The sequence below is a fragment of the Podarcis melisellensis genome (genome assembly GCF_964234715.1).
Source record: "Podarcis melisellensis genome assembly, chromosome: 1".
NCBI lineage: Eukaryota > Metazoa > Chordata > Lepidosauria > Squamata > Lacertidae > Podarcis > Podarcis melisellensis.
In genome coordinates, this window is record NC_138528.1 from 101,699,300 (window position 1) to 101,771,388 (window position 72,089).

A 72,089-nucleotide genomic window follows, 5' to 3' on the forward strand; every position below is an offset into this window, starting at 1 on the left:
GGCTAGGGAAAATAAATGAACACAATTATTTGCCCAGCTTCAGTCTCAACGTACCTGAGAAACGAAGTAAACCTTTTTCATTTTTGTTCTTTTTTTCTTTTGCTTTTCATTTCTCTGCCAAGATGGGTGGACCTAACAGATGAGGTGCAACCCTGCAATTAAACAGCTGGTGTGCTGCAAGAGGGCTTTTCATAAGGGAACTCAATTGTTTCTGTTACCTGCCCCCCCATCTGTTATATGCCACTGCTTTTTTCTGAGTGTAGTTTGAAAGCTTTTATTTTATTTTAAGGACTCCCCAGAAATTATGAATTGCATTATCACTCCAGACATCCTTATGATGCCTTGTCATGTTCTAAAAAGCATTAAGGAACATTTGTTTTAATATACCACTCCCTTCCCCTTGCTTCTGCAATATACACCTTCAAAGCTATCACTATGAACCATAGAAATCTGTGAGTCACAGTGGGGTGGGAGAAGCATCTTACAGCATTAGAGTATTCTGACAATGAATTGATCCATAGGCTTCCCTCCAGGTTATGGGGGGCAATATGCCATTACTGGCTGAATACAATTCCCCTTCCTTCCTCTGCATTCATTCCTAGTGCTGTATATAGTTTTGATTGCCAAAATGTTAAGGATGGGCACTATTTCATAGTAGATGTGACATCTTTAGTGACAATTAAGACAATCGCTTTTGTCTTTGGCCCTTATTGCACTTGGTGTTTAAAGATGCTTAATATCATATTATGGGCAAATATTTGATGTCATTTTTAAAAGAATCACTGAAGGCATTGGACTTCTGCGCCATGTAGTTACAAGCATGGGAGTTTAAGGCTACTCACACCCAAATAGCTCTCTGAAGAAATGCAACCTGACAGAAATGCAACTCTCTTTGTGGAACATCTTACCTAGGGAGACCCAGCATCAATTACGATTTTTGTGATCTGGATCAGTTTTGTGTTTGATTCTGAAATTAATTAAGTTTATTTTACTTTTTTTTAAGGGGGTGTATGAGATGGTTGAAAAAAAATGTGATTTTTTAAAGGGGGAGGTTCATTTGCTACATGCAATGAGATATATAACGTAGGATATAAACTTTAAAATGAAATGTGCACACATGGGTAAATTACCCTTAAGAAGAGGATTGTATGTGGTAGATTGTATGATGTGATGGCACATGAATAATAACATCTCCATTATCATATATTATCTACTTCTCTATATATTAATAGTGGACCTTATGTACCCAAAATGATACTCACCCACGCACAAGAGGGAGATGTCTGCTAGTGCTGTACCAAAAGCTACAAACTTTTTTCGGCACTTTTATAGTGGGGAGAATCAACCTGATCAAGATCTCATTTCATTAGAATTTAGTGTTCAGCTGCCATATGATTCAAACCTCTGCAAATAATGCTCCCAGTTATCCTCTTATCACCACACACTTTGATTTAATGACCTTGTGGATGTCCCTACAAATGACAGAGCAGCATTCAGTTAGTATATACTGCATACTGTACATGGAGCTCGCCAGGCCTCCTGACAACTGAGTCCCTTCTGCTTACTGGGAGAGGGGAGAAGAACCAAGGCGACAGAGAGGGTGGCGTGGTGCAAACACACTGGCAGAGTCAATCCAGTGATTGTCATGTCAGTCCTACCCTTCCAAGTACTGCAAGCTATCGGTAGATCAGGTGAGTGCCGACACCACACTACTATTGACTCTACGGCATCCACTATTGACTATACATCATTTCCTGCCTGAGGATTACCTTGGTTTCCGCAGACGTATCTTTCTTAATTCAATAGATCATTTGGTGGGGAGTGATGTATGAAAACACAGTATTTCCTTAAGCATGAGCCCAGGAAAAGCAACTCTGTAGTTGGGATTAATAACAGGCTTTCCTAGCCTCAAACATGTCAAGGCAGTAACCTTTAACTTTACAAGTGAAGGAAAGCTAGCCTATTACAATGATCTGTGTGGCACAAAAACCTATTGTCTGAGCAATGCATTCTAATGTAGAGGACACTAGGAGCAATTAATAAAATGAAAGAACTGTTTCCTGCAGATGGATATGCAGGGAACGGCATATAATGGAACAGCAACACTACACTGAGCTGTCATGCCTCAGATACTACATCTGTTATGGAAATCAGTAGTCACGGGGGCCTTTTGTTCAGGCTAAAGCCCTCCCAACAGGGATTTGGCTGAAGTAGATTTTCTTGTTCTTAAACATGATTTCTGGCTAGTTGTGAGCAGATGCTACTACAGCATTTGGTACAACTAATAACCAACCTTCAAGCGTGCAACATCCTTTAGGATGCTCAGTATGGTCTGAAAGACTTATTTTGGTTAAAAGATAATGTGTTCAGTTCAGGGGCTGTTTTGCACATGAATGCAGCTGACATTTGAACAGCCCCGTGGCCTTCGTCCTCCAGCCAGAGGGAGAAAAACAATGGCCTTGACCATTCATCGATTGACAAAGATAAAAACCCACCTATAAGGAGATCCATTAAGCAACTGTGGCAAGGTCCTTTAAACAAACGACATGACATAGTCGACGTGTGCACGCGTTTGTCTGCGTTATACATTATAATATTCTTAGGAATATTGCGGATAAGGAGGACAAAGACCCTGAATTTGGCAAGCCATCTTGACCCCATTGAGTTTCACATAGCGTCGGCTCTTCCTGCTGTGAGTTTGGTTGAAAGCCCCCTCCCCACTTCCCCCCCTTCTCCACTTATTTAGAAATGGAAAGCTTTCTTGTATCTTTTGAAAAACACAGGTCATACAAGAGGGAGAGGAGGGCTTGAATTCACGCAGTGCCGCCATTTCAGCTCTGATTTCTAAAACGTTATTCCCCTGCCTCTAAATGTGCTTAAATTATAGGTGCTGTGTGAAGCACAATTCTGTTCTGTGGACCAATGGAAACATATGTGAGTCATGTCCTTTCTAAATCTATCCAGTCAGCCAGTCCTTTTCCTGGGCTGTGGTTGGATTTATGATGATGGGTAAAACCAGAAGGAGCAAGAGAGCATACATCAATAATGCTTTGTGTTAGATACTCCTATCTGTATAAGCTGAATGGAGAGCAGATCTGATACAAGGATGCCAATTCTGTTTTCCACATCAGGACAACCAAAAGGGAACAAAATAGCATGCCAGCTTACAAGTACAGTGGTACCTCAGGTTACATACACTTCAGGTTACATACGCTTCAGGTTACAGTCTCTGCTAACCCAGAAATAGTGCTTCAGGTTAAGAACTTTGCTTCAGGATAAGAACAGAAATCGTGCTCTGGCAGTGCGGTGGCAGCAGGAGGCCCCATCAGCTAAAGTGGTGCTTCAGGTTAAGAACAGTTTCAGGTTAAGAACAGACCTCCGGAATGAATTAAGTACTTAACCCGAGGTACCACTGTACTCTGGTACTCATCATCAGGGGAAATGGGAAAGAAAGCAAGGGTGTGAGTGGTCGCAAGGAAAGACTGTCAGATGTTGAAGCCATGGAGCCTGCATTTAGATTCAGGCTTAAGATGGAATGTGGGATGGGTTAACAGACATTCAAATGAGGCTCTCCTAGGAGCATTGTACGGTAGGTTTCAGGATGCACCCAGGACTACTGGGAACAAGAAGAAACACACAGTTGTTGGGCTCCTATTTTTGCAAAAAATATAAAGCCCAGCTTTACCCAGACCTGGCTCCATCCTTAGGAGGAAGGCACAAGTTCCTTGGTAGAGGAAAATCAAGAATGAGGCAGTTTTTGAATGAACAAAGCTGGAGGTTAATTTGCAGTGGTGAACAAAACCCTCTTCTGTTATCCTTAGAGGTAGTATTTCATCTGCCACATCAGTTAAATTAATATGTCTCATGATCAAGTCACTTAATGGAGGTTTGCCTTTGTTAATATTTGCCATTGGATTACTAATATCTGTATTATTTAGCCTCCATTATTAATGTTTAAAGATGCCTGAAGCAAAGCCAGCATAAAATACTAATCCTACCCATTTCTTCAAACATATCATGTTCATGCTGTCAATGCTGTATTTTCCCTCTTGTTTTAAAATCTGTTTTAAACTTAATGCCAGCATTGTGATTCAGTACATCACATCACAATATATCAATACTTGTTCATATACTATATAAAATGTAAGCAACTTCATGTTACTAACATAAATCATAGGAGAAAAATGAATCTAATAAATGATATAACAAAATTACTCCACACACATCAATTTCTTGTTAATTACTTGTGCGGTGCTCCAAAAGAGACTCTGTAAGACCTGATAGCCACCGAAGTGCTCCGTAAGACCCACATGGGCAAGAAAGTTCACCTGATATTGGTGATTGACAGGTGGGTAGCTCTGTCCACCTGTCAAACTGAGCCTGTGAAGGGTGGAGGAGACAATTATTTGGACCATTGCCCAGACAAAGTTCTCCACCCCTCGTCTAGGCTGACTTGCTTTGGTTCTCCATGGTTTCAAGCAGGGAGCCTCTCTCAGACCTACCTGGAAATGCCAGGAAGTAAAACATGTTGCATCAAGAAGCTTACAGTCTAAATTTTGACAGCAGTGGAATCAACAAAAAGAGAGACCGGAGGGAGAAAAAGCAGAGACAAATATTTAACAGCTGCAAGTAATTATATTAGAAATGTTATTACATTGCCCAGACCAACAACTACATGGGATGAGAAAAACATATCCAAGAGAGATGGAGTGTGTATGTGTGGGTGTATAGAAAAAAAACTAGCACGTTTTACCCTGAAGCATGGTGTGTTTTGAAAGAAGGTGATTACACAATTCTTACATAGGCACGTAGGCTCACTTTCTCTGCTTTTAAAACTAAGATTGTCGAGTTTCCTCCTCATGAGAATCTAATATGGACTAATTAATTAAATTTGTATATTGCCCTTCATCCAAAGATCCTAGGATGGTTCACAACGGGGGGGGGGGATACAAAATGAAAATACACAATGCATAATAATACAGAAGCAGAAGCAAACCAATAACTCACCCTCCCACAACTACATTGTTGTTGTTATTGTTGTTTTTAAAATCTTCCCTCAATTCTTCTACACAACCCTGTCAGTTATCTTTAATTGTATCCTGAAATGCCCCAGTATCTTCAGAACAGGAGTATTTTTGAGTCGTGGCTCTCGGGTACTTACAGCAATCCATTCTTAGAAATTGTGAAACCATAGAATTGTTTCCACTTGAATCATCACGAGACAGTGAAATATGACTCCCAATATTCAGAGGTGAAAAATCTAATGCATTAATTCACCACTGCTCCACCTAGCCTCTGAACTCTTCCCTGGGTAGAAATTATTCAGAAATACATTTTTAAAAAGTTCCTGAACCTACCAATTTCCCAATTTGCATTCATTTTTCCTCCGTTCAGTTTGACTTCTAACCAGTTATCAAAAGACCTCCTGCCAAGATACTGGTCTGCATTCAAATGGGTTTTCTAATAGATCAGTTCTATCAAGTTAAAACCAATGTTAAATTCTAAAATTTATATATACCACTCTGACATTAATAAAAAATAATAATCCCAGGCAATGATCCTGGACTCTGACTTCCCATCATCAGAAGAGGAAGCCATTATTCAGAGGTGTACTGGTTAGAGTGTTGGACTAAGACCTGGGAGACCAGGGTTGAAATATCCACTCACTGAGTGACCCTGAGCCTATCTCTAAGCCAACATACCTCACAGGGTTGTTGTGAGGACCACAAGAGAGATGAAAGAACCATGTACACCACCTTGAGCTTCTTGAAGGAAAGGTGAGATATAAGTGTAACAAAATAAATATCTGAGTGGGAGAATATACTGTGTGATTCAGCCTGTGGTGTCCCTACCACCTCAGAAGCTTTAGCAACAGAGGAGCCTTTGGTGCCAGCATCTCTTTGGTCTGAAGAAATCACATTACTGTCTTCAGACCCTGAGGATGCCAACACAGAGGCCATACTAGAACCATAGTCTACCTTTTACTGCTGGAGTCCATAGTATGGGCCCCTAACTCCACTCATCAGGAGCGTGGATAGCTGCTCAAAAGAAGTGGAAAACCCATTCTTTAAGGCTCAGTCTGGATTGGTTGGTTGTTGGAGCAAAATTAAAGTCCATCTTATCCATGAGTAGGCACACTAAGGCCCAGGGGCTGGATCTGGCCCAGTTGCCTTCTAAATCTGGCCCACGTACGGTCCGGGAATCAGTGTGTTTTTACATGAGTAGAATGTGTCCTTTTATTTAAAATGCATCTGTGGGTTATCTGTGGGGCATAGGAATTTGTTCACTTTTTTCCTCAAAATATAGTCTGTCCCCCCACAAGGTCTGAGGGACAGTGGACCGGCCCCCTGCTGAAAAAGTATGCTGACCCCTGATTCTTATCTGCCTTGTCTGCCTAGCTTCTGCTTGGAGCTATCCAGGGTGCTACCCACCTTGCTTCTTTGGTCTTTTGGACTTTGGCCTCTTTTCTTTGCTTGCCAAACTTGCCCTCTGCTTTGTCAGGAGTTTGACCTCCCTTTGCTTCCTGGATCTGGGCCTGGTGCTAAGAGGCCTATGACCCAGCATCCAGGGACTCTTCCTAACACAAAACCTCATTTGAGCTAGGATCCTGTTCCTCCTTTGGGGCCTCTTCCTGGGACAGAACAATCTGTCAGTTTGCATTTCTTAATACATAAAGTATTGATCTGATATGTAGACATCTTTCCTGTTCTACTTAGTTCAAGAGTATTCTGGAAAGTTTTCTTTCTATGTGAAAGAAACAGGCAGAAGGTTCTTGTTTGGGTTATTTCCTTCTGAGAAGCTGAGTACCGCTGGTTTAAACTGGTTCTGTTATCTTTCTGTCAAGGCCATGCTGACTATAATAAGAGGCCAGAAGGAGCCTGGCTTTCACTCGCTTTGTCTTTCTGTCTCTTTGTTCTGGTGTTCTGTTCTGTGTGCTTAGTGTTAAGTTTAAGTCTTATTATAAGTCATTGTAAGTTTTATTGTAAGTGCTGCAGCTGGATTTCTTATGGACTGTGCCAGTTCTGAATGTATTGGATTTGTGACCATTATACTCTTTGCCTTAAGTACGAGCAAAGCTCAGCTGCCGTCACAATCATGCTTTCAAATACATAAGAGAGAAAAATGGAACTGTAAAATCATCTACAAACTTAAAATGGCAGCAAATAAATAATCCCATGCCACCTCTTATTCTCCTTTTTTCTAAACCAAAAAATTCCAGTTGCTGCTGCAACCTTCCCTCCTTGGAGAGTTTCTCCACCCCCTTGATCATTTTGGTTGCCATTTTCTAATGCCACAATATCCCTTTAGAGGTGAGGCGACCAAAACCGCACACAGTTTCTATAGCAGCACTATGGTATCAGCAGTTTTATTTTCAATTCCTTTCCTAATGATCCCTAGCATAGAATTTGCCCTTTCCACACCTGCCACACACTGGGTCAACACTCCCATCAACATATTCATTACAACCCCAAGATCTTGCTCCTGGTAAGTCACCTCCAGTTCATACCCCCATGAGCATATATGTGAAATATATGAAAGATATATATTTTTGCCCGGACATGCATCACTTTGTTTATGTTGAATTGCATTTGCCATTTTATGGCCCATTCAATCCATTTGGAGACATCCTTCTAAAGATCTGCAGAATCCTTTTTTTGTTTCAATGACCTTTTGTTTAATTGTTTAGATTGTTTGTGTGCTTTTTTGGTTCCGAGTATTTGGATTGTAATGTCTACTGCTGCTACTTTGTTCTTGAGAGAAAGCAGAATTTTTTTATTTTAAAAAAAAGGTGTGCACGTTATGATGCAGAGAAGCACTCCAGCCAGTCTGAGGTGTATGATTCTCATGCATAGCTCAGTCTGAAACAGCCTTGTCAGTTAGCATTATGAAAGGACATCTTATTTTGCAAGACTTGACATTTCCTTAAGTATATTCTGTGATGGCTGTGTATGCAAAGTGACTTTCAGTACTGAGTGATTCTGCCATTCACACACACACACACACACACACACACACACAAACTTAATAGGAACTCATCCTATCCCTCCTTGCTAATTTTGCATTTATCTATTCCCACCCCCACCCCCCATTACCATGCCTTAAAGAAGTTCTTGCATGTTGTTATCAGCCATGGTGCTTCAGTTGTTCCCAGTGCTCTTTACTGAGAAATTCTTGCTAGTTCTTTTATTAATGACCCATTACACTAGAAACAGATATCCTGTCTCTGTCTCTGTCTCTGTCTCTGTCTCTCTCTCTCTCTCTCTCTCTCTCTCTCTCTCTCTCTCTCTGTGTGTGTGTGTGTGTGTGTGTGTGTGCAGGACAGAGGGAGGGAGAGAGTAAGTCCAGCAATTTTGGCTGCACCACCAGCAGCAAAGCAAAATGGTGCATTTTCTCCTTAAATGTATTCCAGAGAGGGCATCTAAAGGCCTAGACGCTGTTGATGTATTTCAAATGTGTGGTGCTAGCAGGGCATTTCCAAGCTATTATTCACTGATGGAAGTGATTTCCAGGCTGACAAAACACAATGTAGCTCACACATGGTGCATAATAAAGACCTCCCCCCCCACACCCGCCTTCCCACTGCTTAAAATAAAAAATAAAAAGGCTGCAATCCTCAGCTGATGCAAGTTGGAGTAGTTACATTGGAACAGCCAATTTAACACTTGCTGAACAGCTTGGCTGGCAGAATTTAATCTTGAAATAAATAAATAAACACACAGGCTCAGATTTGCATTTTCCCAACCATTCTCTTCTCCCACGACATTTTCCACAAGATTGCGCTCCAGGCTTTTTTCATTTTTCTCAAATGCTCAGCAATTTGCAAACCCCGTGTCACATACAGCACCCATGGTCAGTAGTATTCTGAGCAGGGGGGGAAACACAACATGACAGGGCCTAAGCCACCAGCCTGGAAGGAAACGCTCCCAAGTAAGAATCCATAAGATTATAGCATTCGAAAATATTCACTCGCATAAGCACTTCAGCCATCTTAATTTTTATTGCAAGAATACTGCATAACGTTATAATATTATAATAATACTACTGAAAGTGGGACCTGTAACTAAGTGCTCCAGTGTGAAGTACTCCTGCTCAGGGGGCCAGGAAGACACCAGTAATCTTTTACAGGATAGTCTGTTTCATTCCCTCTGTTCCTCCATGTCACCAATGGTCAGTCAGCATTTCATGGAACCTGAACATGCTCAGGCATCATCAGGCTATGCTGGATTCCCCCCACACTTTGAGTTTCACCCAAAGTTTATGTTTTTGAAAACCATGGGATTCCTGCAAGCCTTTTTGGCACAGTGCTAATCAATACCACCCTTCTATGCATGCGTTGGAGCCATTTTGGCTATATAAGGACAGGAACTTGTAGAACTGAGTTCCTATTTTTGCATATAGTAAGGACAGAATGTCTAGCAACAGAGAGAGCCAGTGTGATGTAATGGCCAGAGTGCTAGACTAAGGGTGCAATTCTAGGAAACAGACCAAGGCCAAGTGGATACCAGCATAGTTAACAAGCAGGGTCAAGGAGACTGTAATAGGGAAGATGGCTTCCTTCAAAAAAAAGGGGGGAGGGGAGTAATTGTCCAAATGAGAAGAACACAAAATAAATACAGGCAGATAATAAGGGATGTGAAAAAAGAAGTCAAGGAGCACATCACTAAAATTATTAATATCAATGGATTTAAAAAATATACTAATGTGTTAGTAACATTAGAAGCAATAGAGGCAGTTGGACCTTTGGATAACAAGGGAATCAAAGGAGTGCTAAATGAGGGGAAGGAGATTGGAGAGAAGCTCACTGAATTATTTGCAACTGTCTTCACTGCACAAGGTGGATCCGGGTGCCTGAACTAACTTTCTGAGGAAAGCAGTTTGAGGAACACTAAGGCAAATGGTGGCCAAAGTTCTAGGTTGTACTGGTAAACTAAAAATGGACAAAATACCGGGTCCTTATGGCAACTATCTGAGAGCTCTTAAAGAAATCGAATGCAAAATTGCTAATCTTCTAACAAAAATGTCTAACTAGTCCTCTAACACCTGAGGACCGGAAAGTGGCCAATGTGTAACTATTTTTAAAAAGAAATCTAGGGGGGTCCATTTTTAAAAACAACAACAACAAAACAAGCATAACATCTGTTCTGGCAACACTGGGAGAAAGCATTACAGTGGTACCTCAGGTTACAGACACGTCAGGTTACAGACTCCGCTAACCCAGAAATAGTACCTCAGGTTAAGAACTTTGCTTCAGGATGAGAACAGAAATCGAGGAGGCCCCATTAGCTAAAGTGGTGCTTCAGGTTAAGAACAGTTTCAGGTTAAAAACGGACCTCCAGAACAAATTAATTTCTTAACCTGAGGTACCACTGTATTTAAGATAGAATTACCAAACATATAGAGGGGAAAGTCTTGCTGAAGAAGAATCAACATGGCTTCTGCAATTCAGTGCAAGCAAATGTAAAGTAAAGCACATTGGGGAAAAGCCCCTTAACTTCATGTATACACATATGTATTCTAATGGAACATGAAATACTATGCACAACTCTAGTTGACACACCTCAAGAAGGATAATGTGGAGCTAGAAAAGGGCATCCAATATTATCATTGGGCTGGAACAAGTGTCCTATGTGGACAGGATGCAACATTTTGAAGTTTTCAGTTTGGGAGGAGAAAGCATTACATATTTTACAGGTGAACTTCCTAGCACTTCTGAATCTGATTAGTTATTATCTCTAGGTTTCTTTCCTTCATTTCTCTTACCTATCAAGCATTGCTACGAGGAAGCCCTACAAAAATGTTCCCTTCTTCAGGCTTCTACATTGGCCTTTTGGATGACTGAGATAATATTTTGATCTAAGAGCTGGTCTTCAGAGACGTTCCTAAGAGACACTGGGTTTATAACTGTGATCTATCATTCCATGTCAATGATAAAGAATAACCCACTCTAATGGAAAGTTTGAAACCTGTACACTCTATTTAATATGTGGTGAATGAAAGCAGAAGGGGAATTGTGAGTTCCATGATGAAAAAGAAATCAAGCTACCCCAAATTTCATATCAAGTTTCATCCTTCGGCTTAATTTGCTTTAAATCTTACAGTGAGCCAGGCCAGAGAAAGATGCTTCATAGGAAATTTGGGGTAGCTTTTTGGTTTCTTTTTTCATTATGGAAGAGAACAAGTAAATATGTTTCCAAGCACAAATCTTCTTTCCTTATTATAGTGTCCCAGAGATAGTTTATTTCTGATGAGTCCTATGACCTACATTTTGGCTGGAATGTTAATAGAAGCCATTATTAGATTTTCTATTACACTTCTAAGAGGTTGCACAGCGACTTGATTCCTGGTGAATAATATCTAATCAGCCTATTCCTTGTCTCAGTATTAAGTAGCCTGGTCCATTTATCCGTAATTCATGTATCCAGGCAATGCATTCATCATGCTAGGTTGGGCTGAAACCACAAAAGGATTAGCTGACTGTTTGGAATGGATTCGTTCCAAATCTCCCTCCCTTGAATTCTCACTTGATTCAGCTTTAAGTGAATTTCTTGCTAAGACAGGCTGAGAGTCAGGATAGATTCGGCAGTCACCATCTTAACTACCTCTTCTCAAGGCCACAAGAAACATCCCAGTGCCAAAGAAGCCAGGGTTCCTGTATGCATGACAAGCTACATCTGCTGCAATCCCCTCATCGCTACATTGGAGCCCTGGTCTCTTTGGCAAGTTGGCTCCTAGATCAGGTGTAAGGAACCTGTGGCACTCTTGATGTTCCTGAATTACAACTCCCATCAGCTCTAACAAGCATGGCCAATGGCCAGGGTTGATGGGCGTTGTTGTTGAGCAATATCTGGCGGGCCAAATTTGTCCCGCCCCTGCCCTGGGGGCAAGGCTGACAACCCAACCACACATCTGTCTCATGCATAATCCTATCTCACCCTGCAGTGGTTGTGCTACCAGGGTGGGTCCAATCTCTTCCACCTCTTGCCAGATCCTCCAAGTGTCCCTATTTTCCAGGGACAGTCATGGATTTGCAGTCCCGGTTTCTGATTTGATCCTGGAATGTCCTGCTTTTCCTTAGGTAAAGGGTAAAGGGACCCCTGACCATTAGTTCCAGTCGTGACCAACTCTGGGGTTGCGGCGCTCATCTTGTTTTATTGGCCGAGGGAGCCGGCGTACAGCTTCCAGGTCATGTGGCCAGCATGACTAAGCTGCTTCTGGCAAACCACAGCAGCTCACGGAAACACCGTTCACCTTCCCGCTGGAGCGGTACCTATTTATCTACTTGCACTTTGACGTGCTTTCGAACTGCTAGGTTGGCAGGAGCAGGGACCGGTCAACAGGAGCTCACCCCATCGCGGGGATTCGAACCGCCGACCTTCTGATCAGCAAGTCCTAGGCTCTGTGGTTTAACCCACAGTGCCACCCATGTCCCTTCCACTTTTCTTCAGGACGTCCCTATTTTCACTGGAGAAGTGTTCTATTTTCCTGTTGTGGAAGAGCAGGTCCATGAATGGGATATTCAACAGCTGTACCTAGATGGGCTGGGGTTCTGTTGTAGGAATCTGCTGCCTTGACACCACCTGCGGAAGCACCATGTTGTCAAAAACAAGCCTCAGGAAAATCAAACACAGCCAGCCTGGAGTTCCCCACAAACAGAAAAGGCAATTGTTGCCCTGTAGGAGTCTACCAAGGGAGCATCCATGCTAAAGGCACAAAGCTTTGTACCACTTATACCTTATCCACTGAGATAAAGTAACTGAGGAGGCCTTCTTTCTTTCCCAAAGTGTTTGGCTGAAAGCGTGGGTTTTTCCTGTGTTACATGTCAGCAACCCCAATCCTTCCACCATTGACCAGCCATGAATTTAATCAGATTTGTCAATTATTTTCACACTTCTTGATGAGGAAGGCTGTAAATGAGAGGGTAAAAAAAAGAAAACCAGGCCTGTTTCATCTAAATATAGCTGTGGTCTATACACTCACACATATATTTAAGGCAATATATTTTTTAGAATAGAGAAACTGTTCTTCAGGGAAAAAAATCTTTCTAGGGCTAATCTGTAGGAGGCTGATGTAGATCCTGCCTCCTAACAGGGGGCTGATGACTTTCTGGTGGATTTTTGTCAAATGATCCAATGATTCGGACCATGCTGGAGATGAATTCCTCCCTTTATCAGTGCAGCTATGAAACGGCTCTAGTCTAATAGCTCTGTGTGAGGTATTAGTAGCACACCTCATCATTGCGCCTCTCATTTATCACCTAATTCAGCTTCCCATCATCACCGGCCTACATTAGTCATACAGCACTTTTCATAGCCATTAATAGTCAATGGCTGGCTGGAGAAAAGAAAGAGGGTATCAAATGCATTTTATGATCTTTTCAAAGGATGAAAGCCCTATACGGCCTAGGACCCTCGTACCTACGGGACCGCCTCTCCTGGTATGTCCCACAGAGAAATTTACGGTCTGCAAATAAAAACATCCTAAAGATCCCAGGCCACAGAGAGGTTAGGCTGGCCTCAACCAGAGCCAGGGCCTTCTCGGCCGCGGCTCCAATCTGGTGGAACGCTCTGTCACAAGAGACTAGGGCCCTGCAGGACCTGACATCTTTCCGCAGGGCCTGCAAGACAGAGCTGTTCCACCAGGCCTTCGGTCAGGGCGCAGCCTGACCCCCCTCCTCTGGCAACCGGCAATCTACACAGAATTTGCTTGATGGTTGCCATTAATTTGATTTTAATTTGATCTACTTAATTTTTATAATGAATGTTTTTAGAATGTCGGATTATTTGATTGTTAGCCGCCCTGAGCCCAGCTCCGGCTGGGGAGGGCGGGATATAAATAAAATTTATTATTATTATTATTATTAGTATGAGACAGTCTTAGTTCCTGGCTTACGGCTTTATTGTTAGTGGACGTATTGAATTATTTCATCCTTTCTCTTATCTGCATCTTCAAAGTACATGATTAATTTCAGACAGCAGCGGAAGCTCTCACACTTATTATTATTATTGTTATTAATTATTATTATTATTTAAAAGCAAGCAATGTATAAGGAAACTTCATTGCTACATATACAGTTTCTACTGTATCAGCATATCCAGAGCAAACCTATCAAGCTTCCATGGGCTCCTTTGAGAGGAAGAGTGGGCTATAAATTTAAATAAATAAATAGGTTAAAAGGCCCAGCTCTAAGCTCTAACCGAGCACCCGGGTAGCTTGGTCCTATTCACATGTGTTCTGAATTCGGCCCAGTTTTCTCAGTCGGGCTTACTCTCTAGTAAAGTGAGGGTTGGATTGCAGCCTGCCAAGTCCTGCTGAGACTTACTAGATGGGCCAAACTACGCACAACATCAATTGCATGAGTGTAACCTGAGCAGCCTTGAGACCACAGGTGTTGGGGAGCGATAGCTTCCCTGCCTAATTTGGAGTGCTAAGCTAGGGATAAAAAAACAGCAGCCCTCCATATATTGCTGGACTCCTATCAGCCTCAGGGATGCGGGTGGGCTGTGGTCTAAAGTACTGAGCCTCTTGGGCTTGAGAATCAGAAAGTCTGTGGTTCGAATCCCTGTGTTGGAGTGAGCTCCTGTTGCTCTGTCCCAGCTCCTGCCAACCTAGCAGTTCGAAAGCACATCAGTGCAAGTAGATAAATAGGTACCATTGCTGCGGGAAGGTAAATGGTGTTTCATGCACTCTGGCTTCTGTCATGGTGTCCCCTTGTGCCAGAAGCTGTTTAGTCATGCTAGCCACATGACCCGGAAAAGCTATCTGCAGACAAACACTGGCTCCCTCAGCCTGAAGCAAGATGAGCACTGCAACCCCATAGTTGCCTTCGAGTGGACTTAACCATCCAGGGGTCCTTTACCTTTACCTTTACCTATCAGCCCCATCCAACAAGGGCAGTGGTTAGGGATAATGTGAGTTATAATCCAACATCTGAAATGTCACACGTTCCCCATTGCTGAGCTAAACTTATGAAGCAAAAAGGATTTAGGAGTCCCAGTGTGCCTTTAAGTGAAGTGCTAAGCAACAAAGGCAATTAATGGGACCTCAAAGAAGTCAGCCAATTTGAAAGAAAGGTGGGGTGGATTAGGACCTGGACAGGTACAGAGGCTGTAATAGATGATGCGGCAGGACTCAGGGAGACAGCCATCACTGGGTGGTATCATAGGTGCTTGTGATCTTCCCCACAGGCATCTGTCTGGCCAAAACTGAAGACAAAGGTCTACTAGATGTACCTCTGGACTGATCCAGCAAAGAAACAAAGGGACATTGAGTGGGTGTGTAAAGAGGCTGCATCCTAAACACAATGGTCTTTCTTAGCTTTGGAAAGGGAAGAAGAAAAAGAAAAGGATTCAGACTGCAGGGAGACTTCTATACCCCTAGCACAATTTTCCAAGTTTTTGCAAAGGACATGGCTAAGCCATTCTGTTCTTTCCAGGATTGCACAAGAATCCTGGAAGCAGTTGAGGTTCCTGCTTTCAAAATAAAGATGTTTTGCCAAGTGTTTCTTTCCCCCTCTCCTAAAAATAGATTTTCCAGAAATTACCCGGTAACCAGGCAGTCCAGCGGAAGGGTGTATGGGGATAAACTATCAGAGCTTACACTTCAGGTAAGCCTGCTTGTAGAGAAATAATAATAATAATAAAGCCACATCTGACACTGGCCTTGCTTCATTCACCAGCTGAATGAAAGCATTTCTGGGTTTTTCAGCTTGTTTATTTTGTATTAAGAAATTCATTTCTTCGTCTGCTGCTTCAGTCATCTGTAACCACTAGGAGATTTTGAGAGCAGTTTAGCCAAATCAGCAACATCAAAAAACAGTTGGATAATTTCAGGAAGTTGAAATATCTATATTGTTGTTATTGTCATCATAACATGTCCTCTTTAAAATGTGCTTTATTTGTGTTTATACTGCTTGTTTCAGCTTTAGTCTGTGATTTAGTTTTAATGGCATGTTGTTTGCTTTTTAGACTATACACCACTTATTTTTGAAACAGTAAGCCCTTTATAAACACTTTTAAATAAATAAATGACTCCTATTCTCCTCGTAATAATTCCCAGCATTCCCTAGGAAGAGGGTTTGACTTAAACTACTCAGAATTGTAGCTCTGTGAGGAAAACAGGGGCCTCTTAACAATTCTCAGCTCCCTTAACAAACAACGTTTCTCAGAATTCTTTGGGGGAAGCTGTGACTATTCAAAGTGGTATGTGTCTTTAAAACTGTCATGCAGATGGGGCCTTCCTCTTAAGTAACTTTTGCTTAAGCACAGCATCTTTAAAACTTTAACACCAAATTCTTCTGTGAACTAGTTGAAGAAGCAATAGGGTTCTCTTCCTCTTCTTGGCAATCTTCCCCTGCTGATATCCTACCAGCCTCCAAGCCTTCTGCATCCTCCTGTAAATTTTCACATGTTCCCTCTTTCCCCTCAGGCAAAATTACACTTCCTCCTGCCCTTTAAATGTCTCCATTTGGCCAGTTTCTCCTGTTAGGGGCCAACTAGATGAAAAGTTAGCACTTTGTCTTTCAGCGCACAGGGACTTTTAAGCACAACTTATCAGAATGGTGTGTATGCGTGTGATCCAGATTGCGACCAGATCATTGGAGTTCTATGTATGCTATTTAGTGCTATGGGAGCTTGTTTTTTCAAAGCCTACCTGGACAGTGTGGGGGTGTGGAGAGCAGTGACACCTTGAATTGTGTGGGGTAAAGGAAAGGTTAAAACTTCCCTTCCTGAATGATGCGTTCCCAACAAAAAGTGTCCCCATACCTATACATAAAAAAATAAAATCATGATGTGCTTGGGAGATATTAACTTAGTGCCCCATGTAGTTAAGCCTGATCATACAACACATATAGGCATGTTGTTGTTGTTTAGTCGTGTCCGACTCTTCGTCACCCCATGGACCAGAGCACGCCAGGCACTCCTGTCTTCCACTGCCTCCCGCAGCTTGGTCAAATTCATGCTAGTAGCTTCGAGAACACTGTCCAACCATCTTGTCCTCTGTCGTCCCCTTTTCCTTGTGCCCTCCATCTTTCCCAACATCAGGGTCTTTTCCAGGGAGTCTTCTCTTCTCATGAGGTGGCCAAAGTATTGGAGCCTCAGCTTCAGGATCTGTCCTTCCAGTGAGCACTCAGGGCTGATTTCCTTCAGAATGGATAGGTTTGATCTTCTTGCAGTCCATGGGACTCTCAAGAGTCTCCTCCTTCTTTATGGTCCAGCTCTCACTTCCATACATCACTACTGGGAAAACCATAGCTTTAACTATACGGACTTTTGTTGGCAAGGTGATGTCTCTGCTTTTTAAGATGCTGTCTAGGCATACAAATACTCAAAAGTCAGGGAAAGAGTTGATTAACAAGTTGAAAGTGGCCACATTTGGCTCCAGTGCCCACACTGGGATTCAAGAGGAAGATTTACCAAAATGCTTCCCACCATTTGATCAAATAGACTCTTCTAGCAGCAGGGTGTTGTGTGCTGACTCAACTAGAGGCATCCTGTGATCAGTAAGTGAAACAACGTCTGACCAGCTGTGCTTACCTGTCAGCTGCAGTCCCATTATAAATGGTTGCTGTTTATTTAGTACAATGCAGCTGCTCTACCTGACACAGCATCTGGCATCGGAGGCTGTTGCCGCTGTAACCATGCCAGCCCACAATACGGCATTGGCAAGATATCCTGGCAAAACACTCAACCACTGAATAATCTAGGAGTTTGTTTAATACTACTGTACCCAGAAGAATTAGGCTGCACATTTCTGATGCCAGCTGCTTCCTTAAAAGTAAAGTCTATTGAAATCTGCAGAATTAACCCCCAACAATTGATCTCTCTCTCTTTCTCCTGTAATTCGGAGCCACTGAATTAAAATATAGAAATTAGAAAGGCTTTATTAAGTCTAGTTTCAACATTCTCCTTCCAGCATCATAGCAAACTAGAAGACTCAGTCATTTCTCTGCATGGGACATTTTCAGTGGATTCTGTAACAATATCCTACTTCAGCATACAGGGCATAAATGCATAGCATTTCAGACAAATTAACTAAGTAAAGTCCACTGTACAATGCATTTAAATACGGTATAATCCAGGCCAGAAGAAATGGCTCACCAGTTGGGGTGGAGTCATTTTTTAGCTTCCTGGCAGGTGGATCACTGTGGCTTACCACAAGAGGAGTGATGTGGTGGGAAAGATGTGGCATAAACATGCTGGAATGGGGCTGGCCCACCTAGCAAGCCACTTTTGATTCAAACCTAGAGGGCTAGGTTTTGATGCTAGATGTTTTGCTTGAGGAACTCACTCTTTGTTGTTGTTTAGTCGTTTAGTTGTGTCCGACTCTTCTTGACCCCATGGACCACAGCACGCCAGGCACTCCTGTCTTCCACTGCCTCCCGCAGTTTGGTCAGGCTCATGTTTGTAGCTTCGAGAACACTGTCCAACCATCTCGTCCTCTGTCGTCCCCTTCTCCTTGTGCCCTCCATCTTTCCCAACATCAGGGTCTTTTCCAGGGAGTCTTCTCTTCTCATGAGGTGGCCAAAGTATTGGAGCCTCAACTTCACGATCTGTCCTTCCAGTGAGCACTCAGGGCTGATTTCTTTCAGAATGGATACATTTGATCTTCTTGCAGTCCATGGGACTCTCAAGAGTCTCCTCCAGCACCATAATTCAAAAGCAGCAATTCTTCGGTGACCAGCCTTCTTTATGGTCCAGCTCTCTTAGGTTCCAATCAATGCCTTTGCCAGCAGTTCTTGAATGTAGATCAGTGCAGCTACCACACAACCTATGTCTCTACTACTATGTGGACTCAAGGTGGTTGAGGAACTTCCCCATTATGTAAATAATTGTTTATTGATACGAAGTATTCAATATATCTTGCTGATCTGTTGTTGTTGTTTTAAAAAAGGTACCAATTGGGCAAAGTCAAAAGATAGCTTTTTTGTTTTGTAATAAGGATCTCACAATATTGAGTTGCTACCTTCTCAAGAACATTATCCAAATGTTATGAATCAAATGTAAAATATTATACTGCAGAAGCTTGATTGTTTCAGTTAGTTTTATTTTTTGCATGTTTTCTTTGTTACAGTTAATAACTACTTTAAAAAAGTAAAATAGAAAGTGGTATGATGGAATGATAGGCGTCTTACTGGGTTGAGTGAAATTTAGCAATTATTTCATTTCCTGGATCAACTGCCAGGTTTTAATTAAGCTGGCAGTCGATGCTTGATAATTTTTTGTTTCATTTCTCACCTTGTTCATTCTACAATGTCCACCTCCCTGTTTTATATTGTTATGACCGGTAGTTATAAGCAATGAATCGGTACTGAACACTTTCATGCTATGCAGCAAGGTATAAACACAAGTAATGAATAAAAGACTCTAGCTGAATCAATACATTGATTGAGCAAGTAAGAGCAAGGGACGTGGAAAAGGTGATGCATGAAACTGAGATTTACAGCTACAGATGCCAATATTTCTAAAAATCTTTCAGTTCTGCAGCAAATCCTGGCGTAGAGTTTATTCCCTTCGTCTTTGCACCCCTATATAATGTAACTTTTGCAAGGTCAGCTTTGATAATCATCCCAAGCTACTTGCATGTTTCTGTTGAGAATGAATGGGCTCCGGTTGTGCCCTTCTGCTCATGGAAGGTGCTTCGATTCATGGGTACAGGAGGAAATGAAATTTTTTAGCAAATTCCCTTCTTTATTGAGCACCTCCTCCTGCTCCATTTCCCACCATGTTCCAAAGGGAGGTGCAGGGAGCTAGAGCCAGAAGTGGGAGGGGGGAAGACACCACATTACATCTTCTCTAATCCAGTCATAGAGCTTTCTGTGCATTGAAGGACACAGCTGGACACAACTCCCAAGGGTTTTAAGGGCAGACTACAAAGTCATTCATAATTGTACTCCAGATCTGTATCACTTCTTACACCACTTTTCCAACACAAATTCTGCAGCTGTATTCCTAAACTCAGATGGCTCACTGAGCACAGTGTGAAAAACTTCAGAGAAAATATGCATTGGATCAGGCTGTAACACTCCTGTCCTGGAAAACTGTATCAATACTGTACAGTGGGAATTACTGTATGGGGAAGCCTTTTTCAATTCTGGGTGAAACACTTCGGGATGTCACTAATTGGAAAATGGAATAGTGGAGAGAGGCAACTATAGGCACTTGTGGTGGGCATGCCCAAAGTGCATGTGGCAAATGTTGGAGGACAAAAGTTTAATGAGGTAAGTAAAATTACATATCAGCATGTTACGAAATCTTCAGAGCTTGCATTACTGAATCTGTATTAAAATGAGAATCAGGACCTGGTGAACTACTAATTGGATTTCTGTTCCAGGCTGCACATATTGTTATAGCCACACTTTGAAAGGACTGAAAATGTCAAATTTGAGTGCTTGGTACAAGAGAGTATGGGGGGGGGGGAATACTCACAAACTGAGACTGGGAAGAGGAACAAGACACAAAGATACATTTTTGTGGGAGAATGGTGGAGCTGCATTTTGTTTACGGATTCTCCAGAAAACAAAAAACCAGTTCCAAAGGTTTATACTAACTTTCGGATCATGGAATAGTTTATAGATCAGGGGTCAGCAAACATTTTCAGCAGGGGGCCAGTCACTGTCCCTCAGACCTTGTGGGGGGGCCGGACTATATTTTGAGGAAAAAATGAATTCCTATGCCCCACAAATAACCCAGAGATGCATTTTAAATAAGGGAGACATTTTACTCATGTAAAAACATGCTGATTCCCAGGCCGTCCACGGGCCGGATTTAGAAGGCGATTGGGCCGGATCCGGCCCCCAGGCCTTAGTTTGCCTACCCATGTTATAGATGTATACTGTTATAACTTGTGGTTATGTATGGGAATGCAGGCTTTGATTTAAACTAATGTCTTGAGCAGGACTTTTTTCAGCGGGAACTCGTCGGAACTGAGTTCTGGCACCCCTCACGTGAGCACCATTGCCATTACAGTGGTACCTCAGGTTAAGTACTTAATTCGTTCCAGAGGTCCGTACTTAACCTGAAGCACTACTTTAGCTAATGGGGCCTCCTGCTGCTGCCGCCGCACTGCCGGAGCACGATTTCTGTTCTCATCCTGAAGCACTATTTCTGGGTTAGCGGAGTCTGTAACCTGAAGCATATGTAACCTGAAGCGTATGTAACCTAAGGTACCACGGTATAAGAAAACAAGGGAGATGTTCATGGTGAGTTCCAGCACCATGTTTTCTAGAGAAATAGCACAGGTCCTGAGTATGTTTACAAGTAGAAGCATGTTTACTCAGTAGTCCCACCATGTTCAGAGAGGCTTATCCTCAGGTTGGTCTATATTACAGCCTAAGGTATGCAAGCAATCAGTGGACAATACAGAACAGCACACAAGTAGAGATTTTACCAACGACTAAACATTTTTTTTATTTAAAAGAAAAAAATAAATACTGCAGAAACAATAACCAAACATACAAAGTGACGGACATATGTTAAAAAGTGAGGGGTGTCTTGCTGAAACAGTTAACTTATTTTTCTTTTTACAATACTTAAATACAGAAAGCACTTGCCAGCTTTTTTTTTTTTTAATACTGCCTTAAGCATACCATTGCATCAATCCAAAGCATATTATGGTGGCAATATATCTGGAATTTTTGTGGAAATAATACTTCAAAAATGAAGCATTTGAGAAAAATGCTTGCATTCAACAAGTCCTAGAGACACCCTCAGCAGAGTTCTGCTGTGTCTGCTAAAGCATAACAACATCTGCAAACTATTTTCAAGATTGGCTTAGTGGATGTAACAATAGTCATCAGTCAGTGAAAAGGAATTTGACAGAATCTGGGTCACACAAGTAATGTTTAATGATCACTGTCTGGATATGCTTGCATTAGACCTTTAGGATTAATGCAATATCCAGTTTCCACTTGGGACCCCTTAAAGGCTCCGCTGTTCTTCAGGTTTCTCCTCCCCCTATTTCCTCAGAGTGCTCATTACAAGTAAACAGAAACGTGTAATAAGAGACAGTCATCCATATGCAGCCATTTTAGAGATGCATCATAATAAGAGATAATTGGATATGTTGGCTCATGTGCTAACTTAAAAAACGAAACAAAAAAAGAAACAAAAAACAAAAACACCCAGTATAGAATTGTAGAAAAGTCATAGAGCAGAGCAGCACTTATTTCCTTACACAGTGCTGGGTTTGGCCTCCTTTGCACCCAAGGAGCAGCTTAGGAGGGCAGTAAGACTAAAATTCCTTTCTAATTAAGGACCTTTTTATAACTAAATCGTAGCACCATTTGTTTAGGTCTTGCAACAGGACGTCCATACAGTATACAATTGCCTTATGAAGAAGCCATTCAAAAAATTGACTTTCAGGCCATTATCAAATTTCTCATTACAGCAATAATGGAGAAGAGGAAGATTCTGTGTTTGAGAACTACTCTTAACAGATATTTCTTCAGCCTCATTCCATATAATTAGAAGCTTATGAAGGCTATTTTATTACTGATTTCTTTAATTTCTTCCTTCTCTAGTTGCCTTGGGGGGAAAAAAAAAGATTTTAAAGCCTCTTTTAATAAAGTGTTTTCCTCTGGATGACCTATATTTCCTATTTCTTTAACATAAACTAAGAGGAAAAGCAATCATATTCTCTCTTTTTTGGTGGGGGAGGGAAACCAAACAGTCTCAAAGGGGCAAGCTTCACAATGAAGGGAATAGGAATATCTTGACTTTCTTTTTTTTAAGCAATGTTTTAGATTGTAATCAAAATCAAAGTCGGTATTCAAAAAATAGATCTAAAAATAAGTATCCTCCAGGACATCATTTCTTCAGGTGCTACCAATCCTTTCACTTCTTTAGCACATTCACATAGTTTCCTTCGTATTTGGTATTTCATCCAAGTAACATTGACATCCCTTCAGAATCCATCTCTTCCCACTGCTTCCTCTACATACCAGCTCCCCAAGTACAGTTTCTTGCCTACGGAAGGTGAATCATTGCCTTTTATCACTGGCATGCCCTTACAAGAGACCATTTTCACTGGGCACTTCTTGTTGAGTCTTCACCTATCCCACCCAAACACAATTGTCCTTGCTACCTCCATTTAAGGAAACAAAAGCCTTCACATCACTGTGCAGCTCTTCGCTTTGTCCTTTCGCAGATCTGTGGTGACTGTAGAAAGTTCCGGCCGGCCTGGCATGTGTGAAATTCGTTTAGTTGCCCTCTGAGACTTGTTCCGCTTAACATTTTTATTTGTTTTGTTCACACAGGCCAAGGTAGCAACATGGAAAATGTCCCTTACGCTGTTTTCTGACTGCAAGGCTGAACATTCAATGTATGTGGCTGCTCCAATCTGCTTGGCCATGTTTGCACCCTGTGGAGGTAGAGGAGAATAGATTAGATTACAGACCTCAACAGAAATCCAGAGAGAACTAAGACAAGCCATATAATCATTACTCTGGGATGCTGCTTTAGAGATAATGCTTTGAGGAAACAAAAGGCAACACATGAGGCAAATAAGGAGGAGAATCCACTGTCCTTATAAATACAGAAATCTACCTAGAACTTGCAGATTATTGGCCACACCAGTTTTAAAGACTTTCTGCATTGGACATGGAGACCAAGAGCATCTTCAATTTAAGCACCCTCAACCCCAGCTTACAAAGTAGCCTTACAAGCATAGCTGCAAAAATATATCTGATCTATTTACCCTTTTGTTTCTGGCCTGAAAGGGCATGTAGGGCCAAGCAGAGGTAGCCAACATGGAGCCCTTCAGATGTTGTTGGGCTCCAATTCCCATGAGCCCTAACCCACATGGATGTCAGGGTTCTCTATCCACAGCAATTCATAAATTTAGGTCAATGGTCTGGTGTTGTGTCTTTGTAGCCATCAGCAATCCTAGGCTGGTGTTCCTGCTAACTCACCCCACCAGCAGATCTCATGCAAGGTCATTTCACACCTCTGGAAATTCCAGAGATGAGGACAATAATTCCCTCTATGTGTGGGAATGCAAGACCAACAACAACTCCTTACACAGACCAGATCTTCAGTGGGTTAAGGAGTTTGCAAGGACTTCACTTGCCAAGGAGGCTACTTTGCCTTATCTGTTGTGGTTCAAACCACTCCTTATGCAGCAGATAGAGTTTTAGGTTTGGGTGTCTGCCATCCCCCCCCCCCCGAACACAGGTTGAATAGTTTCATGTGTTCAGATTCTTACCTACACTAGTTGACTTTAAGAAACCACCCACCTAGTTGCAGAAGAGAAAAATCCAGCCATATGCCAGCAGGTGACCCCACTGAATTCAGTCTCTAAGCTCCCTTAAAGCAACAGACTGGAGCCCTTCAGAAACTAGAAGTCTATGCTAGCTGCAGGGTTTCAAACATCAGATGGCATCTGTTCCATCTCTAAGCAGGGCCAGTTTTATGCCAGAGGCAAGCATACAGAATAGTTTGACCTTGAAATCAATAGGGCTTACTTCCAGATAAACATGGCTAGAATTAAAGTGTGTGCCTAGAGAACGTGGTGCAGGTGCATCAAGGGAAAAGTTATTTGTCAGTCAAAACATTCAACTCTTTTTCTAAATCAATAGGATTAAACTTGGGGGAGGGGAACCCTGTTTACCATACAAATTAAGCATTCTAGTCCCACCTTGCTATTTACCACCGCACAAAATTACCAAAAGCTTTCAAAGCATAGATAAGGAAGTCACCCACTGCAGTTCTGGATACAAGCTCTTTCAAAGATAAGAGAAAAACAAAATGCTACAGGGATTTCCTGTGTAGCACTAGAGTTTTGGGGGAAACGCCGCTTAACTAGAACTTGGACTGTCTAAAGATTGAGGCTGTACAAACAAAAGGTTTGCCACTGACATTAGGAAACGCCTCTTGTACTTTGTCACTGTACTACATCCTGTCAAACTGAGATGATTTGGAAGACTTCCAGAAACCATAGGCTACTGGATGTTCAGAGAAGCAGTTGGAATTTTGAACTAGTCCCCCAACAGAAGCAATCCTCAGACACACAACCTTGTGCAAACTTTTTAATGGAGGGCAGGGAGGGGGAGAATGGGGATAGGAGACTCAGTCAACATTAATTAAACAGCCTGTCTGCTAATGACTGAAGTGGCAATCAGAGGGTTTTGGATTGTACTAGTCAATTAATTCCCAGTGAGTAAAGTCAAAAACATTTTGTTGGAAACCACTGAGGAGGAGAAGAATGGAGGAGTAACCCTGCTTGATATGCTATTATAGAAAAACATTATTTATAACCTACAAAAATGCAGCCTTTGGAGGCCAACGTTTGCCGCTATGGAACGTACCAGAAAAGCCTTGAATCATGACTATCACTTGGAAGCCACCACCCAAAACAGAAAGACACTGTGGTCTTTCTTGTCCCTATTCTAGGGATGGCCTATTCTGTGGTGTTCCAATGCTGTTGGACTCCCAACACCCAATAGCTTCAACAAGCATGAACAACATCTCCCTCCCTAGCGCCACCCTCTGTCTCCGACCAGAGATAAGAACACAGCCATTGTCGGGCTGTGCCCTGTATCCCCACATTGGCGAGGCAGTGGTCCAGAAGATCATGATTGACCATATCAAAGGCTGCTGACAGATCAAAGAAAATCAGCAGTCCCGACCCACCAGTTGTCCAGTTGTCACTTGACATTAAAGTGTACAATCCTTGTGAGATGTAAAAAAGAAATGGGGGGGGAGCCCATAACATTCTATACAACTAGACAATTCTATCAAAAACAGAGACACTGTGAAGAAATGGGACACTGAAGCCCAAAAGAACCCAGCCAAATTTACTTGGAGGTAAGCCTCACCAATTTCAATGGAATTTTCTTCCAGTTAAGTGTGCCTTAGAAGTGGGCAGATTGTTGGTCTTACACAAGACTGATGTTTATGGAGCTTTACAAAATACTATGTGGTTTTCATGTCATAATCGCATGGGGAGAGGAAGGCATGCAATTAGTTTTACATAAATGTCCAGTTTCAAGTTTGAAGAGGTATACACACTCGCAGTGGTTCTTTTCAAAGAAAAAGAGCAGTTCTGTTTTATTGCTTACCAATACAAAAGGAAACAAAGGTTGCACTCTTCCTCTCCAGAGAGAGAGAGAGCAAAACACATTAAAGCCACGTGGACCTATGGCCGGCTTAGTTATCCAGATTGAACAACATAGGAAATGGGTGGAAGAGGAACAGAATACAGACAAATGTGGATGGAGCATAAACTCCAGGGTATGCTGTGTCTAGTGCTCCCTATTCCTTACTGGGGAGAATTATGGACTCCCCACTAATGAGGAGAGGCACTTTCTCCATCAGCCTGATGCAATACCAAGTATGAAGTGGGACTATGCAACAACACGAGCACTGCTTGGCACCCACTTTCCTCATCTTGACTGAGTCACAGGAACATTGGAAGCTGCCTTAAACTGACTTAGACCACTGATCTGTCTAGCGCAGTATTGTCCACACTGGGCTGTGCCAACGTAGTGTCCTCCAGAAGTCTTAGACTACAACTCCCATCAGCCCCAGCCAGAATGGCCAATGGGCAGGTATGATGGGAGTTATAGTCCAAGACATGTGGATAAACATGAGCAGGATGCCAGGTAGAATGGTCTGAACTGACTGGCAGTGGCTTAGCAGGGTTTTAGAGAGAAGCCCTTCCTAGCCTCAGCTGGAGATGCTACTGACTGAACTGTTTGCTTAAGAAACATGGGCTCTACCAGTGAGCTACAACCCCTTAAGTCAGTATCACACAGCACCTGATATAAGAAAAGTACAGATCCCAACTGCTGATCACCAGCAGTGATGAAAAGTGGTGTAATATAACCAACACTCTTTGCAGCACTGTGTCCCAAGGAGGATTTGAATAAATCAAGTCAGAAGTGTGCATCATTCATTAACAAGCAAACACGACATAGCACTTACCTGATCATAAGATACTGGTGTTTGCCTGTGATTGGACAGCTCTACTAGTGTACTAACATCCGTGCGCAGGTCAGACTTGCAGCCAACCAGAAGCATCTTGGTGTTGGGACAAAACTCCTGGATTTCACCTTTCCACTGTAAAAATAGTACAGTGTTAGTATCCTGCTGCCATAAGAAACACTGAGGCGGCCATCTAACGCAATGAGATGCTTTAAAGAATCATGCTTCAGTTGTCAGCTGTACTACAGTGAAGCACTAGAAGGAAACATTTGGTGTAGCACTCCCTGCAGATAGGAAAGACAGGGGAGAAATTGTTTGGTTCACATTTTAAAGTGAATTAATTTGAAATACACCAGTACAACAATCCTTCAAAATCTGCAATTCTCCCAACTTTTTGATGCATTTACTCAGTTTTTAAAAATGTACTTCATCTGAGCTTATGTATACTTCTGTTTGGTTTTTTAAAAAAATGGTTTATTGTTTATTTCTTGTATTATGAAAACCAGGAATAAATATTATTTTTAAAATGAGGACATCCATCCCTACCTGCCTACAGATAGGCCAGCTGCCACAGCATACATTACGTTTTCCCTCCCTATGACTCATTCACTCAACTGACTGAATAGATATAATCAAGGGAGTTTTCTCAAAGCAAGTTTAAACAGCTGCCCAAATGCCAAGTTACAAGTAGGTCTTGCAACAAAGGAGAAGCATATAATTAGATCAAAAATATGGTCTTAACCTATGTCATACACACAGATGGTATATAGTCCATACTGCAGGGAACTTAAAATGTGAAGCTTAAACCTTGAATACAATGCCATCTACGTTCTTCCCCCAGGTGCAGAGGACTAGCATGTAAAAACATCACAATTGCCAGAGAGTCACATGAACAGGAATTCTAGCATTCAAGTACATTGCAGGGCATAAAAATGAATGCAACTCAGCAAAATAGACAATCATGGACAAACCATTGAAAACTGAATTAATGTTCACTCAAGTCATGTGCACTTCAATGCATGGAGTGAGGGGACGAGATAATGTCTGTGGACTCCCATTTCTGACCTCCAGCTGAAGCTCTGTATCCCACCCATAATCTACTGGCCTTACTAGCTGGGGGAAATGGGTTGTGTAGATCAAAACATCTACAGGACAGACACCAAGCTGGGGAAGGTCTTTGCACATATCATTTACATGTATAAAGAGCTCTGTGCAATCCCACATTTTCCAGGTTTCCCAGCTGCACAGAAAATATTTGCAAAGGGCTACTTATATTTAAGTCCCAATGAATTTACTGGGACTTAGCAACAGCTTACTTTGCTTAATTGCACCCTCTGCATACACCACTGTCTCCAGCTGATGGCCTGCAGCTCACAACTGGGTCATGATCTACCCTAACTCTGCCACAAACACCTTTTGGAAAGATATGGGAAAGACTGATGCGACAGAAGCATAAGGTGAGAATCTACAAGTCAAAAGTGCTTCCTGTTGCAGGCTGAAGTTATTAATGTATTTGGAGCCTTGAGAAAGGTTGAGGGTCAGTGACGCACCCCAACATAAAATCAACAATAGCACTACTGTTTGTTGTGTTCCGCAGCAGTTAATCACTGCAATACACTTGCGACGTAGGAAGTAACTAAAGCTGAGTTCTAGGGACTTGCTTATGTTGCTCCACGAGTCAATCTGTTAGCATAGAATCTGAACTTTTCTCAACTTTCCTGAGTCTACTGGGCTACACCTCTGTAGGTCATATTAGGCCTTCGACACAGACAAACTCAATTCCAAAGTTTTGTTGATGTTGGCCATGACAACAGTAAGCAGGGCATGAGTAATGTTTGTTTTGACCTCTCTGAACCCGTGGCAGGAAGTAAAATGTGGAAAGGGAATTAAGAGCTCTCACTATCGGAGGAGAGGATTATTTAACCCCTTCCCTTCCCCAAAATTTGCCAAGGCAAGGTAGCACCAGCTGATCCCAAGGACTTTGTTCATGCAAACAGTAAAGATTATAGCAGCCATTTTCTCCAGAAACCCAGGAAATAGTGCCCATGTCTGACAGAATCCAGGGCTGTTGAAGATTCTTCCTGACAGCAATCTAACTTGAGCCTCATCCACACATGGCACTCTTCCATTTATGCACATGACCTCTTGGTCATCCACTAAGAACCTACGAAGAGCTCTTCTGGATCAGATGAAAGACCCAGCTAGTCCAGCATCCTGATCTTACAGTGGCCAACCAGATGCCTATGGGAAGAATGCAAGCAGGACCTAAGTGCAACAACACTCTGCCCACCTGCAATTCCCACCAAGTGGTATTGAGAAACATACTATCCCAGAGGAAGTATATATATATATTACTTTTGAGCTTCTGGTGGATATCCTCCTAATTAAATCAAAATCAGCAAGGATTGGCTCACTCATCACTACTGAACAATTCAATTCAATGGGCAGAGTCAGTCTTCATACTGTGGCACACCAAAGAAGAATTGGCCTCTAGTCTGACTTTAGGAATTAGGTCTGGACCAGAGATCTTCTCCTTGTGTGGCTGAACAAGGATCATGCGGATATTGGCTCTTTTCACTTGCTAAGTGCATGAATACTAATTATATTGATCAAAACAGTACGCCAATAATTGTGCATCCAGGAAATATACATTCAACTATGAAGCTGCAAAGTAAACTGATTGGATTCCATCTAACTACTTATCAGGGATGGGGAACCTGTGGACCTGTAGATGCTGTAGATTATAACTCCTATCATACCTAAGTGTTGGCCATGCCGGCTGGAACTGATGGGCATTAGGAGTCCATCTGGAAAGTCACTGGTTCCCCATTCTAGCCCTATATATTGTCTACTCTGATTGCAGTACCTATCCAAATACCATTGGCCAGGGAGTTAATATAACTGAGTGTCAGGGATGGGAAACCTATAAGCCATCAAGATGTAATTGGGCTCCAAATCTCATCAGCATTGGCCAGCATAGCCAACTGTCAGGGAGGATGAGTACTAAGAATTCAACATGTGCAAGGATGCAGTTTCTCCACTCCTGCCAAAAGTCTATAATTAGGAATTGAATCAAGAGACCTTCTTCAAGGAAAGCACATGCTGCCCCACTGAGCTAAGAGTTCCTTCGCAAGGTACTAGAGCCCGAATCCCCCTCAATGCAGCAGGCTATAGGATTTGAATCTAAACCTTAGAGGATTTCCAAGTGAAAGCCACCTTTACCCCATGATTGACACTTGCCTGGGCCAACACACTTGAAACCTGGGGGAGCAATGGACTAATATTTTTTAGCCTCTCAGTTAGTTTTCATAATACTTGGGAGTGAGGCAATAATCAGCCTGGCTTTTACACTTCAAGATCATATATGCAGATGGCAGCAGTGACATATCCTAGCTCTGCATATACATTTAGAGTTATTTTCCATCACTTACCTTTTTCAACACACTGTCAAGTGTTTCTGGACGGCTTATGTCAAAACAAATTAAGACGGCATCGGAATCTGGGTAGGAAAGTGGGCGGACATTATCATAGTAAGGAGACCCTGTTGAAATAAGAGAGATCATGTTATGGGCGGAAAAGAAACATTATGTATACACAGTTAAATGACGCACCCTAAGTGTTCCATCCATGCCTCTGCTATATTTCCCTTTGGTTCCTCACCCCACTTTTTCAAGATCTCACCACCTGCCAGAAACAAGAGTGCTCCATATCCTCAGTAGGTTATTGTTAATTTAGGTCAGCTTCAAACAAATCGGCACCATATTTGTGGTGGCTACCAGAAAGCTTGGTATAGCAGGTCACCATGCTTGTCAAACCATGACCACGCAGGCCTTTCCCACACTGATGTAAGGCTTCCTTCTGGCCAATCCGTGCATCAGTGATGGATGCACATGTTGAGCTGCTACTTAGGAATGAGTTACACAGATGCAGTTCTGAGCTTCCATTCAAAGGTCAAAACAATCTGAAACTCTTCTGATGAGCTTGGATTATTAATGCATAATATGGCTAGAAAATCAGGCTCCCCAATCTCCTAATTTTGAGCCAAGGTCACCTAGTAAAATCTCTTTTTTAAACAGTGCTCTCTTATTCCATTTAGAACAGGTGTGGATAACCTTTGGCCCACCAGATTTTGCTAAACTACAGCTCCCATCATCCCTGGCCATTGGCCATTCCTTCTGGTGCCAATGGGAGCTGTAGTTCAGCAACATCTAGAGGGTGAAATCTTTCCCACAACTGATTTAGGACTATGGCAATACAACATCATGCCTAATTTTTGTATCAGTAGCTACAGATGTAAATTAGGCCCAGTTGTTATCCCAGAACCTTTCAGAATCTGCTTGGGTGTTGGACCTGCACATGTGATTAGGTTCATTCCAAGTCAGGGCAGATGTGCTTCCTGCAAAATGCTAGTTTTTACACAACCACTTTCAATAGTAACTAAGACCAGTAATCTATCACCTTCAGCAAAGGGAAAAGATGTATGCAAGGAAAAACAGTAGTTGCATTTGCTATGAAGAGCCACACTGGTACCCGCATAATTGGGAGATCTTGTCAAGGGTTAACTACCTGCATCTAGGCAACAACACATGGCAACACACCTGGAGATTGGTCCCTCCTGAGGAAAAAATGCCTTTCCCTGCCTTGAGCTGTTTGCATAGTTGTAGGAGTGCACAGACAGGTTTGCACAGCCTCTGACTCAACAAGTCAACCATACACTGCGGTCACCATGGCTTAATAAGCCTTCTATTTGTGCTGCCTGCCTGGAACTTAAAGGGTCGTGATCCCTTTAATCCCAGGATGACCTCTTCTGGATCAAGCCAGTGGTCCATCTCATTCAATATCCTGTTTCCCACAGTGTCCAAGCAGATGCCTCTGGGAAGCCCACAAGGTCCTGCTGCTGCTCCCCAGCAACTTATAATTCACTTGCAGAGAAGAATCTCGACCAGCAACCACTGATATCGGGGCCACATTCAGCTCGGTGTGTCAAACATTGCGGAGACTCAGTATAAATAAGTCATCACTGTTACGCACAGCCACAGCCCACATAGGTCCCATGGTGTCTGGCAAAATGCATTTATATGTAATTATTAATATCCTCTGAATATATTACATCAGGAACATCATGCGCACCTGTAACAGCTAATTAGAGGGGATTTCTCTTTTGGTATTTATGTTGAGCGCCACTGCCCTTTTGGCAGCTTCCGGCAAGGCAAAAGAGCTTGCTGAAACAGGCCATCTCTTAAGGAACTCTATGGCTTATTTTAAACGACCAAGAGCTCTCTCCCAGGAATCCAGAGGAATAGAATTCAAACTTATCAACATTACTGCAACCGCGTAAAATGCTCCTGCCAACCATGTCATCTTCTAGGATGTGCTATTACACATCACCTGGGAAGGCAGGCGAACTAATGCCAGTGTACTGGAAGAAGCAAAGATCACCAGTGTTGAAGCAATGATTCTTCAACATCAACTTCGTTGGACCAGTCATGTTGTGTGGATGCCTGATTATCGTCTTCCAAAGCAACTACTCTATTCCGAACTTAAAGATGGAAGGCGTAATGCTGGTGGTCAACAAAAGAGGTTCAAAGACTCTCCCAAGGCAAATCTTATAAAATGTAGTATAAACACCGGCAACTGGGAAACACTGGCCTACAAGCACTCGAATTGAAGAATCTTACTTGGCTATAAGTGATCGCCAAAGAAGATCCCCCCCCCACCCAGTTTTTCCCTCTGAAAAGTCACTGTTCCACAACCACTGAGCAAGCTCTGTCCTCACTGGACTATTACTGAGGGTTCCCATGCACTTTTTTGTACGGTACTTCTCCCACCTTTGGAATTCCCCATAACCAGCCAATCCTGTGAGGTGCTGCCCATTTTGGTTGCACAAGAATTCACACTTGGGAGAAGGGAGTTTACTATTTATGTACAGGATTATTGGTAACACATTAGCTGTGTTAGGTCACGTTCATCCACTGGAGTTGGGGAAGCTGGTTGTATTCAAAATCTCCAGGATTTAAATGGATGAAATGAAAACAGTGCTTTCAAGGGCTGTACGATGCAATCGTATTAGAAAGACGCTTGTGTGCAGGTTCCTCCTCCTGGCAAAAGAAGCTCCTGCTGTTTCAGGGTGTAGTAAGGTAAACAGCAAAAGGAACTCGTCTCAAAAAACAGACCAGCTGGGCAGCTAAAGACCACAAGGAAAGAATTTGAGGAATGCTACTTCTGAAGCAAACAGGAACATATGGGCTGAAGCCTTGGCAAACAGAAGGTGGTCTGCTCAGTCTGAAAGTTTCCTCCAGATTCTCCACAGCCCCAAATCACATGCCTGTGCATTGCTACTGATAGCTTCAGTGCGTCAGAAACCTATCGTAACACTCATCTCTCAGCACAAGAGTTAAACGTGCAACAGGCTATTTAAACCTCTACAGGAAGTGGAGATTTCCTTTTTCCTAGCACAATATCTGATTTCATGTGCCTTGTCAAAGCAGGCACGGGCAATGGGTGAAACAGCCTCTCTTATCAGTTCTGCAAGCAGCCATTAACCTTTGGGCTGGGTCCCAAGAGCCAACATTTGTCAGGCTGCAGTTTGGACAACAGCATACTTTCTCAGGGAACTAATGGGCATGGGTCCATTTTATTACTGGGGCAGTACTGCCAGCTGTATTGCAGAGGCAGCAGCCTGACGTTATTGGACTCCAATTCCCATCAGCAAGGCCAATGAGGTGAGAGGATGGAGGTTGTAGTTCCACCATGTCTGAAAAACACTGTGTTGGCTACCCCTGCTGTAATGTATTCTTGCAAAACATGCAGAAGTCCATCTGCCCACACCTATCTATGGAAGCTAATTTTATTTTATTTTTTGAGTTCTTAATCATTACAAACCCCCATGAGGATTACTACTGATGAGGCTACTATTGGGAAAAGGGAAGTGGACATTATCCATGAGGACATGAGATGATTTGTCTGTCTAGCCAGGCATTGGTTACTCTGACTGGCACTGGCTATCTGATTTTTCAGGCTGGAGAGGTGCTATTTCCTGTCACCTGATCCACCATCAATGACTTAATAAGTAACTAACTGAAACCTCCATGCACTCCTCAATTCCAGATACAGGGGTGAGGACAGACTACAAGCTTTTGTCTTTGGGTTGCGAGTTTCCCAAAGACCTGATGGATCTTGGTCTGATGCAGCTTATGTTCCCACATATATAAGGTGTTGGGGACTCTGTGGCTCTCCAGTTGTTGTTAGACTCCAATTCCCATCAGTCCCAGCCATCATGGCCAATGGCCCAGAGTGAAGATGACCTATAGTTCAACCACATCTGGAGGGCCACAGGCCCCTAATTCCTGTTCTTATGCATCTCCTAAAGTCAACCAAAGAATTTCATGGCAAGCAGAGATTTTAAAGCAATTCTTCCAGCTCTAGTGCTCCATCTACTGCACCAGATTGGCCCCTGGTGCAGCATTCCATGTGCTAGGTGACCTCTACTAATTTCAAAGTGTTAGGCAGGTGTAGATCACAATGCAATTTCCACCCACAGCTATCACTTAGCTCTAGGCATAGTTGCCACCCTCCTTTCTCATCAGAATATTCTGAAACAGGTATGGGCAGGATAAGGCATTTGCTTTTAAGGATCATTAAAATTTGGACAGAGACGTTGCTTGCTCAAGAGAAGAGTGAAGAGCCTCACCCAGGAAAAAAAATTCCTTAGACACATACCTAAGTGCTCAGTCACCACTCCTCAAGAGGTCTATCGCACCATATATGTACATGCATACGTATGGCATGCACTTATACCAGTCGGATCTGTGATTACACTTACTATGGACAAAAATTTCCTGTTATTACAATGCAGCATGCTAAGACAAGTATATGAAGCTTTCACATAAATGAGACAAGCTGCCATTCTTCTCTGGGAAAGAATGCAAGGGAATGAATGGGAGGCTTTAAGTGCATCCTTTGAGAGTGTGCAGAATTCAGATGCTTCACAAGAAATGTGTTTTCTCTCTTCTTTCAAACAAGCAATAGTGGGATCCTTTATCAATGCCCAAAGAAGACAGCCACTCAGAACAAAAGCTGAGAGATAAAATTCAATAGGGCATTTCATCATTCCAATCTCCTAACCAGAACAAAATCCTCAGAGCCTGAGGAATCTTGGGAATGCATGTCAAGTCTAAACAGACCCTTTTCAAGGCAGCTCAATAGCATACTCTGTTCAATCTTTCTCCAAGATGGTCTCAGAAAATGCGAAACCATGCTCAACTAAAGAAAATGAGCAGATTGACAAAATCACTGTGACTCCAACAAAGCTTCAGATCCAGATTTTGTGAAATGTATACCACACACGCATGCCTTTTTCATCCTTCTGCAACCTGGTGCCCTCCAGATGTTGTTACGACTATAACCCATACCATCCCTGGGAATTGGGAGTCCAAAACACTGGAGGACACCAGGTTAGGGAAGGCTGATTTCTAGCCACCTCTAAGTTTGCAGGAATTGTGAGCATAGTTTCATAAGAACATGGTAACAGTCCCGCTGGTTCAGAACAAAGCCCTACCTAGTCCAGCATTCTGTCTTCACAATGACCCAATCAGATGTCAATAGGAAGCCCACAAGAGCAACAGGAATGCCACAATAGGATTTTGACTCTAAAAGTATGCTTCAAAGTAAGCCTGTGCCACTTGTGTAAAAGTATATATTTGCCTGACTCCATGTGGACATTTAAAGCAGCTAAACACTCAAAAAATGCAGTTTATAATCCCATAACAAGATAGGAGATGAGCACAACTCTGCCATTACACCTTGCATGAAAGTTGCCCAAAGGAAGCCAAGGACACAAAGGAGTTACAAGATCTCCTGTCAAAATGGAGCTTTGGAAGTAAAGATTGTCCACTCTGCTTGGTAAGTTGGTGGCAATACCAGGCTCAAAAGGACATGCTGACTCAGCATAACCTAGTTTTGGCTTAAGTGTATGTGGCTTTTCACTGAGTAATTCTATTGCATCATGTCTGATGTGATCTCTGTTCAAAGTACAGACTTCTTGTTTGCTAACAATAAATTCCCCATCTGCTGGTGCTCTGTAAACTGTTGTTCTATGTGGGGACTAATAATCTCTAACACTTTTTAGGATCCACAAACTACAACTCCAAGGATTCCCTGGTGTTTTTCCCCTCATGCAGGCTTTGGGTTGATTACGGCAATGATTTTGATGATGAGAGAGGTTGAAATATCACACTATCACTTAGAACAGTAGAAAAGTCTGCCACTACCATTTGTTACAGACTAATGTCAGATCAGACTTACTGACAGCCAGCAGTAACTTGTGGTTGATTTTTGTGTCGGATATCTGCCCATGACCCCGGGGTGAAAGACTGCCTCAGCATGTCCCATACCAATGTCCTAAGCTGACCAAGTTATCAATTTGCATATTCATCTCTGAAGTTTACAAGTTAAATTCAAAGTGCTTGGAAGTTGCTCTCCCTAAGTAGAAGGTATTTGTTTGACAAAGTAAGGCAGGGATGGGGAATCTGTTACCCTCCAAAGGTTGTTGGACTCCATTGTTCATCAGCCCCAGCCAACATGGCCCATAATCAGGGATGCTGGGAGCTGGAACCTAAAAAAATCTGGAGGACCACAGGATACCCATCTCTTAAGTACGGCTTCTCACATTCCAACAACTGACTCCATGAAAGTTTTAAACTTAGATCTTAGTAATTTCCAGCTAAGGAATACTGGATTCAGGGTAACTGAGTAACCAGTTACTAAAGGCTACAAGAGGAAGAAGGCAATTCAGGGTTTAATTCATTTGTCAATAATAAGCACCCTCTTTATGAGGTACACCAACATTCTGGAACTTATACAGAACTCTTCAGGGGATCAGACAGTTTTGTCTGATCTATATAGAGTGAAAGACACACAGTGAGCCTCAGAACCACAGCAAGCTCAACTCATTGGGAATCTGTGCCACTCTTTGATACTCTTGTTGAGAACGTCCATCCCAAGTCCACATTTTCAGGTTTCCTTGATATTCTGCAATTCATGAAGTACTGTATTTGGGATATATAGTTAAGCCCACAAGATGGCTGCAACTGCTTCACGGTTTTATGATGCACCCATGAAATTTGAATTATGTAAGAGAGTCAAATTTTAATGAGGGAAGATAAAATATGTGTTTCAGCTTTGATAGGATATTCAGCAGAAGCTAGACACAGGTAAATTGTCTTTATGGATTCCATTAGATAGGATCTGAAGAAGCTATGAGTGGCCAAACATTATTCTGAAATGATCTTGTTAAAAAATGAGCTCATTTACTGCTACTGCATGCCATATAATAAGACTACGGAATTATATATGATTTTCTGCAAATTATTCCACAGCTGCTGTGAAGGGGGAAGAGGGTGGAAATCAGATACATAACCAGTCCAATTGCTTTAATGTGCAATGCTCCAATATTTCTCCATCTAAAGATTTAATACCAGTATACCCTCCCCAGGAAAAGTCAAGATATTTCAGGGGTGCAGAATGAAAACATCTTGCAAAGTCATTCTTAGATTTTGTAGGTATCGTTTTGTATTCCATAAGTGATCCATCTGTGCCACAAGGGCACAGGCAGCAAGAGTGTGACACAAACATGGACCCTATTGCAGAAAGGACCCTAGGCCTGGCTATGGCAAAGAGATGTGTGCTTGCATTTCTACCAGGCTTTCGTACACTGCTTGCTCCCCAGCTTGATAAACTAGAAGTTAAACAAGCTGCTGGAGACTGCAAACATACTGCAGAGTAGCAAACTCTCAGAGTGTGTGGCATTCTTGTTAAAAATGTGGTCACCATGCTGTAAACCAGCCTTGGACTAACTCCCAAAGGATCTGAAGGGCACCAGGTTGACGAAGGCTAGAGCAAACCATTCAACTTATTGCAACTTGCAGCTTCAGTGACGCCTGTCTATTTCAGCTGGGATAGACCCAGAATGATATCACAGCTTCCACAGAGTTGACTCTCTAGAGCAGTGTTTCCCAACGTTGTGTCTTCAGCTGTTTTTGGACTACAACTCCCATCATCCCTAGCTAGCAAGACCAGTGGTCAGGGATGATGGGAATTATAGTCTGAAAACAGCTGGAGAACCAAGGTTGGGAAACACTGCTCTAGAGCAGCCTCTCTCCACCTTGGACCCCCATATGTTCTTGAAGTAGAAGTCCCATCATCCATGACTAGGATGCTGGCTAGGAAATGATGGGAGTTGTAGTCCAACAACATCTAGAGACCCAAAGTTGGATAACGCTGCTCTGGGGGAAGGAGTCTATGGATTGCCATTCAACTGTTTAGGGCAAAGCCTAAAGAGATTTTCATCTTTGTTTACTGATTTCTGGATCTTTGTTGTTGACCTCAGTTACAGTAAGACCAGAATTACTTCTCCAAATGGATGCGTTTAAAGTCAAACAGCAATTAACTTCAGTTAATGGGAAACACTAAACATTCAGAAATGTTCATGCAAGACAGGTGATGATTTAAAGGAGATATACTTGTTTAATGGGGTTAACACTGGAGACTAATAAACTCATATGGAAATGTCTTGTGAATACCACTATCAAATTAAACTAGCATCTAAAAAAAAAAAAGTATTTCCTAAGTGGTATCATTAAATGTGGGTCATTATTTGTGTGTGTGGTTATTCTACAGTAGAGACATTCTGTAGTCACAAAACTGTAGGATTTCCAATATTATCTTTCATGTGTTTAAATTATCTTATTTTGTCCCATTGCTCTATAAAAGCATTGCAAGAGTGCTGCCAAAACTTTAAATAATGCAAATCCTCCCAGACCATCTAGAATAGCTTAGTTGTTTTACCCTATTTTGCACTTCCAATACAGTTGTCCCCAGTTGTCTTTGATAGGAAAATATCACACTATATTGCTCATCATTAACCTCTGCAACCAACTCAGCTGTTGCAGATCTGACCTACTTAAGCTATGACACCATACTGGAAAATGAGGACTGTTGAGGCCAAGCCCAGATCTTGACTTAGACTAATAAGACCTGTCTTTTAAAAAGGGTTAAGAAACTGTCATACAGTAATAATTTCAACTCAGTTACAGCTGATCTTATCTAAACAATCTACAACCAGGAAACAAACTCAGAGATGGCAGATCATAAGATCTGAGGCCCAGATAACTAGGTGTCCAAATCTGTATTTTGATAAATAACCAATACGTTGAATCACAGATCATTAAGAAGTGTCTGTAAAATACCAAACTAATATATTGAAGGCCTCTTTGAATCAATGTTCATATCTTTGAATCAATGTACACTTTTTAGTGTATTTTTGGTTTCTATGGAAACCGCCCAGAGTGGCTGGGGAAACCCAGCCAGATGGGCGGGGTACAAATAATAAATTATTATTATTATTATTATTATTATTATTATTATTATTATTATTATTATCCTGTTTAGAATTGAGGCTATGCCTTGGTCCATGTTAAGCCCAGGAAGAAAGAATCCCAGAGCCAGTATGGTGTGGTGGGTAGTGTGTTAGACTAGGGCCAGGGAAACCTGGGTTCAAATCTCCACTCATCCATTTGGGTGATGTTGGGTTAGTCAATGTCAGTCCATCTAACCTTCCTCACAGGGTTGCTGTAAGGATAAAATAGAGAGATAGAACCAACCCTTGTTGGAAAAGTGGAATATAAATGTAAATAAATAACTAAGTTTGGAATAGGCAGAAGAATCCACTTTGAGTAAGTCCCAGTGGCAAACTTCTGAAGGAATGAGAAAGCAAATGTCAATGGCAGTCTAATCCCATACATATTCACATAGAGTAAGTCTCATTGAGTTCAATGGGACTTTACTTTCTGACCATTATGCAAGATACAAAAAGCATAAATTAATGGTAGTCCTCATGCACAAAAAAATATATTTAAGAAATAAAGTCTTGCAGATGCGATAAATTCCCCCTCCCCCTTTTAATTCCTCTGCTGCTCCCTCTTCATTTCATGTTCATTCTCCTACTAAGGCAATGGGAGGCAGGGGAGAAAAAAGAGAGGAATTTAATTTGGCTTTATCACAGAAGAGTGAAAAAGGCAGCAAGCATTCCCCTGTAGGAGAGAGATAAAATGAAAAAGAACCAGAACCGCCAGCTTTCACAGCTGTCATCCACATCTGGAAGCATGCATTCCAGTGATGCCAACAGCAGTAATGTTCGTGTTAAGGCTGCCAAGGCAGAAAGAGCTTAGCTGTGGTTTCTTCAAAAGAGCTGTACAAGTGTCGCCAGATTTACAAGACAAGCAGAGTCTTGCCACTTCAGCCTTTTATCGCCTTCGACGTGCCTTCCTCACAGGACACCCCTTTGTGTGCCACAAGCAGATTTTGTGCTTAGGCTCTTGCTACTGGCAGGCAAGTAAAATAAAATAAATCTTGTCCACTTCTTGAAGTTACTGCAAAAGCTATTAAGTAATTCAACTGCGCTTTTCATTCTACTGTGAAAAGTGTGTGTGTGTGTGTGTGTGTGTGTGTGTAGGGGGTATCTTCTCCAGCTCCATTTTGCTTCTCTGCCCTGGGATGGATGGCTTCTAGGTTGGGTGGTCTGCTCTCTTCCTGCATTTGGTGACAAGAGACAGCGCTCACATTCCCTTGCTAGCTGCTCTCAGCACCCTGTACATTCCTTTGTCTCCCTCTCCTTGGTCGCCCTCTTGCACTCTGCCACAGAGTGTTCTTTAATCTGTCATAAACGCCAGCGAACAAAGATGATTTTAACTCTCCCCCATTAAGCACGGTGCTTTATAGCCCTCATCTCTGCCAATGGATTATCTCTGCAGGAACTTAAAAAACAACCCCAAAAACTTAACACATTTCATATAAACTAGCACAAGAATAGGAAATTATGTCCTTAAGAGAAAGAGAGTGCTCTTTGGAAGAACCTAATATATGCTCCAAGTCCTCCCCCCCAAAGTCTTTAGAGAACAGATGGGGAAAGTGCAGCCCTCCAGATGTTGCTGGACTGACTCCAACCAACACCAGCTCCAGCCAGCATGGCCAACAACCAGCAATGATGGAACTGTAGTCCAACAACATCTGGAGGACCACATGTTCCCCATCTTAACTTCAGAAGATACTGGCTATGATGACTCCCATACACTCATTTCCACCATGAACCAAGCACAGCCCAGAACTAGCATCCCTTGGAACAGGGAAGGCCAACTGGCATTCTAGATATGGCTCCAAGGCCATTATAATCTTGGTAACCCTACCAAGAACCTTTCCAAGTTGTAAAAAGGTACAAAAAGCTCCCTTTTGGATGCTCTATGTCAGGAGCAGCCAACATGGTGACCTGTGGGTTCTGCTGGATTCATCATCCCTGACACTGGCCATGCTGGCTGGCGATGGCAGGAGTTGGAGTCCAGCAATGTGTGAAGGGCACCATGTTGGTGACCTCTGTTCCATGTAATGCCACGCTTAGATGTTATTCTCCACAAAGGAGTCTCATGCTACTAAATGGGGCTAACTTTATTATTATGGAGCCAGCCTCTATACTAGCTTTTCCCAACCTTGGACTACAGCTCCAGTCAGCACAAGGCAGCATGGCCCAGTGGTCAGGGATGATGAGAATTGCTGTGCAACAATATCTAGGTACCCAAGGCTGGAAAAAACCGCTCTAGACTACTGTCTGGAATGGTTCCCAAGATCATGAAACTTGGCCACAACTGCTATAGAAGAAAATGAACATTTGTCCCTCAAAACTGGATTCTTAGCTGTTCCAAGCAAGTTGTACTTTTTCTTCATTTCCCCCCAAATCAAGGTTCTACAAGACAGTGGCTGTAACTCTCATAGGAAAGGCAATAATGACTTGAACTACGTGGCCAGCCGTCAATTTGGAAAGGAGGTGGGTAGCATGGTACAGGAGTAATAGTAGAAGAACACTGCTTTCTTTAATCAAACAAGACTTGGGAAACTGAGCAACAGAGGACAGCCTTTGCAGGCAGAAGGTTCCAGGTTCAATCCTTGTTGTCTCCAGGAAGGACTCTTGCCTGAAACCCCCAGGAGCTCCTGCTAGTCAATGTCGACCAGTGTTTCCCAAACTTGAGAGTTGTAATCCAAAGCAGCTGGAAATCCATCATCCCTAGCCAGCAAGACCAGTGCTCAGGGAAGATGAGAATTGTAGTCCAAAAGCAGCTGGAGACCAGAGTTTGGGAAACACTGGTGTAGACAATACTGAGAAATCAACCAATGGTCTGGTATGAAGACGCTTCATCTGCTGCTAGTCTCCTATACCTACTGTACCTACAAACAGGCAACATAATCAATGAACATCACAACCACTACCAAACTCCAGTTTTTCTTTCTCACTCGCTTAACTTCCATGTCTTCAGAAGCTTTCTCACCCCCTGCTGGTTTTACAGCCAAACACTTCCAATGAGTAACTTTACTTCTCATTATGCTCAGTTGAAGGCTTCCTATGCATGGTTTTTTTGAGGGGATATTTGGAACACTTAGAAGCAGAACCTGAGGAGGACACGGCTCAGCAAGGAAAACATCCTCTCACACTTAAGCTTTTGTGTAGCTGCTAAGCTCCTTGTTTCTGTATAATCACATATTACCAAAAGGAGAACACATGCTGGTTTTCGCAGCAGCGGTGACAAATATTAAAATGAAAGGCTCATGATAGGCCATAATACCCCTCTCCCATCTGTTCAGTTAATTATCCCAAGAACCTTTATAGAGTCAAGCCAGGAAGGGGAGTTAGGTAAACACAATTGTCTCCGTCTCACCACAATGCAGAAATCGTTGCAATTAAAAAGAGGGGGCAGGGAGGGAAAGGAGTCAGGTTGCATTAAAGTCCATTAAAGTAAAATAAAAAAAAACTAAAAGGCAAGTAGTTACATCATCTGCAGGGTGTTAACAACAGAGGCTACAGCAATGGCTTGTAATTATATACAAACCAATGTGAGTCACCAGAATGGCATGGAAACAGAACAGGCATTCCTGCGAGCAAGAAAATCCCTTACCAGAAGTATCCCAGAGACTGAGTTCTATCCTTTGTGTGTCTATTTCAAAACTGGCCGTGTAATTCTCAAACACGGTGGGGACGTAGTTCTGGGCAAGGAAAGGGAGAAAACACAAATAGTAGATTACCATCTCTTGAAAGTTTGCACCGCGTATCAAACACATCTTTCTTGTAAATTCAATGGGGGGCGGGGAGAGACTACAGAGATTTCAGCCTAAATTGGCCCCTCACCCTTCTTAATTGTTTAACCATTTCCTAACTACTGAGGGATTAGACCGTTTTCACTGAAAACCAACAAAGCGTTTGAAAATAGGCAACTTACACCAGCGGGATGGGCTCGTGAATTCCAGCGCGACGCTGAAACCCACGACCTATAAAATACGGACAGATGTAAGAGCTTCCCTCCACCACCACTGGGCGCGAGGCTTGAACCGGCACTGCCTATAATTCGAACGCAGAAAGAACGTTCGAGTTCTATCCCGCATTCCACGCGTGGCTCATAATAGGGCACGAGAGAGAGAGGTCGTCTTAAAGATGCTTTATTTTTATTTTTTTAGTGATTCCTGTGAGGGTGGGGGGTTAAGCATCCTGGGATCTCTTCTGTGAAAACGGTCTAACCCGCTTTAAACTGGCTTCCCACAGATTTAACAGATAGCGCTGAAAGTTAACTTTAACCAAAAAGAAATCACAGCGCTCCTCTTCGTAAAAGAACCACGCAGCGCTCAATTCCTAGAACTCAGACAAGCGGGTCCACACGTACCTCCGGGAAGCAGTCCTTGGCAAAGACGTGCAGCAGAGCCGTCTTTCCGCACTGGGTATCCCCAACCACGACTATCTTGCACTTCACGTTTTGATTAGGATCCATGATCGATTTGCTGGATAATTTCTGGCTGGCTCTTCTTTCCTTCATTGAGGTGTCCTTAGCCCTTCCCCCCGTCTTCTCTCAAACAAAACCAACGAAATGGCAGGATGGGGAGCAGAAACCAAGAAAAGCAGAAGAAACCGCGCGGTTCGCTGCCGTGCGCTCGACAAGTCCGTTCTCTCTCTCTCCCCTGCCGCTGCCGCCGCCGCCGCCGCCCCCTCTAAAGTTCTTCCTTCCCTCCTAGCAGGTCCGGCTGCTTGCAAACTGCTTTGTTTCACTCCGCCCTGCCCGGATTTATATGCCCCGCCGCCTTCCAATCCGGAGCTCAAGGAGAGAAAGTAAGCGATCCGCCTCTTGTCCTTTTATGGAGCCTGCAAAGCGCGGCCAAGGAGGCGCCTTCGGCCGGCTGCGACGCGCCCTCTAGGGGAGAAAAGCCACCTGGAGCAAGCGGAGGGAGGACTCCGCACAAGGAAGGAGGAAGCAGCTTCGGTTTGTTTGAGCTGCTGCTGCTTAGGAACCCGAAGGAAGGGCGAGAGGATGTTTTGGCCACGAAACTCGCTCGATCGCGTTCCTTGAGACAGACACTTTCAAGGAGGTGTAGTAGAATCGATCGCCTTATTTTTTTTTTACTCCTGGGCTTAACTTAACGGCATTTTGTGGCAAAGCTCAGCCCCGGCAAAAATCTTTTTATTATTATTTTTCAGTCGCAGGACTAAGCCCAGGGATGGGAGAAGCAGGCGCGAGGCAACGTGTCTCTGGTCGCGTGCAGAGTGCATGCCTGCCCCATTCTCACCAGTGAGCAACTGCAGACACACACACTCTCTCTCTCTCTCCGTCTCCCCCCCCCCCCACTCCTCTCCTGTCTAGGGGCCCGGACATGACACTCCAGTCCCCAGCAACACTTTAATGCAGGTATTAATGTCTGTGGGTGTATGCAATTAATTAACTAATTAAATTTACCCTACCAGTATGCTCCTTTTCCTCACCCCAAAGCAGCTGAACCAAGGTATCTGTGGCGAGATTGGTCAGTTCAGTATTTTTATTTGCTTGATTGGGGGTGGGGTGGAGGGCAGCTACACCCAGGGCTGCACATGGAAGGCTTGGAAGCAAAGTGGGGTTTTCATTGGAATCAGGGTGTTGGGGTAAACCGCTTTGGAAAGAGAATCATGTGCTGAAATGTACATACATGCAGCCAAGCCACGTCCTTATAGTGAGGAGGGTGTTTCAGAAAAATGCTGATGAACTAGGAGTGCAACTCTTCCCCAGTTGACCTAAAGGTAAAGATACCCCTGCCCGTACGGGCCAGTCTTGCCAGACTCTGGGGTTGTGCGCCCATCTCACTTAAGAGGCCAGGGGCCAGCGCTGTCCGGAGACACTTCCGGGTCACGTGGCCAGCGTGACATCGCTGCTCTGGCGAGCCAGAGCCGCACACGGAAACGCCGTTTACCTTCCCGCTGGTAAGCGGTCCCTATTTATCTACTTGCACCCGGAGGTGCTTTCGAACTGCTAGGTTGGCAGGCGCTGGGACCGAGCAGCGGGAGCACACCCCGCCGCAGGGATTCGAACCGCCGACCTTTCGATCGGCAAGTCCTAGGCGCTGAGGCTTTAACCCACAGCGCCACCTGCGTCCCCAACAGTTGACCTAGGGTCCTGCATTTGTTAAGTATTTTTATTTATTTACTTGATGGGGGTGGTGGAAAAGGCTACAAGCCAAACAGGACATGTTCTGAGGATGTTGTGTTTGGGGAAAGGGATTCCAAGGGGGAGGAGACTTTTTGCAGATATATTAAAGTGAAAGGCGTATCTCTTAAAGGAACTGTGACCATCAGATAGAGCAGTGTAATCTGATACCATCATCCGCTGATAAAGTCTCTGAGAGCTTCTACTTACTATACTGTAGTAAATTTGCTGGCCCTTAAGGTGTCATCAGGCTGTTGTTGTTGTTTCGTTACAATGTTTTGTTATTCCCACAGTGGATATGGTCCTCCTGTGTAGCTGTTTGGTGAAGTCGTTCTGCAAAGCACAAGCTTGATTATGCTTAAAATGAGACAAATATATATTCTTTATAAGCTGAGGAAAGGGAAAGAATAAAATGAATTCAATCAGTGCAGTAGCTTAGAATGGGAAAACAGTTCTCAAACTGGCGAAGTGTGTGAATCGGTTATTCTTCTGCTATTTTCAGATAAAAGAGGGAGAAAAATTTCTTTGGCAGATTTGCCAAAAATAAATGAGAAGAATGAACTTTGCTAAGATAAGGAAAGCTTGGTAATCTCCACCTATCCAGGAAGTGCCTCTCGTGTCAATGTAATCAACCCTTTTCTAGGTCCAGTTATACTAAGATGTTGCACAATGCAAAGTCTGCTGTCTCCCTCCCTCCTCAGGATCAGGAAGTAAATCTTTTATGTCATTGTTGTTACTGAGCACATACGATTCCTGATCATTTCTCTTGAAACATCATTCTTTTCATGCCTGTGACGCTTACAGCTGATTCATATACCCGCTGTATGTGACTAAAATCACATGTGGTGGCTGTGGCCACTAAAATGGTGCTTTGAAATTCGACATATATTGGTTCCCTGCCTACGGTCTGTCAGTCATGTGTACCAGTGGCTTTACAGATAAAGGCCAAGCATTTTTACATCCCCATCAAAATGCCACTGTAAAATGTGGGTTGGATAGGCAGTGTGATTTAAAATGTGGTCCTGCACATGATTGCTAGGGGAGAGGGGATGTCTCCATAGGTTTGGAGACAAATTTGTACCTCTCGTTTCATCTTCTGGTTTCTTATCACTAAGTTTTTTTATGTTGTGACAAGCTTTCCATTGAGACTGACAGCATTCCCTACCATTCCTTCCAGGGGCCTGAGGGTGCCCAGACTCACAGCCAAACTAGGATCACATGGAAGCACTGATGTATTGGAGATGCCAATTCTGCCCTTAGTCTGGCATATTCTTTTGGGTCAATGGTGCTTCTTGCCTCTCTGTGCTTGCATTTAGCTATGCAATTGATGCTCACCTCTCTTGGCTATGCAGCTGCATTTCTTGCTGAGGTAATCAGGGCTAGTGCTGGGATACTGTGCTATGTAGTTTTTTCTCTCCACCTTGTATTCCTTTTTCCTTTTCTGCCTGGTACTTTCTGTGCTAACAGTTGTTGTCTGTGTTGTATGAATGGACCTTTCCCCTTTTCCTAAATGTTTGATGTCCAACTCCAGAAATGTACAGTGGAAACTTGGTTCTCAAATAGCTTAGCTGAACGAACAAATCAGCTCATGAATGCTGAAAACCTGGAAGTAAGTGTTCCAGTTTTCAAACGTTTTTCAGAAGCCAAACATCCGATGCAGCTGTTGGCTATTGTTTATGTGGCACCTGTGCCAATCAGAAGCTGTGCCTTGGTTTTCAAATGTTTTGGGAGTTGAAAGGACTTCCAAAATGGATTAAGTTTGAGGTTCCACTGTATCCTCTTCAATGTGGGGGAGGATCTCACTTAAATCACTGTTTACCACTGTTGTGAATCTGTGAAAATGCCCCGGACATTATGCTTGAAATAAACAAAAGAGGATTCCCTCTGTAATGTGAACATTTAAAGGAGGCTACTGTTCATCTAGGGATATGGGTGGCTCTGTGGGTTAAACCACAGAGCCTAGGACTTCCCAATCAGAAGGTTGGCAGTTTGAATCCCTGCAACGGGGTGAGCTCCTGTTGATTGGTCTCTGCTCCTGCCAGCCTAGCAGTTCGAAAGCATGAAGTCAAGTTGATAAATAGGTACCGCTCCGGCCGGAAGGTAACCGGCATTTCCGTGTGCTGCTCTGGTTCGCCAGAAGCGGCTCAGTCATGCTGGCCACATAACCTGGAAGCTGTATGCCGGCTCCCTCGGCCAATAAAGCGAGATGAGCACCGCAACCCCAGAGTCGGTCACGACTGGACCTAATGGTCAGGGGTCCCTTTACCTTTACCTTACTGTTCATCTCTGGTGGCAACTATGTCTCATGTCTCAAATCTTACCTTACAATTTCTTACTTTGGGTTCTGTGTTGCAACATGAGTCAAGTGGCGGAGCATCTGCTTTGCCTGCAGAAATATCCTGACTCAATCTCCAACCTCTCCAGGTTGGGTTGAGAATATCCCTTGAGTAAAACCCTGGAGCGCCGCTGCCAGACAGCATAGCAGAACAAATCTGAGCTAAATGGACAAATTGACTTGGACGTATGAAGCTGCTTCCTATGTTCTTGTGTGCCTGTTGTACAAAGTTATAGTGGAAATGGCTGAAATAATTCTGTGAAAGTGCTTCAAATGCTCCCAAGAGGATGATAACAGTTACTACAGAGGCATTTTCTTGCCCAAGGCAGAACAGTAAATGCATCTCTCTTGCCCAGGCCCAAGTCAATGTGCACTGTATTCAAGGCTGGCCAATTTTGGCACCCGAGGCAAAAAAATCACACAAGTACCTTCTGGGAGTCAAAATATAGTAATATCAATAACTAACTATTTCCTGTGCTTTCATGACTCCCAAATTCAGGTGCCCGAGGCAGCCACCTCACTTTCCCTAACAGTAGGACTGTTGCAAGGCCCTGGTTGTTGATCCTGCCTTCCTTGGAAAGCTGTCTTTCCTTTATTTTAATGTCAGTAGTTCTGGAGATTTCTTTCATTCATTTTAAACTTGAGTTGTGTGCAGAGGGGAAGATGGTTGTTCCCAGAACAAAGAGCTAACAGAAGACTTTCCTTTGCCTTTTCAACCCCACTTCAGTCATTTCAGCTTTGGGACGCCAGAGATCATTTTCAGCATATAGCAAGTGCAAGGTGTGTTCATCTTTCAGGGCATTAGGAATGTGCACACAGGTAGAGGAAGGATATGCAGCCAATGGTTTGCGTTGGCACACATCCGTTCATTGGTCCCAGTTCAGTTTTCCATCCTAGAATGAGCAGAGCCCAGGCAAGTGTGATCTGTGAAGGAAAGAATGTTCAGGTATTGCATTACCAGATCTGTCTGGTGATATTCCCAACCCCCCTAGTTATGTAAATTACACGACAAAAATGTTGGCACCAGATTATACTATGGAATGTGGAAAGCTCAATGTATATAGACAGGGCACTTTATTCTTCCTTGTACTGAAACATAAAAATCCTATGAAGTATTGAAATGTTAAGAGCTACTTAAAGGTAAATTCATATTTATTTTCTAGTTCCAAAGGTATCTGGCAATGCCTGTATTTTTCCAACCATATGCTTATTAAAGTTCTCAGTCTTTTCATACATTTTGTGTGTGTGTGTGTGTGTGCGCGCGTGCGCGCTCTAAGGCTGCAATCCTGTACTGAAGATCTGTTGATCGAGGAGCTGTAGGATTTGGCAGAATGACTGCTATGTGGATACAATACAAGATACTCTGCAGACACACACAATATACATTAGCGGAAAACCCTGGCTATGTTGGTGGAACACTTCCCTATTAGAACTATTCTGCCAGTGAAGATATGCTGGCAGAATGCCCAAAACAAAGTGGAATTGTGGCCAGAAGGTTATATTTGCTGTATCTGGTATCCTTCAATCCAATGCCATGTTCCTGGCAATAGCACCAAGATCAGATCTAGCACATATGCAAAAATTCCCTCTCATTGACCTCAAGTGTCAGTGGGGGTGAGGAACAGCCATCCTCACATCAATGACTTCCATAACAAAGAATAAGATCTGGTGGAACAACATCCAATCGCAGTACACCAGCACCAGAATACAAAGACCACATAGGGAGTCTGCAACTCAGGTGGTACAGTGTGTGGCATTCAGCTACATTATACATTATTAGACATTTATTTCTAATTCATCTTTCCCCCTGACAGGGACCCACAACAGCTTTCAGACAAAATAGGAGCAGCTAAAAGCATAGAAATAATAACTAATCATTAAAAACAATGAAACAAAAATAGAATCAAAACTGTATATTAAAGAGATCTGTTTAAAACATACAGACAGTCACAACAAAAGCAGCACAGCACCAGCCTCCTCATTAAAAGCAGTCAGTTCCCCAAAGAAAGTATTCACCAGCCATTGGAAGGTCAACAAGAAGGGAGACAATCTAACCTCTCTAGGGAGGGAGTTCTAAAGTCTGGGAGCGGCCAACAAGAAGGCCCTCTCCTGTATCCCCACCAAGCGAGTCCCTATCTTTGTACTTTCATGTTATGTACACTTAGTGGTCACAATGGGGAAATGAAGGGATGGAAACCACAGAGAAATTTCATTTTGTACACAGAGGGAGTACTTTGCCTCAAAATACATGTGGGAATTTGAGCCCATTGCTAACACTTTTCTTCCAGGACCCTAAAACATACGTCACCTTGAAGCTTCTGAGACAAATGCCCAGCATAAAACTACTGCTATTACAAAAAAAGGGGTGCTAGGACAAAGCACCCAGGCCAAGTATGCTTCCCCAAGTGCCCCTAATGGTATAATGTTCCTTAAGGGTTACCGCTACCCTCAACTGTCAAAATGGTGGGCGTTTGTTAGAGAATAGTAAATCTCAGAAATATAGTGAGGGTTGCTGAAAGGAACCCTTTGAAAAGAACTTGTTCATGCTCAAAATGTTTGGAAAAAAAATAGTTTTAAAATAATTAAAAGCCCATCTTGGTGAAAGTCTCATACGACATATACCTGGGGGGAATTGTGGTCAATGTACAAGATCTGTAAGGAAAATAATTTCATTTTCAATGTAGAGAAGAACTCAGTTTTGTTCATCTTTTGTTTTTGCCAAATGTGCGGTGAATAACCTGCATTGATGACTATTTGTACAAAAGTCTGCATGGCCCAGCTTTCTTCCCACCCCCTCGTGGCTCAGTAATTTGTGTGAAGATTTCTTGTAGGCCTAATAAACTCACTGATAAAAGTGCCTGTAGTATGAGATTGACTGCCTCTTCATTTGCATCTAAAATTAGCATAATCAGTTCTGCCTATATCCACCCAGTGCCAATCACAAAAGCGTTCAGGTGGAAACTTTTTTTTTTTTAAGAAAAACATTGCACTTGCTCATTATTACACTTATTTCTTTCTGTATCATTTAAGTTAAATAATGAAGGGGCTGCAGTCGTTCCTTAAGAAAGAGCGCTACAGGGGTGTCATTGTAAACCTAATTTTCATTCTCCTGAAATCTGCAAACAAAGGAATATCAGTCCTGCGCTTTCTTGTGTGGATGTATTTATACCGATAATGAGCACAATCCACCAGGAATTTCTGGTGGAAGTTTTAATTAAAACTATTTCCCCCCAAAAGCAGTCTGCTCAAGTAGGGGATCCTGATGGGATACGAAGCCATTATTTTTGCTTCCAAATGCTATGAAAAAGTAATAGAACTGTTACATGCTAAATGCAGCCCTCCTGTACATAGCCTATTCATAAGGATTTCCCCCACCGCTGGTATAGTTCCCAGATCATTTCACTTTTGTTTTGGGTTAATTACAGTTAGTCGGTTAAAGTTAATTAAAAGAATGATAAGACCTAGAGAACAATTTACTGAAAACATCCATTGCTGAAGTTCAAGAAAGCTTCTTTGAAACAGGTGAGTGTGCATTGGGTTAGACAAAGAGCTCCTCACAGTAAAGGGACTACTATGTTATGAGCCAGGTAAGAATTCTCCCTTCAGGTTTGGTAGCAACTGGATGACCTTCACATATATGCTCAGCAGTTTCGGTTGGCTTTGGTGTACTGCAACCCAGGACCCAAAGGGGCCAAGAAAAGCAAGTGGAATGGTTAGGAAAGATGAAAACGAGACAACTAGAAAATAAGTGGGATGCTGTCAGGATGCCGTCAGCAGCTCCCAGCTAGTTGCCCAGGAAAGTATAAAAACAAGGAAAAGTTTCTTACCATCCTTTTTTATTTCAAACTTTACAGAGAGAGGATATGGAACCCAACCTCTTGTATAATGGTATTGTCCCGAGCGAATCTCCATCCCCCCATTTCCTCATTTGTCATCCTCATCACCTGCTCTACTGGTGCTGCTAAGTGCCCTCTGCCTTTGAGCTCTTTGCTCTCCTACTTTTAAGGCTTGCCGTGTTCTGGGAGATGGAGGGTCTGGAATGCTTTCTAATGACACTGTCAGCCAGCTGCCGTTCTGGTTCTGCCTGCTCCTCCTCCTTTCCCATTCTTTCCCAACTTTCCCCCTCATTGGCCTCTGAGCTGTGACATCCCGCAAACCACTGTTGTAAATCTATACTGTCTTCCACTTCTTCCTCCTTGGGAGGGTCAGGCTGGGGAGGCGGTCTCCACCATTCCTCCTCTGCCCAGTTCCTGACAGATGGTTATAGGTCTGTCAAAAACAACAACAACATGGGATGGCACCCTAAACCACTTCAAGCCCACATTACTGAGGCAGGGGAAGAGGCAGCCCAAATAGACATGGATCTTTCTTCCAATGGATTTGGTACCACCCTAGTAGAATGCTGTTTCTGTGTGAAAGAACAACCCATATATGACTTTACCTGGGCGTATTTACCCATTTCCCCACACTGTGATCCTGATCTGGATCAGGTGAGGGGGTTCACACTTGCAGTTTACCTATTTGGGTGTATGTCGACAAATTGCAAAATAGAATGTGAACTGCCAGTGTGGTCGCAGTCGACTGAAGCTACTTTCAAATGGCAAATTTCCAAAGACCTTGGCTCAATGAATGACCCTTTGCTGTTTGCAGAAAGTTTAGTCCTTTCATTCTGATAAGCAGCTTTATATAAAGATGTTTCTTACATAGGCTTTCAGTTCCTTCAATTCATGTGTGGGTTTTTCCTGTTCTGCATGTATATTGATAAAGGAGTGCAACCCTACCACCCTTCAAACTAATCTTGATGTGATCATCAGAATTATTAGTGCATTGTTTTACTGCTCTGCACAGTATCCTGCATACTGGTTAAACATCACAAACACAAGAAATCTAAATTCAGCTGTACACATCACTATTTCTTGGCGGGGGGGGGGTTGGTGCACTGTTGTCAATGCACGCAGCAGTGTCCAATGCAAACTGCAAGTGTGAACCCCCTCACCTGATCCAGATCAGGATCACAGTGTGGGGAAATGGGTCAAATCTTTCTTTTCTCCACACCAGGGTCCTGGATCAGACCCCCACTACTGGCAATATATGACAGAAAAAGCTTGCACTCAAGAGGGCAAACCATGTAATAAATGCCCCACATACTTTGATTGCAGTAGGAATCTACTGGGGATGGAGAACCTGTGTCCCAGAATATGTGGTTGAGCGATGTTGGTTTCTGCTTTCTTCTCTGTGCAGCGAAGTGCTTGTCACGAGACAGGTTGTTTACATTCCACAGTAAATGCACTGTTGGGTTTCTCACGGGAAAGGAGACTGGATATGACGTACACTGGTTTCCTGTTTTTTCACTGTTCTTTGCAGTTTCAGTTTGTGATTCTCTCCGTGCTTTAGTGGAGAGATGACGCTTTCTCTGCTCCGGCAGAGGGAAAATGTTTTTCTGTAACTTACCAGCTTTAAACTGTAAATAAAGTAGTATAGAGCATGTTGGCTCATACTTTTCATCATTCCGCTGTGCACTGGACACTGCTTATCCCCAACATTTGGTTCCGGGCCCAGAAAAACGCAGTTGTCACGGCCACCCAGGACTGGTCCCTGCTCACAAGAGACCTCACTCCGTTGCAGCTTATTTACAGGAAAAGTTTATTGAAGATTTCTGCTTCTCATACAGTTCAGCATTGTGGCCGTACGTCTGCCACGTTAGACCGCTGAAGTCCCCTCTGACTCCTCCCCTCTTCCGCACCAACTTAATAGCCTGGCTCTAGACCACCTCTTCCTCTCCTTTCTTTTCCGCAGGGTCTTCCTGCCCCCCTGGGTTCCCTCTCTCCGTGACTCGCCTGAGGCTGAATCCTCTGCCGCCTCTTCCCCCCTCTTTCTGGCTTTAGGGCCGGGCTCCTCCCCTGAGCTCTCTCCACTTCCGCGCGCCTCTACGTTTGAACTTGGCGCGCGTACGTTGCTGCTGACCTTTCTTTCGACCGCTACACCACCCCCTGCTCTGCTCTCCACCCTTTCCGGCTGAACACCCTGCTCCAACCCCCTCTCTCTGTTCTCTCCTAATCCTGCTCCCTCCGAGAGGCTGACGACTCCACCCCCTTTACTCCGTTCCGGCTGAGACGTCTCTTGCTTCCTCTGTCTTCCACTGGGCTCCTCTCCGCTTCTCCCTTCTCCTCCCCTTTGCTTGATTAAGGTAACCCCCTTTTGAGAATCCTCTGACTCGCTGCTCAGACTCGTGGATTCCCTCAGAATTCCGTCATCTTCTTCCTCATCCTTCTGCCCCTCCTCCCACTCGCTCTCCGTCTCCTCTGTCATCTCCTCCTCTCTCCCAGAAACCCTGACATCCATCCCCCCCTCGAAGCCCCCCCTTCCCCCCTCCCGCTCGCCGGGGACCGGTTGTGGAAACTGCGGCTCTTCGGGGGTAGGCTCAGGATACAGGTCGTCTACGTCAATGTTCTCTGCTGGCAGTTCTGTGTAAGTGTATTCGAAGTCGGGTTCTTCCCCCAAATGCTTCTCAGTCTCTGCTTCCATCGCTACTTCCTCCGGTGCTGCCCGCCAAGGACCTATCAGCCACCTCTTACGCCATTCCTCCTCTGGCTGCTCCTCCCACCAATAAGGGGTTTCCGTGTCCACCCCCGAGCACGATCCCCTGGGCGGGCTTGATTCTGGTGTTCTTTCCTCGGGGGAAGAGAAACCCCTGAACGTGCTATCTGACAATGTGGGTGTGAAAAGCCAGTCATCAAAGTACTCAGCTGGCATGGGTCTATGTGGGAAAAGTGCATGGAACTCTTCTTTCAAAAGGGGTTCGTCTAACTCGTAGCCTGGCACCCAACTATTAGCAGCGGCTGGTGTGCCCTCCCTGGCGAGAAAATATTCAACTCCCTCCTCCCCCCATCTCGAGTCCAGTATCTCTGTGACCTCGTTAAGAGGTTCTGGTCTTGGCGATTCCCCCCTCTCAGGCGCCCTCCTACGTGGCTCTGGGGGTGCTCCTGACTCTTGAAACCTGTGTGGGGTTTTGTAGGGAGTGAGCACCGACCTATGAAAGACCGGGTGCACCCTGGAACCTTCCGGAAGGGCTAGACGAAAAGCCACCGGATTGATCTTAGCCTCAACTTGATATGGCCCTAGCTGCCTGTGTCCTAACTTCTTCTTGGCCAATGACCTGGCCGGCATCGCGTGGGCTGCTAACCACACCCAGTCCCCAACCTGGATGTCCTCTCCCGCCCTCCTGTGCTTATCGGCCTGCACCTTATACGCCTGTTTTGCCAGCTCCAAATGTCTCCGCAGCTCCTCGTGCACCTCTCGCAACTCCGCTGCAAACTGGTCGGCATCTTGAGGCCCCCCCCCTCCTGGTGCCGCAAATCTCGGGAAGGTTCTGGGATGACGGCCATTGTTCGCGAAGAAAGGCGTCACCCCGGTGGAAGCGTGTTTCGTGTTGTTGTAGGCGAATTCAGCCATCGGCAGATAGTCCACCCACGCCGCAGGTCGCTGGTTGGCGTAGCACCGCAGGTACTGCTGCATGATCGCGTTGACCCTCTCCGCTTGACCGTTGGTTTGTGGATGCCTCGCCGATGTCAGGTTGATTTTGACGTGCAAGATGCCCAGAAGCTTTCGCCAGAAAATGGAAACAAACTGGCGCCCCCTGTCGGACAAGACGGACTGCGGAAGTCCATGCACTCTGAAGACGTGATCGATGAAGAGCTTTGCGGTCTGTTCTGCCGTCGCCACCTTGGCACAAGGGATGAAGTGCGCCATCTTGGTGAACAAGTCCACCACCACTAACACCGCCGTCTTACCTCTGGAGCTGGGCAGGTCTGTAACAAAGTCCAACGCTACCCTCTCCCATGGTTGCTGCGGTGTCTCCAGCGGTTCTAGCAATCCCGCCTGCTTCTGGTACACTGGTTTGGACCTCTGGCAGATATCACACCTGGCGACGTAGTCCGCCACCTCTCCTCTCATCTGGGGCCACCAAAAGTCTCTAGCCACCAACTCCATCGTCTTCTCTTTGCCGAAATGGCCTGCACTAGGGGCGTCATGCAACTGTTGCAGAACCTTGGCTCGAAGATCGTCGGTGGGCACGTAAAGGGCACCCTTACGAGTCAAAAGTCCATCTTGTAATTGAAACTCATCGTTGCGTCGCGACCCTCCGCGTAGCTCCTCCATCTTAGACTGTGCAAACTGATCCCTTTGCAACGCGCGTCGCACCGCGTCCAGGTCGACTGCGATGGTAGCGCACGTCCACGCCTGCGGTGCGAAAATGTGCTTTGCTGCGATTGGAGCTGCTTCCTCCAAGTATTGCGGCTTTCGGGACAGCGCGTCTGCAATAACATTGGAGTCTCCTGGGATGTATTCTATTTTGAAGTCGAAGTCCGCAAAGAACTCCGCCCAGCGCATGTGTCGCTGGGTCTGCAACTTAGCCGTCCGCCAATACTCTAAGTTCTTGTGATCCGTGCGGACCTGCACCGTGTGCTTGGCTCCTATTAAGAAGTGTCGCCACGCTTTGAAAGCTGCATGAATGGCCAACAACTCCCTGTCCCATATGGTATAATTGCGCTCCGTCTTGCTGAGCTTCCGGGAGTAGAACGCACCCGGTCGCCAGTTGCCTTGTGAATCCTCTTGCAAAAGAACGGCCCCAACCGCTCTATCTGACGCATCGGTCTCTACCCGCATGGGTCTGCCGGGATTCACGTGGAGCAGCTGCTCTTCGGAGGCGAAAAGACCTTTAAGCGTCCGGAAGGACCGCTCCGCTTGTTCGGTCCAGACGAACTTCTTCTTCTTGGAACTGAGGGTGTCAGTGATCGCCGCCGTCGCGTTCGCAAAACCTTTAATAAACTTGCGGTAAAAATTGGCAAAGCCGATGAACCTCTGGACCTCTTTCCGATTTCGAGGGCTTTTCCAGTCCAACAGCGCTTGAACCTTAGCCCTGTCCATGGCCAGTCCCTCGTCGGACAACTTGTAGCCAAGGAAATCAACCTCTCTGACATCAAACTGGCACTTTTCCAACTTGGCGTACAGCCTGTGTTCCTTCAGCCTCTGCAGGACCTCCCTCACGTCCTTATCGTGATCCTCCGGCGATTCCGAGAAAATCAGGATATCGTCGAGAAAGCAGACACACTTTTTGTAGAGGAGACCTGCTAGCACGTGGTGCATAAATGCTTGAAAAACGTGGCTGCCATTTTGGAGGCCGAAAGGCATGACTCTGTATTCGTATGTGCCCAGAGGGGTGAACATGGCGGTCTTCCACTCATCTCCTTTCCGGATGCGGATGAGATTGTAAGCTCCACGTAGGTCCAGCTTGGTGAAAATCTTGCCCCTCCTGACGGTCGCTAAAAGGTCGTCAATCTTGGGCATGGGGAAAGCTTTGGGCTTAGTCAAGCTGTTGATGAACCTGTAATCCACTATAAGCCTTTTTTGGGGCGTGTCCTTCTTCTTCACAAAGAAAACAGGGCTGCCTCCCGCTGCTTTAGATTCCTGGATGAAACCTCGCTTGAGGTTATGGTCTATGAACTCCCGAAGCTCTTGCATTTCGTCCTCCGACATGGAGTACAGCTTGGCAGCAGGCAATTGCGCCCCTGGCACTAAATCAATCGCGCAGTCGTAAGGTCTATGAGGCGGCAACTTGTCAGCTTCCTTCTCACAGAAAACCTCCAAGAATTCCTGGTACTTGTGAGGCACAGTTTGCACCATACCCAGATGCAATGGCTGCTCAGCTTCTCCTCCCTGATCGGTCTGAAAGCAATGCTGAGCACAATACGATGAACAAAAGTTGATCTGCCTCTGGTACCACGCAACCGCGGGACTGTGCCTCTCCAGCCAACTCATGCCTAACACGATGGGTGTGTCCGATAAGTGGGTGACATTGAAACTTATAAGCTCTCGATGGTTGCCAATCTGCATCATCATGGGAGGAGTTTGCTGCACCACTTGCCCCCCCAGCAACTTCCTGCCGTCCACCGTGACCACGTTCAGAGGCGTCGTTGCAGGCAGGAGCGCCATGTTGTGCTGCTTAACGAACTGCAGTCCCATGAAGTCGGCGTTGCTTCCCGAATCGATCGTTATTGGAACCTCGAGGAGTCTCCCATCAGGCAACTGGAGTGTTGCTGTGAGCAGAACTGCCGGTTTGGGAGGCAAAGGGTCCACGCTCTGCAGTGATGCTGGGGGCTTGTCTACAGATCCGCCTGGCTGAGCCCCAGTAGCTCTGCTTCCAGCCAGGCACTGTCGTTTCCCTGAAGCTGCTCCCCTGGTTGCACCTCTGCTGTTACAGTTGCCAGCGCTGCAGTGTGCTTCTGGAGCCTCTGGGGGCACTCTTTCGCCATATGGTGCGCACTGTCACAGATGTAACACTTCCTGGTTTCTCTAGGAGGCTTCGCTTTGGCTGCACCAGGGACAGGGCTCTGGGATGGCTTCTGAGCCCTAGCACCACCAATCTCCATTGGCTCCTCTCTGTCCTTCCCCATTGGCGAGGGGTGCGCACGGCTGAAGTCCCTGTGCACAAAAGGGAGAGTCCTTGCTTGCGCACGCGCTTGGGGCCCGTCCTCCTCGTGCCACGGACGCCCCTCATGTCGAATTCCAAGAGCTAAAGCCCGTTGCACCACGTCTTCTAGGGTCTGGGGTCTGTCCCCCCTAGCGATCTCATCCTTGATGGGGGGGCTCAATCCCTCCCAAAAAAGATCTCTGACCGGTTTACTGTCCTTTGGCCAATCTAAGGCGGTGAGCAATGCAAAAAATTTAGAGTGGTATTGGCGCACAGTCGCTTTCCCCTGCCTCAGCCCGTGCATTTGACGGCGCGCAATGTCCACATCCACAGAGGATTGAAAACAAGAATCCATCGCTTTGATGAACGCAGTTGAATCGCGACGGGCCGGTCCATCTTCGCGCCACAAATTGCGTAGCCAAGCCCTGGCCTCCCCATGCAGGTGCGAAACAATGAACCCCACTCTCTCCTCCTCATCTTTAAAATCGTGACGGAGTAAGTGCAGTGCATATACAACGTCCGCTCTGAAATTGGGATAGTCTTGCAAGTTGCCATTAAAATGCGGAACTAGGGCACCCCCCCTCCGTCCAAGCGCAATGCCCTCCGCTCTGGATCCTGGGGCCCCCGCCTTGTCCGCGCGCTCCCACCTTGCCTGCAAATCCTGGCACGTCTTCTCCAAGTCGTCATTCTTCTTCTGCGAAGCAATGACTGCCGATGTGAGAGCGGTAACCTGATTCCGCAATGCAACCAGCTGCTCCTCAGCGCTCATGGCTGCTCCCGTTCGTGAGCTTCGCAAAAAAAAATTTTTGCTTTCAGAGAGGGGACTTACTGTCACGGCCACCCAGGACTGGTCCCTGCTCACAAGAGACCTCACTCCGTTGCAGCTTATTTACAGGAAAAGTTTATTGAAGATTTCTGCTTCTCATACAGTTCAGCATTGTGGCCGTACGTCTGCCACGTTAGACCGCTGAAGTCCCCTCTGACTCCTCCCCTCTTCCGCACCAACTTAATAGCCTGGCTCTAGACCACCTCTTCCTCTCCTTTCTTTTCCGCAGGGTCTTCCTGCCCCCCTGGGTTCCCTCTCTCCGTGACTCGCCTGAGGCTGAATCCTCTGCCGCCTCTTCCCCCCTCTTTCTGGCTTTAGGGCCGGGCTCCTCCCCTGAGCTCTCTCCACTTCCGCGCGCCTCTACGTTTGAACTTGGCGCGCGTACGTTGCTGCTGACCTTTCTTTCGACCGCTACACCACCCCCTGCTCTGCTCTCCACCCTTTCCGGCTGAACACCCTGCTCCAACCCCCTCTCTCTGTTCTCTCCTAATCCTGCTCCCTCCGAGAGGCTGACGACTCCACCCCCTTTACTCCGTTCCGGCTGAGACGTCTCTTGCTTCCTCTGTCTTCCACTGGGCTCCTCTCCGCTTCTCCCTTCTCCTCCCCTTTGCTTGATTAAGGTAACCCCCTTTTGAGAATCCTCTGACTCGCTGCTCAGACTCGTGGATTCCCTCAGAATTCCGTCATCTTCTTCCTCATCCTTCTGCCCCTCCTCCCACTCGCTCTCCGTCTCCTCTGTCATCTCCTCCTCTCTCCCAGAAACCCTGACAGCAGTGTTTTGAGAATGGACTTCAGAAGTCGGGCTCCTGGCAAAGGAACAAAGGAGCAAGGAGACAAAGTGCCGGCAAAGCATCGGAACAGCAGCAGAGAGACGGAACGCACGGTATCTGCTCTGCGCGTCAAAATGATTGATGAAGGTATGTGCTACTGCTCCGGGCAGCCTGCCAGCTTCTAATTAATGGCTTTATGGCTGGACTTTGAACTTTTAATAGCCGGTTTTGCCGTGGCACAGGCAAAAGGCTAAAAATAAAGGATTTCCTATGCTGGGGGAAATCGAAAGTAACTTTTAGAAGTGCTGTTGTTTCACAGCAGCTGCAGATGTGACGCAGCAAGAATTAAAGGGCAACATAGAGAAAGCACTTTGGGACTTTCGCTTTTGAACTTGCTTTTGGAACGCAGTTTGAAGCAGCTGCAGATAAGCAAAGCAAATCAACAGAAAAGCAGCACAGGCAAGGCAGAGGCTGTTTTGATTTTGCTTTTGGATTGAAGCAGCTGTACACAAACGCAGCATGTATAAAGCAGCTTGATTTAAAGCAGCATAGATGACGCAAGAGGCAAATGCCAAAGTCATGATGGCTAGCTGCAGAAGGCTGGATGAAGCAAGTGGGGAATTTGATACCACTGATCAGCCAAATGCTCAACTCACAGTAGCTTGTGATACTGCCATGATTCAGAATGAAGCAGATCGGCGGGGTGCTGGCTGCATGGGAAATGGGGAGACTTCACAGATGTCATCCCATAGTGCAGTGGAACCACCAGATGGCGCCAAAGCTTTGAAGGCAGTGAAATGCTACTCGTGTGGACGTCTAGGCCATATGAAGAGGGAATGCAAATATCCCAGGGCCAAGACAGAGCAGTGCAGCGGAAGCTCATCGCGTGGAAAAGGCCAGAGCAAAGGCAAAGGTCCGGTGCCCAGGACAACGCAGCACAAGGCAATGGTCTCACGCTTCGCTCCAAAGGTTGCAGAGGTTGCGGAGGTTGCAGAGGTCCAGAAGACGTCTAGATCTTTCTTCGTTGTTGATTCAGCGGCGACGCATCACATGTGCAACGATAAGAGACTGTTCGTGTCTTTTACACCGCAGGAAGGTGCGATTCACCAGGCGGATAACCACACTATCCCCAGTAAAGGCTACGGAACTGTTGTTCTTCACAGTTTGGACTTATCGATACAGGATGTTCTTTATGTGCCGGATGCGAAGCATAATCTGCTCAGCGTTGGACAGCTGATTGAGAAGAAAATTGACGTTTCCTTTAAGAACAATAGATGCATCATCACTAAGAAAAATGATTATCAATTGTATGCTGAATTTGTTGGTCGTTTGTTTCTTTTGTATTATGATGATGTTGTGCAGAATGACACTTGTTGCATTGCAGGTTCTAACAAAAGTTTGCATGCAGAATGTATTCACGATTTTCACAGGAAATTTGGACATTTGCATTTTGAGGCAGTATCTAAAATGCCTGCCTTGGTTGAAGGTATGACTATTAAACCCTGCAGGTACCACATGAAGTGCAAGGCATGCGCAGCAAACAAGGTGAAAATGGCTGCGAAAGGTAAGGTGTCTAGTAGGCAAGCTACAGAACCATACCAAATTATTCATGCTGATTTGGTTGGACCACTAGCGCCCTCTTTGGGTGGGAATAGGTACTTCATGGTTCTTATTGATGCATTTTCCAGGTATATTTTTGTGTACAATCTCAAGCAGAAATCAGAGGCTTTTCCTAGGTTCAAGGAATTCTGTGCTTGGTTGGGAAATGTGCATGGTAAGAAGATAAAAATTCTTTTCACTGACCGGGGGGGAGAATTCACTTCTCAGCAGTTTGAAGCTTTTCTGGCTGAGAAAGGAATTCAACACGATTTGTCTAGTCCTCGCTCACCATGGCAGAATGGACTTGCGGAACGAGCAAATCAAACATTGCTTCAAGGGTTAAAGACCTTGCTGCATGATGCAAATCTTCCAGAGAGTTATTGGGCCGAAGCTCTCTCATGTTTCACTTACAGTTATAATCGCAGGTTATCTTCAGCGATTGGTTGTACCCCCTATGAGAAGATGTTTGGCAAGAAGCCATACATCAAACACATGAAAATTTTTGGTTCGGACATGTGGGTTCACTCACCACAAAACTCCAAGTTAGACAAGCGTGGATTGCATGGTATCTTTCTAGGTTATCAGAAAGGTTCTTACAGAATAATGATGACTGACTCTAAGGAAATTAAGCTCACAAGAAGTGTTGAGTACAATGCCAAGTGGGGGGAGAATGTGGGAATTTTCCAATGTTATCCTGATGACAGTGATGAGACTGAGGATAGTCAAAAGCAACCGCAACAACCCACACCCACTGATGAAGGTTCTGATTCTGAGTCTGAAACTGAATCAGATGATTCAGAGGATTTCAAGAGTGCGAAAGCCTCTATGCGACCCTCTGAAAGCTGTGATCAAGAATTGGAGGAACCATTGTTCACAATAGGTCACTTTTCTCCTAAAAAGGAAGAGGAGAGTGTTGAAGACTTAAGGCTAATTCGTAGGTCACAGAGAGCCACAAAAGGCAGACCTCCAAAGAGATTTGCTGATGAGTTTGCTAACATAGCAGTGACAGCTGTTAAAAGCTCCAAGAAGGTTTTTGAACCTTCAAGTTTCCAAGAAATCCAGGATTTGGATTCAAAGGAAGCTGAGCCATGGTTAAATGCCATGAAGGCTGAGCTTGATTCCTTGGAAAGGAACAAAACATGGGAGCTAGTTCCAGTAGTTCCAGGAATGAAACTGCTTGGAAGCAAATGGGTCTTCAAAGCGAAGACTGATCAAAATGGCAAGATAGTCAGACACAAAGCCAGATTGGTAGCCAGAGGATTTGCACAGGTACCAGGTGAAGACTATCACGAGACCTACTCACCTACAGTGAGGTATGAGAGCATTAGGCTTATGCTCAAGCTAGCTGCAGAGGAGAATCTACACATTAGTCACCATGATGTGAATACAGCTTTTCTGTACGGATCTCTAAATGAATCACTTTATATGCTTCCACCTGATGGCGTACAGGTAAAACAGGGATTTGTTTGTGCTCTGAAAAAGTCCCTTTATGGTCTCAAACAAAGTGCACGGTGTTGGCACACAAAACTCACTGAAGTGTTGTTTTCTCTAGGTTTTAAGCAAGGGAAATCTGAACCATGTGTATTTGTCAAAGAGGAGGGGCAAAAGAAACTGTATTGTTTGTTTTATGTTGATGATTTATTATTCTTTTGGAAAGATGTCACAGTGTACAATAACGCTCTAGCTCAACTGAAAGAGCACTTTGACATGAAAGATCTTGGTGAAGTAAACAACTACCTATCTCTGGAAATAGAGAGAGATCAAGATGGTAACATTCTAGTACACCAGTCACGGAAAATTGCTGATGTGTTAAGCAAACTAAACCTGATGGATGCTAACCCTGTAGACACACCGATGGTAACAGGTTATCAGGTAGATGACACTGAAGAAGCATTTTCTGACACTACACTGTACAGAAGTGTGCTAGGCAAGCTAAACTTCATTGCCAGATGTTCAAGACCAGACGTTGCTGTTAGCTGTAATGTGCTAAGCAGACAAGTCAACAATCCTACTGTTAAGGATTGGAAAGCTCTGAAACGCATAGCGCGGTATTTGAAAGGCACTATGCATTACAGACTGAGATTTAACAATCAGAAGTCTGGTGGTCTTGAGATATTTGCAGATGCAAGTTTTGGAAGTGACACTACAGACAGGAAAAGTACGTCTGGAGTTTGCTATAAGTACAATCAGGGTCTTTTTGATTGGTCATGCAAGAAGCAAACAACAGTTAGCTTAAGTACTTGTGAAGCTGAACTGAATGCACTGTCTTATTCACTTAAGGATTGTGAATGGTTGTTACAATTGTGCAAAGACATGAAAATTCCTGTCAAATGTCCAATCCAGGTTTACCAGGACAACAAAGCATGTTTGGCTTTGCTGAATTCTGAAGGTTGTAAGCAAAGCACGAAGCACTTGCAATTGAAGGTGCAACATGCTAGGGAACGTATTCAGAAGGGACTCGTAACGGTGTCCTATATGCCAGGTAATGAAATTCCTGCTGATGTATTGTCCAAGATTGTATCAAGGGATCAACACTGTACCTATGTGCAGAAGTTGGGTTTGTACTGATATTGTACGAACACGCTGCCCAGAGATGTTCACAGAAAGGGGGAGGATGTTGGTTTCTGCTTTCTTCTCTGTGCAGCGAAGTGCTTGTCACGAGACAGGTTGTTTACATTCCACAGTAAATGCACTGTTGGGTTTCTCACGGGAAAGGAGACTGGATATGACGTACACTGGTTTCCTGTTTTTTCACTGTTCTTTGCAGTTTCAGTTTGTGATTCTCTCCGTGCTTTAGTGGAGAGATGACGCTTTCTCTGCTCCGGCAGAGGGAAAATGTTTTTCTGTAACTTACCAGCTTTAAACTGTAAATAAAGTAGTATAGAGCATGTTGGCTCATACTTTTCATCATTCCGCTGTGCACTGGACACTGCTTATCCCCAACAAGCTCCACCTCTAGTCAACTTTAACTGCTGGCCAAGCTGACTGGGGCTGCTGGGGGTTGGTGTCCAACATCTGGAGGGCCACAGGGTTCTCCAACCATGTTCTAGAGTTACAGAGGAATGTTTCAGTGAAATCAGTGAAGTTAACCTTTATATTAATATACACAAATGCAGCTTAAGAATAAAGATGTTCAGTTACATCAGGTCATTTGAATTTGCAGGCTTTTTCTTTTTTCTTTTTTAAAAAAGGATGAGTTTGTTAAAATGAGGGTGTTATTGAAACACCATGCTGGATTAGCTCAAATCAACTAAATTATTCCAAAGAGAAATAGAATTTAATGGTCCAACTAAATTATTCCAAAGAGAAATAGAATTAAATGGTCCAGCTGCAGCCTGCTGCCAATGCTTCAGTTCTACATTATGGATGATATACCACTGCAGATACCAAGAACAAATTATATGTTCATGGCATTCTACCATCTGTAAAATCATGTACACCTGAAGGCTATTTCTAATTTTTGGAAGCAATTCATATATTTCTAATATAGAAGGAAATATGCCTTAATTCGTTCTGGAGGTCCGTTCTTAACCTGAAACTGTTCTTAACCTGAAGTACCACTTTGGTGGGGCCTCACAATTTCTGTTCTCATCCTGAAGCAAAGTTCTTAACCTGAGGTATTATTTCTGGGTTAGCAGAGTCTGTAACCTGAAGCGTCTGTAACCCGAGGTACCACTCTATTGATACTGATGAAAAGGGCATACAGTCGTACCTTGGCTTTTGAACAGAATGCGTTCCAGAAGTCCATTCAACTTCAGAAACATTCAGAAACCAAGGCACAGCTTCCAATTGGCTGCAGGAGCATTCTACAGCCAATCAGAAGCTGCGGAAGCTGCACTGGACATCGACTTCTGAGGCAAAGTTAGCATACTGGAACACCTACGTCCGGGTTTGCAGCTTTCAAGTTCCAAGTTGTTCGTGAACTAAGTTGTTTAGACCCAATATATATTTTAATAATTCCCAATATATTCTCCAAGATTTGTAGAGCACACAAGTTCATGATTTAATTTTAAAAAATGGATGAAAGAATGGTTTTTGAGGGTATAACACATGTAGAGTATAATGCCATAAAAATAAAGATAGGATCAGTGGAGAATCCGCAGCTGGAAGCAAAAACATCCATGGGTGTTTTCTCATTTATATTTTTTAGGATTATTCTGGGAGAATCTAGTGTTTTATAATATGTATCCTGCTACACCCTTAGCTGCATTTGAAAATCTGAATAGTATTCCAAGAGTCATTCTTACAAGGCAAGGCATCTTTCAGACACCTAAACCATTTGTACTCAAATATTTTTACTCAGGCAACTGAATAACTGATGCTTCTCCTCTCCCTACCTCCTAGACTCCCGAGAATCTTCAGGTCTCCAGGGTGTCTTTTACTTTCAGAGAAACTTGCTGAGCTGCTCTTGTCGTCATTAGAACTCCTCTGCGCATAGTTTTGTGTTGCTTTCCATACAGCCACAAGAGACCTCCTGAGGTTTTCTGCAGGGTAGGGACCCTATCTATGCCTGTCTTTTCTCCTACCCCACTACAGCCCACAAGCTGAGTGACTGTCGACAGAGATGTCAAGCCAGATGTCCTTGACAATAACATTGTAATAATCCTGTTGAAATACACACATTTTGCTACACTTTAAGGGGATTTCAAAATCCACCGAGAAATTCAGATAAGAAGAATTTGGGAAGCATCCTTGGTTATTTTTAAATTGCTATTATTTTATTTATTAACTGCGTCTTTTCACCGCCCTTCCTCTAAATTGAGCTCAGGGTAGTGTGCAGCAGATATTAAAACAACAATATGCAATATATTCGGCACAAAACCAAGTTCCATGGACTTTGTATCAGATGGCATTCAGCATGAATCCACACCACAATAAGTACTCAGGAAAGCCCATTCAATGCAGTCCTTTATATGTCACTTCTCTAGTTAATTTTGTGAAGTATCTAAGTTCAGTCTCATGTCTCCTTGTTCCATGCTCACTGGGACCCTTTCAGAAGAGCTTTCTGATTGAAATCAAGGCCTTGAACAAGGATGTTGCATAATAAAAACGAATCTTGTATCATCCTAAGCTTCCTCTCAGGAAACACTTTCGCATAAATGTATTTATGTTGTAAAGCCTTCAGACTGAAGTGTACCGTGGTTGTCATAGCAATCCAGCTCTTCAGATGGAAGTAGGAAAAAGAAGATGACATTTCCTTACTCTGGCGTCTGTCCCATAGCATCAGTTTCAAGATCAGATGAAAGCGGAGAAAGTGTGAACAGTTGTAGTTTACACACCATCTCATGGATGGGTAATTAAGTATGTCGTAGACTTCAGCAGATCTCGCACACTTTTACACTTGGGCGTCCCTAAAAGGAAAGGAAAGTCTGGATCCATCCACAGAAGACTCTTCTCTTCATAACTTCCTGTGAAGTTTCGACTGTTGCAGCACGTATTCAACTAATGACTTACCCTTTTATAAGGAAAGCCTTTGACATAGAAGGTAAGCTAGGAAAAAGATGAGCCAAGATGGAGGATGGATGCCACTGAAATCCCATTTAAAGTAAACATCAGGAAGAACTATCTGACAGTAAGAGCTGTTCAGTAGTGGAACAGACTCCTTCAGAAGGTGATGGACTCTCATTTATTGGAAGTTTTTAAACAGAGAGGGCCATCTGTCAGGGGTTCTTTAGCTGTGATTCCTGCTGGACCAGATGACCCACGTGTTGCCTTCCAGTTCAACTATTCTATGTTTTGATGCAATTTCCCCATATGAAAATGCATTTTATTGTTATTTTCACCAATATATGCCTTTTTATGCATGCACCACCCTATTATATGCATTTTGTACCCATTACTTGACTGAAGAGCTGCATTGCAAAATTCAGAGAAGTGAGAATGTAAAAGAATGACTGTGCTTCAGTACGTGTAGTGTTTTGGGAAATTTGGTAGATTCACCTTTAAATGTGAACTGTATCAAATTTCTGCCCTATCCCAGGTAAGATTGTTTAGGATTGCAACCTTAATCAAGGAATGTAGGTGTGATCTCTTATCATACACTTAGTCTTACTATTTTCTGAACAAAATCCAGAAGTGTTTCAAATGTTGAACATGGAGAGTGGAAGGCCATCACAAATGTCTACTTAGGGCAACTCTTATCTGTTCTTTTAAACCATATTCTAATGTTAAAATGATTGGAAATAGTCCTGTCCTTGTGCAACACTCCATCTCAGGCATATACTGACGCAATGCCTTATGAATCTGTAAGCTTGTTGACAGAATGCACCGCCCTGTGAATCATGCTCACAGAGAAATTCAAATCATCTCTTAGATGAAAATCCAGGTTTACACCTTTCTCGTAGTTATTTACATAAGATTTATGGTCCCCATGGTTACCCAAAGACGATGCACAATCTTCACTATGTAATATAGAGATAAAAAGCACACTTGAATTCTATGAAACCTAGCTGCTCTCTGCTACTCTGGATTGTTATTTGATGTACCATTAAAAACTGGATTGCAAACTATATACAGCACACACACAAACACACACACACACACAATATTTTTTCTTACTGAGAGGCATTAGACTTTTGCCAAGTCATTACAACAATTACTAAAAGACATACACATACAAAGAAAAGCATTTCAAGTAACCTATAATTATAATCACCACAAAACACTCAAAATTATTTGGAAAGTGTTGCAAATAATATCAAATCACAGTTTCGAATAAGCTAAGACTTAAATCAAGAGAAAACCAAACCAAAGCAGTTGGTCATCTTTTAAAAACACAATTGTGTTTATTTTCTTTCTTCATATTCCAAATGAGGAAAGGCTGCTCGCAAGCTAAATAGAGAAAACAAATTAAAAGTATGTCTAGCCTTGCTTGTGTATGAAATGTTCTTCCTTCATAAGGCAAGGCCTGATCAATTTATGCCTCTGAGCTTTGGGAGAGAGGGGACTGTGGGCATAGCCTCTCATACTAATATTTGAGTTTTGCAACTTGAGTAGAACAACAATCTGCACATTTTTAATATTACATTTGTTTCCCACTTTTCCTCCAAGGAGCTCAAGGTGGCAGACATGGTTATCTCCATTTCATCCTTCCAGCAACCCTGTTAGGTAGGTAGGTAGGTAGGTAGGTAGGTAGAGAGACAGGTAACCTAGTGGGCTTCATGGCTAAGTGGAGTTTTGAACCCTGGCTTCCCAGGTCCTAGTCCGACACTCTAAATATTACACCGCATTTGTTTATTATGTGCAGAAGCAGCAAAGGGATCAGAAATATCAATGTCATGAATATTAAACTTGGCATGTGTTAAAATAAAGTTTCCCTGTTTTCTCTCAATTTACCAGAGCAGTTCAGCTTAAAGAGATATTTTCCTTATGCTGCCAGATAGTGCTTTGAGTCATTAGCATTTGCCTGGTACAATATTCAAAAGGGCCCTTTATCATTGTGAGATTGGACTTGCCTAGAAAACGACACCCTAACACTATGTCAAGATGGGCTTTTATACAGTTATGATTAATTACAAGGTCACGTCAGGAATTTCATCAGACAAGTCTGACAAAGGGACAAAGTTGTGTGACAAGGTCTATGATAGGAAACGAGAATGAATGTGGGAGGAAGGAACATTCTTTCCCACTTCGCTGGGTGGTATAACATGTTACTTCACCCTCTGGGTTTTTCCCCCCATTCTCTTTATGGATAATTTTGCAAAAAGTGTGTTCTTCTGCTTTGCTGACACATTTGGATTCTGGTTTGTAAATTCTAAGTTTTATATCAGATCCAAAACTGACAGGCTTGCAAAATGTTGACAGGTTTTAATTGTGTTGTTTCAAAAATATTTTGTTCCATCTTTGCTATTGTCAAATGAGCAGCCTTCCCTTGAAGCAAGTCCCGGGTGGATAGTGTTGTTAGATAGTTGAGTCACTAGGTGGCGCTGAAATTAACTGGGTGGAGTCAGGAATTGTGTATTGTAGCTCTGTTCTTTATTTGAGGGAGAGAAAATAAAGTTCTTGTCTAGCTCCCTAACTGGTGTGTTTTTTCTTGAAGCCTTCGGTAACAAATGTCATTGATTTCAAAAACTTCCATGTGTGCATAAGGACTTCAGATTGTTATATATAGTCAGATGAAAATGAGAAGCTTTGTTCTGTAGCCCAGCTGATAGAGTTTCACGCCTTCTCTTCTATAGGTGCTCATCTAGTAGTCTCATATATACGTACACTGAACAGAATAAAGAAAGTTGATTTTTTTATTCTTTATCATGGGGTTCTATATGGAAGGTCCTTGGAAGAGATGAGAAATGGCTCATCACCTCCATCACCTCTGAAGAAGTGTGCATGCACACGAAAGCTCATACCAAGAACTAACTTAGTTGGTCTTTAAGGTGCTACTGGAAGGAATTTTTTTTGTCATCACCTCCACATACACTTTTCTTTCAGGAACAAATAACACTGCAGATAGTGGTCCTAAGCGTCCTTCATTTGGCCATCTGATTTTTCGCTCTTTTATTAACCATAGGGAGATGTAATGTGAAGGTACTAAGTCAATTAGATCCAGCTAGGAGCTTGGCATTTTAATCAGAATGGTGTGTGCTTTCTTTCTAGTCATGGCTGGCCCACATAGTTTCCAGATCAGCCAGAGGCAACATGATCCTGAGCATGTTGCCTCTTGCTCATATGGAAACAACCCAATAGCAATATGTGGAAGAACTGCATAAAGGAGGAGCACCTTGTAGCGAATCCATATCCTTCAAATGATTGACAAGCACTGTTGGAATCATAGAATCTTAGAGTTGGAAGGGACTCAAGGGTCATCTAGCCCAACCTCCCGGCAATGCAGGAATAATAAAATCTGATGGTAACTATGGCCCTTGCCTAGCTAATTTAACAGTGGAATCCTCCATTAAAATTTTAACCCTTGCTGGATCCAAGAATTAGAAGGGACTTGGCTTACCATGAGCTACAAACTCACAGCAATATGTACATAAACATTTTATGAATACACCAGTTCATTTTAAAGCATTATAATTTTGTCCTTTTTCATTGCAGAGTGGTGAATTATTTTTCCCCCCAAAGTCAATTTCTCTTGCAAAGCAACACTGCATAGACGAACTAGTTAAGCGGCTTAACTGTTCTTGCCCCCTTGTAGGATGCCTGCTGTTTTTGATGAGCACTAGTTTGCTAAAACTCCTTTTAGCTTCTGCTAGAATTCTGCTGGCAGTGTACAAGAAAAAACTAATCCATAGGGCTATGCATACTTCACTCAAAATGAGTTGTGGGGGTTTTCTTTTTGATTTTTGTAAATCACAGCTCGTTTCGTCAGATAGTCCACACTCTTTTCCATAATAGACTTATGAATATCTTTTTCTTGACGCAACAGGAAACATCTCTGAAAGAACTGTGAGAGGCTTGGAGACATTGAGAAAGAAGCTTCTTCCAGTTTCTTAGACTCTAGTGTCACATATTTTAGGACTGAAGGGAGTGTAAAACAAATGTTGTTGGTTGCTTTGATCTACAATTTAGCTTCATCTCCTTCACCTTCAAGGCAATGGGGTTGCAACCTCAGCCAGGTCAGCGTTCCCATGCTCTATAGATCTCCAGAGTCCAGGAAAAGGTCTCCAGTCTTTCCCCACCGCCATGTTTGGATGCTGCACAGAATTTTAGTTGCCACCATTATTTATAAAGGGTGCTGAGTTTCCTTTCCTTTCCCACCCCCCACCCCCCAGTTTGTCAGTTTGTTGCCTGTTTGAGTTTTCATTTATCTTCTCTGGTTAATATTTTAACTGCTAGAGAGCAGGTGCATTGGTGCATGATCTCTGCTGTAGTTGCCAAGCAGAGTTTGACAATATGTACTCTTGATCTCCATACTGATAAAATTGGGCATGTCTTGTATTGAACAGGTTTATCGCATTCCAAAAAGCAGTGTGATTGAGATGGGAGTTTTGGCTCAGATTATTTTATTATGAATCAGTAACTTGTAAATGAACAGGAAGCAAAGAGTTGGAATAAGTGAACAAGTTCTGGAAAAGGTGCAGAAAGGACAACCAAAATGAGCAACTCATCTGTGAGGAAGGGTTGCTCTTTTATTTAAGGGTAAATCATGATAGAAGTATATAAATTTATGCATGGTGTGTAGAAGATGGATAGAGTGAATTCCCCCCCCCCATAATACCAGAGCCTGGGGCCATTGGAATGAACCTGAACATTGGAAGATTCAGTACAGACAGAATAAAGAACTTCTTTACACAGTGAATAGTTAAACTGTGAAATTCAGTCCCACAAGATTTAGTAAAGGCCGCCAGCTTTGATGGTTTTAAAAGAGGGTTAGATAAATTCATGGAAGCCAGGGTTGTAAAAGGCTACTACTACTCATGGTAGATATGCTGTGCTTCCACTTTCAGAGATAGTCACCTCCTGGCAAATAGAAGGGGAAGAAATGGAGGCAGTGAGGGATTTTACTTTCTTGGGCTCCATGATCACTGCAGATGGTGACTGCAGTCACAAAATTAAAAGACGCCTGCTTCTTGGGAGAAGTGAGGGCTGGACCATGGACTGCAAGAAGATCAAACCTATCCATTCTTAAGGAAATCAGCCCTGAGTGCTCACTGGAAGGACAGGTTGTGAAGCTGAGGCTCCAATACTATGGC

General features: G+C 43.7%; 1 protein-coding gene across 1 annotated transcript; it reads right to left on the bottom strand.

Annotated features, from left to right (window-relative positions):
• Positions 1–21,381: 21,381 nt before the first annotated feature.
• RND3 (Rho family GTPase 3) lies at positions 21,382–44,046 on the bottom strand. The gene is made up of 5 exons (XM_081889243.1): positions 43,676–44,046; positions 42,917–43,004; positions 30,353–30,462; positions 26,922–27,056; positions 21,382–23,358 (listed from the first exon to the last, which is right to left on the bottom strand). Exons 1-5 carry the CDS (start codon positions 43,823–43,825, stop codon positions 23,107–23,109), a joined length of 735 nt encoding a protein of 244 aa, XP_081745369.1. The 5' UTR covers positions 43,826–44,046; the 3' UTR covers positions 21,382–23,106.
• Between the last annotated feature and the right edge of the window lie 28,043 nt (positions 44,047–72,089).

Bases quoted from the DNA above. Each gene is read 5' to 3' on its own strand.
- RND3 (XM_081889243.1), bottom strand. From the start codon at position 43,825: ATGAAGGAAAGAAGAGCCAGCCAGAAATTATCCAGCAAATCGATCATG. The intron at 43,005-43,675 runs GTACGTGTGGAC...TTCCTTGCCCAG, and splicing joins CCAAGGACTGCTTCCCGGAG to AACTACGTCCCCACCGTGTT. The intron at 23,359-26,921 runs GTAAGTGCTATG...CTACCTCCACAG, and splicing joins CACCAGTATCTTATGATCAG to GGTGCAAACATGGCCAAGCA.